Source organism: Molossus molossus, unplaced genomic scaffold (assembly GCF_014108415.1).
Source record: "Molossus molossus isolate mMolMol1 unplaced genomic scaffold, mMolMol1.p scaffold_m16_p_4, whole genome shotgun sequence".
Classification (NCBI taxonomy): domain Eukaryota; kingdom Metazoa; phylum Chordata; class Mammalia; order Chiroptera; family Molossidae; genus Molossus; species Molossus molossus.
In genome coordinates, this window is record NW_023425377.1 from 38,832,269 (window position 1) to 38,904,357 (window position 72,089).

Here is a 72,089-nt window from a genome sequence, read left to right on the forward strand (position 1 = left end):
TTGCTTCCATTTTAGAGACAAGGAAATGGAAGAAGATTTAGCCATTTACCTGCAGAGAGAGGACTGTAAGTAAGTGGTGAAGCTGAACTCAAATCCAAGTTTATCTGCCTCCAACCCTGCTCTTATACCAGACCACACTCCTCCCTGAAAACCTCTGGGGAGCCGTAGAAGAAAGTACTAAGCATATCACTATGAAAACAGTCAATGGGTTAGCAGGTTAGACAAGAACATAGGTGCTGCCTGATCACTGTCAAACTGAGATGCTCTTCTAAACAAATGGTGCATCCTATTTCCTTTCTATAATCCCTGCAAGATTCTGATGCCCTTTTTAAATGTAGGGGACTCTGAGACAATTCACAGAACCAGTAGCTGGATGCAAGGATGTGCCCATTTGTAGACTTTGTAACAAAACCCCTCTATACAGCCCACACCTGTCTATTTGAACTGTGCTCATATGAGTGACTTAGGCAACCAGTCAATGTGTCTCTCACATCGATGCCCCCCCCCACCCCACACTCTATCTGATAAATGGAAAAAATATCCTCGGGTGAGGATTGAAAAAAATAAAAAAACCATAAAATGTGAAGAGAAAGACGTGTTTTCTTAGCAAGTATAGTGTAACATGCTTTGCATTCAGTGGTTGCTCAATAAAATTTTGTTGGTTGAGTAGGTGATGGTGATGGTACTGAGATGCTTTCTTTCAAGTCAAGATCCTTGGGCTCTTTCCAATAAAACAGAACACAAAGAGAAAACCCTACAGTCATCAAAAAGCCACTTATTTTGAAATGCCAAACATTTTCTTTATAGCACCTTAGTCTCTGTTTAGGATGCTTTGCCCAGAGTAATTTAGTGGGCAACTGTTTTCTGTTATGCTGTAACGTTCAATAATGAATTGTCAAGGTGAGGAATCAGAGGGACAAGAGTTTACAAATCATTCCCAGGGACTTTGTATTCCATCTTTCCAGCCAGTGTGAAGTGACTGGCATCTCCTAAGATAACCAGTTCAAAAGCTGAGAAAGCTTTGGCACAAAAAGGGAAATATGAGCTAGGGCACTCAGTGGCCAGTGAATAGATTGGTCCCACTGCATTCACAGAGTTCATGTCTGAGGAGACAAGAGGAAATCCTGAGTCCTAGGGCTGGATGTGGGCAACCTCTCCTGTGGCTCCGTGCACAGCATTCATCCAGCCAGGGTCCTGGCTGTGGTCTGGGAAGCCCAGCGATGAGCTGGCGTGTGCTCACTGACAGCAGGACCTGACTGGGAAGGGACTCAGCTGTGCACGGCCTCTGGGCAGCAGGGCGGCTGCCCAGGCATCTCCGAGGAAGAAGAGCTTTCAGAGGTGAAGCAGGTAAAGACAATCCCAAGGAGATGCAATGAACAGAGAAAGAACATCAAGATCTGAAGGAGCAGTTCCCGGGACTTGTCTGGATCCATTGAAAGGGTCAAGGAGGACAGTCCTCTTTCAGGAAGAGCCAGGAACCGTGAAGCAAAAAATCCTTCTTACCCCTGAGAGCAAGGAATAAAGTTATTTATTGCTCACCTCCCTCCCAGACTAAGCAAAGTACAAGGTCAAGAAAAAAAACTTTTTTAAGCTATATGCTCATTTGGACACAACCACAAGCATATAAATGATGTAGCATACTGAAAAAGATGAATGTCTGTTTCTTTTTTTTTTTTAGCTTGGCTTTTGCCTTGACAGTTTTACATTAAATGTCTTATCACTGTGTTTACTTTGCTGAAAGAGATCATTATGCTAAGAAAATGTTCTATTCTATTGGTGTTATTTCTTAAGTAATGATTAATACCATTTGTATAAATGGATATAATTAACTCAGACTGGCAGCTTTTGTTAAAATTCTTTCTCCTTTCTCCTTCCTTAGCTTTTTCTAATCTGTAACTTGTAAACGTTTGTCTAGAATTGATGAAATGACCCCATTTGGGTTCTAGTCAGCTCAGCAACAGAGTGTGTCATGCTCAGGAGCTGAATATCACTGACTTAAGGTAAAAATGAACAAACTAAACTATGTAGAGGATAAAGCTTAAAGGCTAATCCTTCTAAGGCAGCAGTTCTCAACCTGTGGGTAGCGACCCCTTTGGGGGGTCGGAAGACCCTTCCACAGGGGTTGCCTAAGACTATCGGAAATATGTGTTTCCGATGGTCTTAGGAACCAAGACACCACCGCTCCTCTATCCGTCTCCAGGCGCGTCCGCCCACATGCAGATACGCCCACATACAACACGAGGAACTGTATTAAAGGGTCACAGCATTAGGAAGGTTGAGAACCGCTGCAGGATTCACTTTACACAAAGCTGAGACTTTAGGAGGGAAGTGTTGAAAGACAATTACTAGAATAATAACTTATACATGTGATTAAAATACTCAATATACTGAAAGTAGGGAGCTTTCTCCAAGGATTAGTTTGAAATATTATGTTCCAGAGGCACCTCTAAGTGTCCCCGAGCCTGCCTGTTCCCTCTCTGCCGCCATAAAGAACTTGCCCCAACATATTACCTCACCCTTTGTGCCTCTGCAGAAATTCTTCCATCCAGAGGTTTCCAAGTGCTTTTACAAATGTCCATTAACAAGCCTCATCATCACTTCTCTCCACAGAGATGGTTCATTTAATAACACAGAAATTTACCTAAATGACCCACTCAAGGTCACCTGAGCAGTCCTATCTGTGATCTGGAAATGGATATTTAAAGTGTAAAATTATGCCCTGGCCAGGTAGTTCGGTTGTTTAGAGCACCAGCCCAATACACCAAGTTTGTTGGTTTGATCCCTGGTCAGGGCACATACAAGGATCAACCAATGAATACATAAATAAGTGGAGCAACAAATCAATGTTTCTTTCTCTTTCCCTCCTTCCCTCCCTCTCTCTCTAAAAAAAATAATAAAGTGTGAAAAGTACGTTGCAGCTCATTGCAGATCCTAATTTACTGCGTCCTTTGTCAAGTCCCGCGGGAGGGACCAATCATCATCTTTAATTTTTACAGCAGGCTCCCACCAGTTGGCCTTTCCTCAGCCTCACCACGTGCCCACATACCTGGAAACCCAGACTTCACCCCTCCTCTTTCTATCTGATCTGCCCCCAAAGCTGAGTGAGGACAGAACATAAATTTTTAAAAGATTTTTTATGAATCACTTTCATTAAATAAATAGTTGGCCATATTTTCTTTTTTTCCCCAAACTCTTCTACTAATCCAGGAAACAAATATTTATTAAACATTTATTTTGCTGGACACATGGAAACACTACAGTCATGCTCCTCCCTTCATGGGAAGGGCAGACAGAAAGCAAGAATCAGATACACTGGTCAGTGCTATGAAGATAACAAACATGACGAGCTGGGTGAGGTGGGAAGGATGGATGGATCAGGGGAGCCCTCTCTAAGCAGGTGCTGTCTGAACTGAGACCTGGGGCATGAGAAAAGTCAAACTTTTCTTTTTATCTATGTTTCTGGACATTTTACAGATTGTCATTTCTAACAGAGTAAATATCAATCCTTAATATCCCACATAAACAAAAAGTTCTTTGGGGTTTTTTTTTGTTTGTTTGTTTTCCCAGAGTAAAAAGGTCATGAGACCAAAAAGTGAGAAAAGCAGTGGCTTATCCCCAGCCGTGACAGGTCCATTTCTTGCTCGGACCTCATAAGGCGCCATGTGATGGGATGACAACCACTCCTATGTAAGTTCCTGGCTGAGGTGAGACTTTTGTCCATTGTAGCCCGTGAAACTGATCTGTGGTGACCTGTTAGACTTGGACTAGTTGGCATGTTTTCTCATGTTTTTACTTTTTATTTTGTTTCTTCTTTCTTATTATTATTTGGCCTATTTTCTTTTTAATTTTTCTTATTTGTGTGTGGTTTTTTATAACTTTTTTTTTTTTTTCCTTAATTTTTTTTTTTTTTTAGTCACCATGTCTGATGGCTTTGCAACCTCTCTGCCAACGAGGAGCTCCAGGTGGGTGACTACATCCTCCTGAACACCACTGACAGGGGGTCTTCTGCCAAGATGAGGTTGGCCCAGCACACTCTGAGTGGCACAGAGGTAGCTGTGAGTTTTCTGAGAAGTCCATTGTCTTAAGGCCCTAAATCACCCAAACGTTACAAATTTATTTGAGGTGATTACCACCCAGAACAAACTATCCCCTCCTGGTGCATGTGAGTGGAGGGGACTTTTTGATCACTTGGAGACCTACAGCCATACAACTGAGGGGGAAGAGCAAGCCACATTCTGGCAGGTAATATAAGCAGTTCAGTACTGCCACCAGAGGGGTGTGGTCCCTAGGGACCTGTAGCCAGAGAACTTACTTACAGACAGTGAGAGGAATGTTAAACTAGAAGACTGGCTTCAGGAGAGAGTTACAGAGGACAAACTGAGTGCCTTCTATGGTACCATCCCCTACATAGCTCCAGAAATCTTGTAGCTCAAACCCTATGATCAGAAATAGACAGATGTCTGGAGTGTAGGAGTACTTCTCTACTAAATGGTGACAAGGAAAATGCCATTCAAGAGGGAAAACTTTGAGGAAGTTAAAAAGCAGATATTGAGTGGGCACTTCCTTATACCACATTCTCTGTCTGTAGAATGTCAAAATCTGTTGGCAAAATTGCTCACCCTCAACCCCAGCCAAAGATCAACTCTGGAAGATATACTGAAGGACCTCTGGCTCAACATGAGCCAGGCAGAGGAACTGAGGCCGTACATTGAGCCACCCAGGGGCAAGCCTAAACCCCCAAGTCATAGACATAATGAAGAATACTGGATTTGAGCAGCATGAGTTATAGGAGTCAGTAACAGGAAAAAAAATATAACAGTATTATGGGCACTTATCTGATTCTACATACCACAAAAACCAAGATGAAGGGCCACACCATCAGGGCAGGACCCTGCCCCTCCCCTGAACCCAACATCAGTCTTTCCCCAACCCAAGAGGTTCAGTTATCAGGGCAGAAGAGAAAAGATCCTGCTAGTCATCCAGCCAGGAAGCAAGGATGCCCACTCCCCGAGCCAGCCTGGAAACGAGGATGACCATTCCTCAAGCCAGCATGGAAGAGAGGATGACACTCCCCCAGCCAGCCTGAAAGAGAGGATGACACTCCCTGAGCCAACCTGGAAGAGAGGATGATACTCCCCCAGCCAGCCCGGAAGTGAAGATGGACACTCCCCGAGCCAACCTAAAAATGAGGATGGACATTCCCCAAGCCAGTCTGAAAGCAAGGACCACCACACACCTACCCAGCCCAGAGTCAAGGACAGCTACCCCAGCCCAGTCCTTCAGCATGACCCTGGGGAATCCCCCACCACCGACAGCAGCAGCAGCAGCACCTGCAGTGGTGCTGGTATCCCAGCTTCTTCCTCTGGCCACAGCGAGGAGCAGCAGGGTGTGGCTGGGAGGGTCTTCAGTTTTCTCTTAAGATTCACATGCTGTATGCAATTCACCAACAAGCAGCATCTGAAAAGGATAAGAATCAAGCCAGTAAAATTTTTAAAAATTGTGGACAGCCAAGGCAAGACGTCAAAGATGCTGGGAGATCAAGCGGCACTCCCTGCATTTTCAATGTTAAACCTGAAGGTGTTGAGCTCCCAGGAGGCCCCCTACATGGCGCGGGCGATGAGCCAGAGGCTGGACACAAACAGCTACAGGTGAGAGAGGTGCCAGGAATATACGCTGTGCAAGGTGAGAGGACTTGGTGCAGTGGACAGTGGGTTGTGCAGACTGCCGAGGCGTTCTCTGCACGGGGTTCCCATCAGGAGGGTATCGAGTATCTCCGTGGCCTTCAGAAGCATCTTATCCAAAATACCTGCTGTGCTTGGAGATGGCCTGGAGCCCCTGAGGGTCAAGAGGAGAGGCTGCCTTCGCTGTGGGACCACCCCTCTTCCCACCCTGAATGAAACTTCAGACACTGGACTGTTTTTCCTGGGGCCCTTTTCCCTCCCCTGCTGTCCTTTGCTCCCATGTTTGTGGGGGTTCTTAGTCCTCTAGTCCTCAGTGTCCTTCACCTCCCTAAGAAGCCCTGACATTGGAGCCACTCCTGACCTGGGCCCTGCCACAGAGCCCTGCTGGTGAACCCCACCTGTGGTCCTCCTATGGTACCCTAAGTCAACACTCCCACTCTCCACAGCAGCTCTTTCAACCTTCTGCTCTCAACAACCACATACCCACCCCCTTCTTGCCAGTTGCAGACCTACCTTGACTTCATTGAGAATGTATCTGATTTTTCATTCAACAATTATTAATTCAATATTTAACATTTGCTCAAGTCACTGATTTAGGCACTGGGGATAGAGTAGTGAACACAACAAAAATATCTATCTTCTTAAATATCTTGGCGTTTATAGCCAAGTGGGGATAATCAAACAATACAAAAGGTAAGTAGAATAATACATGCTAAGGGAAAGTGCTAGGACTGAGGACAGAAACTCATACACAGGTACTCCCTTCATGCTGGCCACCTGGGGAGGGCACCTGCATGGTACTCAGGACCTTTCTGTCCCCCAAACTCTGTACCTTCTCCAGCCTAAGGTCACTCCCACCCCTGGACTCTGGGTCCCTTCTCTCCCTAGCCCCGGGTAGGAATATCTTCTATCAGCTCCTCTCTCTCTTGTAACTCTTTCAACTCTTTATCCTTCCTTCATCTTCTGCCCTTAAATATGCTCAGGTCCTACTCATTTATCAAGAAATGAAAGAAGACGCAACTGTCCTTCCACCCCAATTCTCCACCTTCCCCAATCTGGTGTCCTCTCTCCTCCCATCAAATTTAGGTCATTTCCGAAGTTGTTTATAACCCCTGCTGTCCCCCTCTACTTCAATTGCTGCAGTCCAGCTCTGTCCCCACCACTGCCTGAAACTGCTCTTGCCAAGGTCACTGATAGCTCCTGTGGCCACACCAGACCTCATCCTTCTGAGCTCTCATCAGCATTTGCCCTGGAACATCCTGCTCCACTGGAGGAACCATCACAGGAAAATATGTGTCATAGTGAAGCACTCAGTCACCCTTTGAGTCCAGCCATCCTGAGATGGCAGACCTGCCTCTGCCACTCACTACCTATTGCTTTAACATCCTCCACTGCAGAGTGGGGCTAACAGCAGTGCTGGCCTCACCGGGTTGCCATTAGGTTGAAAGCTTATGGGGCACTCAGTGCTTCCTGGAATGTAGTGATTATGGCCATTGCTGTAATCATAAGACCACCAAATTCTGGGCACCACAAGGAGAAACCTGAGAAACAAATGGAAAGGAAGACCCTGTGAGGTTTGCATGTCAAAGGAGTAGCTCTTTCATGGATAACTTAGGGAAACTGGAATACTGCTTATAAGAGAGCCATTGGGAAAATGCCAAACCAGGAGGTAGAATTGTTCAAGAAAGAGTGAAGCGGTGGGACCTGCAGGAAAAACAGAATGGAAGCGTCCCCCATTCAGATGGACCAGTTCTGCAGAGGCACCTCAAAGTCACCTCCTCGACATGCCTTTCCTGCTCGCCCACCTAGGGTGGACCCTGTGGCACTTTCCAGTCTTCTTCACTTGCAGCACTGAATTCATCTCCTGTTCTCACTTGGACTTGTCTTCCCTCCCTCCCAGGCTATACATCCCCAGGGTATAGGCCTTGACTTTACCTAAAGGTACACCATCTGCAGTCCCACCAGAGCCTGCTGCTCAGGGAAGCAAGTGCCTGAGGCCATTGCTGAAATAGTCAAAAGCCAATTGGAGAAGAATCCCAGATGGAACAAAGGTCAGGGAAGAGGTTTCTCAACTGGCAGAGTACCTGAGCCAGCAACAGACCAGAGGAGATAAGGCTGGCAAATGGAGGTGAGAAATTTCTCATCTCGCACCCAAAGAACTCTCTCTCATATGGGGGAACCATCATGCTGTTAAAGGGGCAGAATTGTTCTGCAAAGGGGCAAGAATGGGGAACGTGCACAGGAGGTCAGGGAAGACTTTACTGGGAGACAGCCTCAAGGGAGTCTGTGGGATGACCCAGAGATGATCGGGCAGAAGCTGGAAAGGCATTATAGGCACAGGGAACACAGAGTAGAGAGCTTGGGTATGTGGGAGTGCACAGCACATTTGGGGAACCACAAGGGCTGGAAGGTTGAACAGTGCGGCATCAGGAGATGAGGCTAGGAGGCCACAAAACTATCAGGTAAAAGGGCCTTGGGGCCAGGCCTTGAGCATGGACCACCTGGAGGAGAAAGCAGAGGAGGTAGTAGCAAGATTTGTGTTTAAGAAAGATGTTCTGAAAAATGGTGGCGAAGTGAATGGAAGCTACACAGACTATCTCCCAGGACCAAACTGGAATTACAATGAAAATAAAGACAAATCGTTAGGAAAAAGCAACAAAAAAGCAGCTTGCAGGACCACATAACCAGGGACATGACTCAATCCTGGTAGGCTTGCGGAGATGCGAGAGGGGGACTGGGAGCCCACGGTCAGCAGCGTCCTTAGCTGGGAAGAGTGGCCTTAGCTGTGAGCAGTGTCCTCAGGTTAAACTCCCACGTGGCTCCACATGCAGAACCGGGACAGAGGCCAAAATAGCCACAGCCATTTACTTTGGGCTTTGGCAGAGGGAGGGCAGATGGGACTGGAATTGTGTGGGGACACTCGGGATTTGGAGGGCACTCAGAGCTTTTGCTGAGTTGCGGCCACTCAGGACGGTGGTCATCTTACTCCTTCCCAGGGCTCTGGGGAGAGGTGGCAGCCCCTCCCGCAGAGATTCAACCCCACCCAGGGGCCACTGAAATGCTAATTGAGGCCCATTAACAACCAGCATCTGACCCACCCTCTGGAAATCCCCTTACACTGAACACCTGAGAGAGTTTTTCATTCAACTGAGAAGCCAAGGCTCTTCAGGTAACCCCTACAGATGGCCTCCAGGCAAAAAGCTAGAGGATAACTGTACCATCCCTGGGCTAGCAACTCTAACCAGGAAAGTAAGACTTGACAGTGGAATTTAACGTGGGTCCTCCTTGGCTCATCTAAACCCAGGAGAGGGAGCTACAAAAGCAGAACACCAACACCCACAGAGAAAATTTGGCAGGCCCCAAAGCCTACTATGATAGCCAAAATGGTGAAACACAAAAACAAAAGCCAAGTGAAAAAGAGATCTCTACCAAACATAAGATAAATGAGTTAAGCAACTTATCAGAACTAGAATTCAGAGCCATGATCTTGAGGAGGCTCAACAGCATGTGTAAGGAAATGAGCACCATGAGTAAAGACATAGAAATGTTGAAAATCAACCAGTTGGAAATTAAAAACCTGCAAGAAAAAATCAAGAATGACATATCAGAAATAAAGAACACATTGGAAAGTCTAAATAGCAGAGTAGAGGAAGCTGAGGACCAGATCAGTGAATTAGAAGACAGGGTAGAAAAAAACTCAACCAATCAGAAAACCAAAAGGAAAAAATAATTAAAAAACAGGAAGACAGCTTAAGAGAACTGTAGGACAACTGGAAACGTAATAACATTCGCATCATAGGAGTCCCCGAAGAAGAAGAAAACGAGCAAGGGTTAGAGAATATATTTGAAGAAATAGTGACAGAAAACTTCCCTAATTTGGTGAAGGAAGAAGGCATTCAAGTTCAAGAAGCACAGAGAGCCCCAAATAAGAAGAACCCAAACAGGCCCACACCAAGACACATAGTAATCAAAGTGCCAAAAAATAAAGACAAAGAGCAAATCCTAAAAGCGGCAAGAGAAAAGCAACAGGTTATGTACAAAGGAAACCCCATAAGGCTCTCAGCTGAATTCTCAACAGAAACACTACAGGCCAGAAGGGAATGGCATGAGGTAATCAAGGTCATGAAAAACAAGGATCTGAATCCAAGACTACTCTACCCAGCAAGGCTATCATTCAAAATAGAAGGTCAAATAAAGAGCTTCCCAGACAAAAAAAAAAAAAAGGCTAAGGGAATATATTAGCACGAAACCAGCACTGCAGGAAATGGTAAAAAGGACTGCTGTAATTAGCAGGAGAAATAGGAAGAAAAATAAAACCACACTAAACAAAAATGGAAATAAATAAGTACATATCAATAATCACCTTAAATGTAAATGGATTGAATGCTCCCATAGAAAGACACAGAGTAGCTGATTGGATAAGAAAGCACGACTCATCTATATGTTGTTTACAGGAGACCCACTTAACAACAAAAGACTCAAATAGGTTGAAAGAGAAGGGAAGGAAAAAAATCTTACAAGCAAATGGAAAGGAAAAAAAAGGTGGGGTAGCAATACTCATATCTGATAAAATAGATTTCAAAATGAAGGCCATAACTAGAGACAAAGAAGGCCACTACATAATAGTGACAGGATCTACCCAACAGGAAGATATAACCTTGATAAACATATATGCACCCAATATAGGAGCACCAAAATATATTAAAAATCTTCTGGAAGACCTCAAAGGAGAAATCGATAGCAATACAATCAGCAGGGGACTTCAAGAACCCACTGACATCACTGGATAGATCCTGTAGACAAAAATCAGCAAGGAAACAGAGACTCCAAATGAATCACTAGACCAAATGGATTTAATAGATATCTACAGAGAATTACACCCCAAAACTACAGAATTCACATTCTTCTCAAGTGCACATGGGACATTCTCAAAGATAGACCACATGTTAGGGCACAAACTAAGTCTCTACAAGTTTAAGAAGACTGAAATCATAGCAAGCATCTTCTCAGATCACAATGGCATGAAACTAGAAATCAATTGCAAGAAGAACATACAAAGACATTTGAACACATGGAAGCTAAATAGCATGTTATTAAACCACTAATGGGTTACCGAGGAGATCAAGGAAGAAATTAAAAACTTCCTGGAAACCAATGAAAATGAACACACAACAACATAAAATCTATGGGATGCAGCGAAAGCAGTTTTGAGAGGGAAGTTCATAGCACTACAGCCCTACCTCAAAAAAAACAAGAAAAATCTTGAGTAGACTATCTAACCTCACAACTTAAAGAACTAGAGAGCAAACAAAAAGAAAACCCCAGAGCAGGTAGAAGGACGGAAATAGTAAAGACCAGAGCAGAAATAAATGACATAGAGTCCAAAAAAAAAAAACAATTCAAAGGATCAACGAAACAAAGAGCTGGTTTTTCAAAAAGATAAAAAAAATTGATGGACCCTTAGCTAGACTCACCAAGAAACAAAAAGAGAGAACCCAAATACACAAAATCAGAAATGAAAGAGGAGAGGTAACAACTGACACCACAGACATACAAAAGATCATTAACAACTACTATGAACAATTATATGGCAACAAATTCGACAATCTAAGCAAAATAGACAAATTTCTAGAAACACATAGTCTCCCAAAACTTGACTGGAAGAGATAGAAAACTTGAACAGACAAATAACAGAAATTGAAGATGTAATCAAGACTCTCCCAGCAAACAAAAGCCCAGGCCCGGATGGCGACACAGGAGAGTTTTACTGAACATTCAAAGAACTAACACCCATTCTCCTCAAACTATTTCAAAAAATTCAAGAAGAAAAACTTCCAAACTCGTTTTATGAAGCCAGAATAATTCTAATTCCAAAATCAGAAAAAGACACTACAAAGAAAGAAAACTACAGGCCAATATCCCTGATGAACATAGACGTCAAAATCCTGAACAAAGTACTAACAAATCGGATCCAGCAATACACCAAAAAAATTATCCACCATGACCAACTGGGATTCATTCCAGGGATGCAAGGCTGGTACAATATTCGCAAATCAATAAATGTGATACACCACCACATATATAAAATGAAGAATAAAAACCACATGATCATATTAATAGATGCCGAAAAGCCTTCGACAAAATCCAGCATCCATTTCTGATAAAAATGCTCAGCAATGTGGGAATAGAGGGATCATATCTCGACATAATAAAGGCCATATAGGAAAGACCTACAGCTAACATCATATTCAATGGGATAAAAATAAAAGCATTTCCCTTAAGAACAGGAAAAAGACAAGGATGCCTACTTTTGCCACTTATTTAACATAGTACTGGAAGTCTTAGCCACAGCAATCAGACAGGAAGACAAAATAAAAGGGATCCAAATTGGAAAGGAGGAAGTGAAACTGTCATTATTTGCAGATGACATGATACTATACGTAGAAAACCCCATCAAAAATTTACTAGACTTAATAATTGAATTTGGCAAAGTAGCAGGATACAAAATTAATGTCAAGAAATCGATGGCATTCTTATACACCAATGATAAACTCACAGAAAGAGAAACTAAGAAAACAATCCCATTTACCATTGCTGCAAAAAAATTAAGATAGCTAGGAATAAACCTACCCAAAGAAATAAAGGACCTATTCGCAGAAAACTACAGGTCATTGAAAAAGGAATTAGAGGAAGATATAAAAAAGTGGAAGCACATATCTTGTTCATGGACTGGAAGAATTAACATCATTAAAATTTCCAAACTACCCAAAGCAATCTATAGATTCAATGCAATCCCCATCAAAATACCAACGACATACTTCACAGAACTAGAACAAATACTTCAAAAGTTCATATGGAACCAAAAAAGACCTCGAATAGCCACAGCAAACTTGCAAAAGAAGAACAAAGTAGGAGGGATCACATTACCAGATTTTAGGTCATACTACAAAGCCACTGTAATCAAAACAGCCTGGTACTGACACAAGAACAAGCATATAGACCAGTGGAACAGAACAGAGAACCCAGAAATGAACCCAGGCAAAATGCTCAATTAATATTTGACAAAGGTGGCAAGAGCATACAGTGGAGTAACGGCAGCCTCTTTAATAAATGGTGTTGGGAAAATTGGACAGCTACATGCAGAAAAAAGAAACTAGACCATCAACTTACACCCTACACAAGAATAAACTCAAAATGGATAAAAGACTTAAATGTGACTCATGAATCCATAAAAATCCTGGAACTGTAGGCAACAAAATTTCAGACATCATACACAACAGAATTTTCTCTGATACATCCCCTAAGGCAACAGAAACAAAGGAGAAAATGAACACATGGGACTACATCAAACTCAAAAGCTTCTGCACAGCAAAAGATACAATCATCAAAATGCAAAGGCAACACACTGTATGGGGGAGCATAATTGCCAATAATATATCAGATACGGGGTTAATTTCCAATATATAGAGAGTGCTCATACAACTCCACAAAAGGAAGACAAAGAACCCAATTTAAAAATAGGCAGAGGAACTAAATAGACACCTCTCCAAACAGAACATACAAATGGCTAAGAGACATATGAAGAAATGCTCAACATCACTAATCATCAGAGAGATGCAAATTAAAACAACAATGAGATATCACCTCACACTTGTCAGAATGGCCGCCATCAACAAATCATCAAACAACAAGTGTTGGTGAGGGTGTGGATAAAAGGGAACTCTAGTACACTGCTGGTAGGAATGAAGACTGGTGCAGCCACTATGAAAAACAATATGGTGTTACCTCAAAAAATTAAAAATTGAACTGCCATTTGACCCAGTAATCCCACTTCTAGGAATATACCCTAAAAAGCCTGAAACACCAATCAGAAAGAATATATGTACCCCCATGTTTGTAGCAGCACTATTTATAATAGCTAAGATCTGGAAACAGCCCAAGTGTCCATCAGTAGACGAATGGATAAAAAAGCGGTGGTACATATACACAATGGAGTACTATGCAGCTGTAAGAAAGAAAGATGTCTTATCCTTTGAGACGACATGAAGGGACCTGGAAAGTGTCATCCTAAGCAAAACAAGCCAGAGAAAGACAAGTATCATATGATCTCACTTATTTGTGGAATATAATGAACATAACAGTCTGAGGAATGGGGTAGCTCCAGAGACGTGGAATGGGGTACAGACTTACAATCCCCAGAAGAGGGAGTGGTGGGGGAGAGATAAACCACAGAATTTATATGCATGTATGCATGAACAATGGACATGGACAACAAAGCTGGGGAGAGGGCAGGGAGGGAGGGGGAGAGGGGGATCAGTGGCGGGGGAGGAGAAACATCTGTAAAAACAATTAATTAATTAATTAAATGAAAAAAAAAAAAAAAGAAAGAAAGATGTCCAGGCTATCATATAGACAATGGCCCTCTAGCAAGGTCGGAATCTGAGAGGCCAAGGAGAAGGCAGCCACACTGTCTAGCTCAGAGAATATAATGAAGACTTGACCTAGGACTGTGGCAATGGGTAAAGGGATGGGTATGACATTGTAGGTGCCATATAAGGCTTAGTGGTTGGTTGGGGTGAGTACATTAGTAGTGAGGGAGAAGAGTAAGTCAGAGTGATCCAAGTTCCTGGCATGGGCAACATGGTGGAGGGAGACACAATGACACCATTAAAGGAGATGGTGCAACAGGGAGAACCACTGGGCAAGGAAAGCTCCCAAAGAGAAAGGCAAACCTTAACACTGTTTCATAAGGGATAATAAAATTAGTGATACCTGAAGCCACGCTGTCTGAGTAGGCCAGGATAATAATAACAGTGATAATATCAGTAATTATAATATCAAGTATATTGAGCACTTGCAATAATACTAATGAGCACTTCATATTGGATTCTGTGGATTGGTTCTCCTTCTCATTGGGGATTTGTAGGTTGAGTTTAGAATACCAATTGGATGCACTCAAACCAGATTTGGAAAGCAGAAGTGAGGCAGAGGCCATCCTCCATTCCTTTTGGCTGTTTCTATTAGCAAGGCCCCGAAAATGTGGGTTTTCTTTGCAGCTGGTTCCAGTGTTCATGCTGTAGCTTCCTGGTTGTTGAGAGGCAACTATGGTGGTGACAGCAGAAGCAATAGCAACTGTGATTTCTTGATTCCACCAGCTTCCTGATACTTGGATCCCAGCTATGAGAATGAGTCCTGAGTTCTTAAGTTCAGTGCCAGAGGTGGGACAGAAGCAGGTAGCGCTACCCTGGAGGGTCAGTTCTGAATTGTCCTGGTAATCCTTACAGAGGCCCAGCAGTAACCGGCCCCTTCAGCCCTTCCAACAATGTCGTAGGACCTCATTCACCTTATCAAATCTCCTCTTGCTCCAAGTCGCTAACTTGGTTTCTGTTTCCAGGATTGAATCCAGACTGATACGAGCTTAAACACATCACCTCATTTAGTCCTCAAAACAACATTATAAGGTTAAGTATAACCCTGGGCAAGTCATTTATTCTCTATGGACTCCAGTTTCCCCAAATGCAAAATGGAGTTAGTAATAGTCCTGCACCTGTGCTAGGCACTGTACTCGGGGATTTTACATGCCTCGCCCTCTCACCACAGACCTACTACTGGCTCTTTTTTCAAAAGAGGACTGAGTCCTAGAGTAGCTAAGTAATTTGTGAAAGTTCACACAGCTAGTAAGTGGCATAGCTGGATTTCAGCTCACTGCCAAGTACACCCCAAACACTACACTGCAGTGCACTGATGGGGAGATCTTCACAGAGGCTGTCTCCCAGAGGCTGCCCTTTGGGCCAGGGGAGGGGTGGGACAGAAGGCAAGGGAAGGGGGAGCCTGCTGGGATCGGCACTCTTTCAAAATGATGGTGCAAGATATGAAGAGGACACTCAGGCGGCTCAATCTAATTAAAATCAAGGCAAAAATTAGGTAATTCTGTGCATTACTAGCTTAGCAGTTGACACAGATAAGAAATTCATCCCAAGCCTTAAAGAACAGCAAGGGTAATATATGGAGATTAAAGGGAAAAGACCACTTATTCTTTAGCGACTCCACAACTAAGCATGTCGGGTCATTTCATTCACCATATCCAGGAGCTCTGGCTGGTGGGTCAAAAAACAGACTACATGGATGGTGAAGTAAGGGAAAGAGAGTCAAAATATTTAACCTTGAGGTCTATAGAGGCTCCTCAAAAGCCCTCACTCTAAATGGGGACAGGGGAACATGCTTTGCTGATGAGCCCGTGCTAATCCTTTTCTTCCCCCCAAAGAGATTTTTCCTTGGCTGCTTAGCCCATGAGTAAAGTCATGTATCTTGGCACATAAGTTCAATAACGTATAATTTTCAGGGAGTTAATTGCCTTCATACTTTGATCTGATGGAATTTCATCCCTGTGGTTACCAGCTGACTATAAACAGTTATCACTTGTCTCTTTTGTATAAAATATTCTTGAAAAATACCCGTAGGGCTCCAATCATGGAAATTAAACACACAGAATGTTCACAGAACCTTTTTAAATTGTTTACATAAAATGTCTCTACACACAAAAATAGATAAAATTGGGTAATCATTTGGCTATAAATAATAATTCAAGGATTGTTGCAGCTCACTTTGTCAGCCCTAATATTAGATCTCCTAAGTGAGACAGGCCTGGCAAGGGTAAGGGTTTGGCTGAGAGATAGGTAGGGGATGCCTAGAAAATAGTATTCAGCACCTGATGACGTTCACTCTGGGTTACCAAAGTGCAGTAGACTGGTGCTCAGAGGTAAATGTTATCAGTGGAAGTAGGGTATCCTCTTCCCCACTGGGTGCTGGGAGCAGTGCCCTTATGATATCTTGAGAAAAAAAATTTTTCCGAGACTCACACAGGAGGATGAGTAATTTTTCTTTGAGTAGAATTATATCCCTGGGTTTCCAAAGTCCCATCCCTTAATCCAGTTCTGGAAGATGTGCAGCTGGGAATTCAGCAGAACTAGAAGCAAATTCAGCATCCAAAGTTTCCATTCCATGGTGGAGTTGGGTCCAATACAGCATCAGACTAGTTACAGTCCAATAGTCCACTGTGTGGGGTCCACATGGCCATGAGCCATGTGGCAAATGCAGGGGAGCCAGTGTGTGCCCTCTGCAGTAAGAGTCCCAAAAGAAACAGGAGCGCAAGAGGCAAGAGTGCAAGCAAGAGCCGAAACTCCTTTTTCAGGAGATTGAATATCTCAAATCTTCCAGTGCTTGCAGTGGCCATGCCTACTCTGGCCAATGACCTGTTCCTAGATGTGACTAACAAGCAAGCACCTTCCTTATTTTATCCACACTTTACTAGGCAAGTGTTTATTCTCCCCCTGTCCAGACTGTTCCCCCAGGGATTTGCAGGGAATAGACCAGTGGCTCACTGGGGAGTGTTAAACTGCAGCTTCCGGGCAAAGCTGCACAAGTGGCATGCCCATAATATTTGGCCTTCCCTTTGTTCCTTTCCAGTTATATATAACTAGGTTAATTACAATGGTATCAGTACCATTCAGATAAGTGACCATTTAGTCCTTATGTTTACTGACTGTGTATGCGAGGGCCATGTTGAATGAATGAATGAATGAATGAATGAATGAATGAATGAATGATGAAAGCTAACATTTATGAAGAGTGTACCATGTGTCAATCATTATGCCCTGCATTTTATAAATATTTCCTCATGTACTCCTCACAATATCACTATGAGGTAGATGTAACTGACTTTAGGAAGGTCATGTATTCTTTCTGCCAACGGGAACTGTGCTGCACAAGGGACTGGGCTGAGGATTCAAAGACACAGTGTCTGTGAAGCACCACTACACAAGTCCTGGCACATCGCAGGGCTGCCGCTAATGCCCTCTATGGGCTGCCCCACCTGAGGGCCAGGGAATGTCTACACTTGAGGTCTCTTAAAGCCAGGTTGTTCTCTTTCCTACAAAGCTTCCCACCCTCCTTCACAGGATGGAGAGCAGCACAGCCTCCAGCGCAGGTGGTGGGTTGGGGGTGGGGTGGCCAGCAGCGGCCCTGGAAATGCTCAAGCTTTATAGTCCCCCAGCAGGGTCTGTGTTCTCCTTCACTAGCTCAGGCCCTCAGCCCTTGGAAAAGCCCTGAGCTTAAGAGAACCATTTTTTAAAAATCTACAAGAATCTTTTTTTTTTTTAATCTACAAGTAAAGGGCGACTTTGCGAGGGGAATGGGGTGCATTCTTGGGGGCTCCAAACAGTTTTACAGACCCAAACATGAAGCAACGTCATTCAGGGATTATAGAGCAGTTCCCAGGACCCATTAGGCTGGCCAGGGCCCAGGTCATGGGCAGGGATGGGGTGGAAAAGGCCCCTCCTCAGCTCTTCACCCCTCTCCAATAGCACATCCCCAGCTGGTCCTGGCTTCCCATTGATGAGAAGGAAGCAGGGTAAGAGGTCCAGCCTGATGAGAGTCAGGTTCTTCCAAATTACAGGCCTTATGCCTGAGGACAACCCTTCCCATAAAAGGGGTTTATCTTGCCATGGATGTGGGGTGAGTCTGTGTAAGCCCTGGGTGAGAACACCCAAATCTCTACTCCGCAGGCACTCCCAGACATGTGATCCCTTTCTCTGCCTCTCACGAAGCAAATCTGGGAAATTATGGTCAGAAGAGCCAACAGACTGAACTGAAAATTCATCTATATAATCTTCCTTTTTGCAACACATAAGATAGCCAATATTCAAAATACATAAAACAGGTCACCCTGGCTGGTTTGGCTCAGCAGTTAGTGCGTTGGCCTACAGACCGAAGGGTTACAGGTAAGATCCCCAGCCCCTGTTGGGGTCATGTGGGAGGCAACCAATTGATGTGTCTCTCTCACATTGATGTTTCTCTCTCTCCTTCTCCTCCTCCCTTCCACTCTCTAAAAATCAATGGAAAAATATCCTAGGGTGAAGATTAACAAAAGCAAACAAAAAATGTCTACCACCAAATGTACTGCAAACAGGCAGCCTCAGCAAGACCCAAATGTCCATAAATATCACTATCTTTGAAAAGAAACCAAGTTTTGATAAACCAACACTTCAGTGCCTCAGCCCTTCAGCATACTGACTTTTGGAGAATTGACTTAGGGCCCCTACAGGACTGGGCCCAGTGCCTGGAGTATGGAGGGGTCGTCCCAGAACCCCATTGTCAATCCCTGTCCTGCTCAGTCATTGTCAGCCCAGCAGCCTGCTGGCGATCTGGGCAGGTAGTGACACAAGCTCCCTTTTCCTGGCACTATGGAGGTATGTGGTTGAGTAAAGTGGGGAGAAAGACCTCAAGAGCTCCCCAAATCACTGCAGATATGAACTAGAGAAAATTTTGAGAACCTCATCTAAAACCACTAAGCTGAGAAGTGTCCTTTTAAGTCCCTAGACCATTTAAGGTGGAAATTAAATAGGGCAGGGGTGGGGGATAGTTATGAAATAATGTGTATCACAGAAAGATGAGTACACAAGGATGCACCCTATGATTGCATTTACATGGAGGTCTCTGCATGGGCACAGCCTGGACTGTTTCTTGGTAGAGTGAAAGGTTTCATGGTACCTTTCTTTTCTTTAGTGCTACTGTATTGTTTTCAGAATAGTGTAGCTGTTCATTTAGGGTTTTTGTTTTTTGTTTGTTTGCTTTTAAGAAATGGGAGTTGAAGTGGCATCTAACAGACCTAGGCACCAAACTCACTTTTCCTATCAAACTACAAGTTCCTGACATCAGTGTTCAAGGCTCTTCCCAGTCCCCCCAGTTGTCCACAACCCCTATGCTTATGCTCTCTCATCTGATGAAACCAGCTACTCCCTGGCTTATCACACACTTTCCCACTTCCAGGCTTTACCTCTGCTGTTCTCTCCCTGTGGCTTACCCTTCCCTCTACATGAATAGGACTGCCCCATGGCACCCCCTAAAACTTCAAAACTTGTGCTAGAAACCCGTTTAAGAGTCCCCTCCACAGGAGGCATCTTGGGGAGCTGCTGGTATTCTTGCAGCCCCTGCAGCCCTAGCACAGAGGGAGTGCTCAGCAAGTGTTCACCTTGATGTTTTCAAAGGACTTTGCACATCAGAAAAAAATAAAATCTCCATCTCAGGCCAAGCAAGGGCCATTTGGGCAAACATACTTTTTACCCCAATCCAAAGGGATTTCTACACATATGAGTTACTCTTCTTCTAGAATAAATACCATTAGTCTTTTTGTGATATTTCAAATACATCATTAAAGCATTGCTGCAAATATTGTGTCTTCAATGACACAAAGTCAGGAAAAACTTGTAAAATACTTAGTTGGTCCAGCTGAAGCAGCAGTAACAAGTACTGTAACCCTTCATCCTCTGCCTTTTCCCTCTGATGCTGGACCTTCCGGCCAAGGCAGACAAGGTTAGACCTGCCCTCTCTCTAGGCCGGAGACTCTGCCAATGTGCAGTGTGAGGCACCTCCCTCTGCACAGGGCCCTTTCCTCCATCTCCAGCCCTCTCCCTTCTGCCCCTTCTCCCTCCAGGATCCACATCTGGTTTCCCTTCAGCACAAGTTTCACAATGGACAGATTTTGCACTCTGAGGATTTATGGTTCCTGCCGCTCCTCCTTGCTTTTGATATGATTCCATTATGTGCTTAAAATCTGGGCTGTGCTCTTGGCTCAGGGGAGCTGTTAATGACAATTCTTTTACTGCCTTGACTCGCTCACCGTTAGGAACCTGGTCTTATTCAGAAGCAATGACTAGTTGTTAAGACAGAAAACTTCAATGTATCTCCAACAGTTGCTTGAAAAGTTTTCTTCATACAAGATTAATTAAGGCTAATGTTTACCTTGTAGAAAAATCCTCTGAGCAATGCTTTTGACCCTGTCCTCTTACATTGCCTGAGACACTGAAGCAAATAGTGAGAACATCCTGCCCAAAACCAACACTTCCTTCCTCTGAGTGATTGAGACCCACTGATAGAAGGGTTGGTCAAACACCAACGTTGCAAACATCTCCTTCTCCATAACTAATGGGACTGAGAATCACCTTTTATTTTCCATCCCTGCCTTACATTTTTTCAGAAGACAAAGAATTCTAAGAATATGGAGACAAAGTGTTCATCCCCTGCCCTTTGGTCAAAAACTTCCCTGACCAAGGTTTCTCTTGCCTCCCAACTCCCTCTCTGTCACCTGACAGCCAGAGAACTCCCGAGAGACAAAACCTAATCATATAACCTTCTGCTGGGAGTTCTCAGGTAGGTCCTTAGGATCCGAGTGATGAAGCCCAAGGCACTGCACAATGTGGCCCCACTTTATATTCGGCCTTCTTCCCCTTCCCTGCCCGCCGCCCTGCCAGACACTGACAGTCTTCTGTTGACTAGCATACTCTTGACCTTCTTCCCCTTCACTGAGCAGCTGCTTAAGCTATTGCCTCCACCTGGAATGCTCGCCTTCTCATCTGCTCATCGGTCTCCCTCCTCCTTCTCCACTAGAACCTAAATGTCCAATCTTCCCTACAAGAAAGCTCACAAGTGTGCCTGTCCTTCCCCTCACCACCCCCACCCATGGCAAACCCCAGGGGGCTCCATATCTGTGTCTGAGAACACCACTTGAAAAAAGATGTCCCAAAACCATGTTGCCATCCTCTGGTGCTAGAAGTAAGGTGGCCAGTTAAAATACAGGGACCTCAGTTCAATCTGAATTTCAGATAAACAATGAATAATTCTGTAGTATAAGTATGCCCCCAAATATTGCATGGGCATCCCGTATTTTTCTTTTTTTTTTTTTTTTTTTTGCTAAATCTGGCAACCCTAGCTGGATGGAAACTCTGGGATGCTCTCCAAGGAGAACTGAGGACCAGATGCCAGCAGCAAAGGGAGAGGAGAGCAGTATTGACACCTAGGCAAAAGATGGGGCAGTGTTCTCCTGTTTCCTCCTTCTGGGAGGCAGCATGGGGCTGTTCTGAGCAGGACTCTGGAGCCAGATGGCTTGGAGTTGCAGATCAGCTCTGCCACTTGCCAGTAATCTGGCAAGTTACTTACCTTCTTTGTGCCTTGTCTGTAAAATGGGGATTACCTACTTTATGTGGTTGTTATGAAGACTAAATAAATATTTATGTAACATTTAGAACAGTCCTTGACACAGATTAAGTGTTATATGAACATGTCATAAATATAAAACAAAAGGAATTAGCTAAGCAAACCCACAGATGAGGGAGTGATTCTAGGAGATTTAATAATAGTAATAATAAAATAAAACAAGAGTGGACATTTATAGAGCACTTACTATATGACAAGACACTGTGCAACATGTTTGTCCTGTATTAGTTCTTCTAATCCTCACCATGGTCCTATTATTATTATAATTCCCTTTTGACAGGTGAGGAAGAAGAAGTCACAGAGGCGCAGAGTGGTAGACTAGGAGGCTAAGCCAGGAAGTGTGACTCCATAAATCACTAGACTGTGGTAAATTGTGATCCACATTAATTTACTCATCACTGACTCATTCATTACTGAGCACCTGCTGTGTGCCAGGCCCTGGGCTCCTATTGTACACTGGAGTAACATAAAAACCCTTTGGAGTTCAAAGGCTGATGGGAAGATCTTGAATAAGTCTTTGCAGGTGGGAGGAATGGTACTAAAGAGAAAGCAGGGCTATGGACCACAGACAACAAAGAGCAGGGCCTTGTCCAGACTGGACCAGGATGGAGAAGAGAGTGGCAGACCTGCAGGGTCAAGAAAGGTTTCCCTGTGAAATATCTTTGGAGATTCAGAAGGTAAAGCAGCAACAAACCTGATCAAGGGCAAGGGGAGATCCTTAGGGCAGCCAGCAAAGGCCTCGACTTGGAGATTTCAAGGAACTGAAGCATGAGGGTGTGGCTGGAGGGGGTGAGAGTTAGAGGCAGTGCAGGCTGGAAAAGGGTAGCACCCACGGCCCATGTCAGGAGACAGGGCTTGGTGGGACTGCGGAAGAGTCCAGGACCCTCCTGTGAACATGAAACAGGGCAGGCAGGAGAGGGGGGAGGCCAGGAAGGACAAGACAAGGTGAGGTCTGCTGTGATGGGCCAGTGAGCTGTAGTGCCAAGCAAAGTGGGGACAGCTGTGAAGATGGAACCTGGGACCTCACCATGGGGCTCAGCTTTACCACCGAGGGCTCTATGTGCCTGTTCTGTGGTGCCAACTACAGGGCAGATATGCCTATTACCCATCATGGGGGTTAGCCAAAAGGAATTAAGGCTGCCCCGGGCCTCACTGTTTAAATTGAATGTTCCTGAGTTCCTTTTATAATAAGAATATTCATATAATTGATTAGCAAAAGAGAAGCTTTTAAAAGATGCCCAAAGTCCCACTACTCAAAGAGAATAATGTTTGTGTATCTTTCTTGGCCATCCGTTATACAGCAGTTGCTGCCTTACATACTTGCAATCACAGTGTTTACACGAAGTTGTGCTGTCTCTACTTACTGTATAAGCATTTACTACAGACTTTGTAATCATGACCCTTCATATCAGTATAATATTTCATTTAGAGCTTTCATTGTTTACTTAACCAATCCCCCATTGTTGGGCACTTAGGTTAACACTTTAGTTTTAACGAGGACAATCTTTGCATATGGCATTTCTCCCTCATCAACTGTTTCAATAGGCTTTCTGAATTAGATTAATGGGGTGAAATGATTTATTTCAAACACTATGAGTATGATTTCCTAAAATCTTATACCAATGTAGAATCCCACCAGTGATGCTTAAGTGCCCCGTCTTCACCTTATCATTGTCAGCTTTGGATGTTAATATTTAAAATAAATATTTCATTTTTGAGTAAGACCTAACCCAGAATGCCATGATACTGCAGCATTAATGTGCTTTTTCTTAATTGCTAATTGAGGATGCACAGTCTTTCATGAACTGGTTAATGATTGGTTTTCTTTCTTTTTCCCCCTGAATTGTCCTTTGATGTCCTTTGCTCATTTATATGTTAGAGCCTTCTTTGAAAATATCTTTAGTTCTTAACATAGTAGAGATGCTTGTCTGCCATGAGGTGGTGCTGAATGAAAAAATGGCAGAAGAAAGGCTAACTGTTGGTCTGTCATATTTGCTGCAATCATTTTCCCCATGTGTGGGGGAATTCAGTGTCCCTCTGCTGCCACAAGGCTACCTGGAGCCTGATTCAACATTGCCTAACTACACCCTGTGCCATTTCCTCTGGGCTTAGTTCCTCGGGCTTCCTAAACATTCCAAGTGTAAAGACCAAAACCAGAAGTTGTCCTCGGTAAACCTTTGCCCTGGCTCCCCTACCTCCCCCCCTTAGAGCAAGGCCTGAGACAGGTCAATAGGCAGGGCTGTGCTAAAGGAGAACCAGCTTTTGAGTTTGATGTAGTCCCATGTGTTCATTTTTTCCTGTTTCTGTTGCCTTAGGTGATGTGTCAGTGAAAATTCTGCTGCATATGATGTCTAAAATTTTGTTGCCTACATTTTCTTCTAGGATTTTTATGAATTCATAAGTCACATTTAAGTCTTTTATCCATTTCGAGTTTATTCTTATATAGGGTATAAGTTGATGGTCTAGTTTTATTTTTTTTGCATGTAGCTGTCCAATTTTCCCAACACCATTTATTAAAGAGGCTGTCTTTACTCCACTGTATGCTCTTGCCACCTTTGTCAAATATTAATTGAGCGTATCACCTTGGGTCCATTTCTGGGTTCTCTGTTCTGTTCCACTGGTCTATATGCCTGTTCTTGTGCCAGTACCAGGCTGTTTTGATTACAGTGGCTTTGTAGTATAACCTGATATCTGGTAATGTGATCCCTCCTATTTTGTTCTTCTCAAAAGCTTCTGCACAACAAAAGATACATTCATGAAAATGGAACGGCTACCCACTGTATGGGAGAGCATAATTGCCAATAATATATCAGATAAGGGGTTAATTTCCAATATATATGGAGTGCTCATACAACTCCACAAAAAGAAGACAAAGAACCCAATTTAAAAATGGGCAGAGGAACTAAATAGACACCTCTCCAAACAGGACATACAAATGGCTAAGAGACATATGAAGAAATGCTCAACCTCACTAATCATCAGAGAGATGCAAATTAAAACAACTAAGAGGTATCACCTCACACCTGCCAGAATGGCTGCCATCAACAAATCATCAAACAACAAGTGCTGGTGAGGGTGTGGAGAAAAGGGGACTCTAGTACACTGCTGGTGGGAATGAAGACTGGCGCAGCCACTATGGAAAACAATATGGTGTTACCTCAAAAAATTAAAAATTGAACTGCCATTTGACCCAGTGATCCCTCTTCTAGGAATACACCCTAAAAAGCCTGAAACACCAATCAGAAAGAATATATGTACCCCCATGTTTGTAGCAGCACTATTTACAATAGCTAAGATCTCAAAACAGCCCAAGTGTCCATCAGTAGACGAATGGATAAAAAAGCGGTGGTACATATACACAATGGAGTACTATGCAGCTGTAAGAAAGAAAGATGTCTTATCCTTTGAGACGACATGGAGGGATCTGGAAAGTGTCATCCTAAGCAAAACAAGCCAAACAGAGAAAGAAAAGTATCATATGATCTCACTTATTTGTGGAATATAATGAACATAACAGTCTGAGGAATGGGGTAGCCCCAGAGACGTGGAAGTGGGGTACAGACTGACTATCCCCAGAAGAGGGGGTGGGAGGAAAGATAAACCACAGAACTTATATGCATGTATGCATGAACAATGGACATGGTCAACAAAGCTGGGGAGAGGGTGGGGAGGGAGGAGGAGGGGGGAAAAGGAGAAACATCTGTAACAAAAATAAGTAAATTAATTTAAATTAAAAAAAGAAACAAAGATAGAAGAAATACAAATTACTGATAACTGCAATGGAAGAGAGAATACTTCTTCCATTATAAATCCTACAAACACTAAAAGGATAATAAATAAACATTATGAATAAAAATAAATAAAGGAGAACCAGCAAAGAGGAGACAGCTGGCTGCCGGGCTCTACAGTGTGGGGGCAACACTGAGAGAAGCACACAGACCTCTAGCAGGAGGAGGAGCTGGAGAGGGAGGAGGCACCAGGCATGGACTCACAGCTAGTGGCTGCACTACCAATGGAAGTAGGTATTTTGGGGTGTCCCACTGAAATGAGAGATGAAAGGGCCAGACAGATCTTTGGAGCCCAGGATCTCACTGTGGTCTAAGCAGCTGGCTTCAGGACCAGGATAATATTCATGTGCTAGGTGGGCTTATATGTGAAACCCACTCCATTTCTGGGCCTCTGCTTCCTCGTCTTTGCAATGAAGGTTAGATGGAGCTTCAGCCTTTCCATCTAACCTTCTAGATTCTAGGATGGTCCTGTCCTGTAAGGGAGTTACAAAGGGATTCCCCTTCTGAGAAGGTCAGTCCTGGGAAGATCTGGGGGATGGAATAAGAAATTGGCTTGTCTCCCAGCTTCCAGGGCAGGAAAACAGCTTTGACTAGTCAAGATTCACCTTCTCAATGGACTAGACCTGTGGGTTTCCTGGAAAAGCCACACTCTTGTCCATTCACCTCCTCCTACTCCCAGAGACCTCTTTTCTAAAGCATACACCCTGGGGAGGAACTGGCTTTCTTGGGAACATGGCTTCACCAATGGGCTCCCTTACCCACCCCCTACACACACACACACACACACACACACACACACACACACACTTGTAGTCTACACAATCTGAATTTGGCAGTACTCTCTCACTTCCCTGTGCATTTGCCTGAAATATACCTTTGTTTACTCAAAATGAGTCCCTACTATATGATCCAAGCACTGCTGTAAGCACTGAGAATGAACAAGAAAGACACAGACCCTACCTTCATAGAACCAACAAACCACAGAATGACCCATAATACACTACAAAATAAACACGAAAACAGTACAATATGAGGCTGTTGTAGGTATAATGTAGAAAGTAAAGTAAGTCAATAGCACAGAGAGTAACTGCTGGCAGTGGGAGGAAGGTGGGACAGTGTGATTGAGTCTGAAGAGTAAATATTCCAGCTGAGGCTTCTGTAAGGAGAAGAGGGCCACCTGCCAACATCTGGGGAAGAACAGTTGGGGAAGAGAAGTCAGTGAGCACAAAGATCCCGAGATGGGCATGGGTTAGCATGTCTGAGTGATAAGACAACACAATGTGCTAGAGCACAGGCATGGGAAAAGTGGTAGATGCTGGTCACCAGGGGGGAGGGGCCTATGGGCACTGCTGGGGACTTGGGTTTTACTCTGGGTGAGAGCAGGAGCCAGCAGGGCTTTTAGCAAGGGCTTATCCCCAGGAGGTCATTGTGTGAGGAGCAAGGACCGTAAAGGGGCAGGAATAGCCTTCCTCTCATTGTCACCTAGTTAATTCCTTCTCATCCTTCAGATACCAAACCAGTGGGCACTTTCTCTGGGATGCTGTCCCTACCTCCCTGCCTGGTCAGATACTTAGTTAGTCTCATAGCATCAGTTTCCCTTCATCATACCTAGCTCTAAGGCAAGTTCCTGTGTATCTCTGATTATTTGATTAATGTCTGTCTTCTCCACTAGACTCTGTGCTCCTTAGGGACAGGCACACCCTTATACCTCCAGCACCTTGCTGAGAGCCTGGCATGCAGTGGGTGCTAAAACAATGTGAACGAAATAAATAAGCAAATCCCCAGGGTCTCAGCCAATTTTCCACTCCCTCAAGGAATAGTTTCCTGCTTCCACTTCCTCCCACCTCTGTGTCCCTCATACCTTGTATCCGACCCTCCCAGAGAACCCAGCATGATCATTAATAGCTACACACACACACACACACACACACACACACACACACTAGAATGCACTCCAGAAGGCATAGCATGTGTGTGCTCCTTCACTACATCACAGGGAACCCCTTGAATCAGGCAGTGCCACTATACAAAGAAGTGCCTCACCCATGTCTACCCTTACCCTGCCTCCTCTATCTATTCAAAGACCCCAGCTGAAGCTCAGTGGAGAGTCTGTACACTGAAGGCATGTCAGGAGTCAAGCCGCTCCCTGTCTCTGGGTTAAGCATCACCCACAGACCCACTGGCAGCAAAGGCCTTCCATCCATCCTCTCTTGTACCCATGGATCCAGAACTGCTCACATAAACAGGGGTGAGCTCTGTTTGACAAGACACAATGGTTGTATTTTGCAAACCAAAGATGAGCATACATAGAGTAAGCAGTGAGAACAAAATAATGGAATGTCTGATCTCTGGTCTGGCCAGGGAAGTTGGGAAACTTTGGTCTATATTTTTAGGGCCAACTACTTTTCCCTATTTAAAAAAAAAAAGCACCATGCCCATGATCCCTAGTGCTGTTAGATCCCACTTAATTAATGAGCATATTCTTGAAATAAATGATAGACATAACATTTTTAATTTTAAAAAATCAAATTTCACATGTTTTGTAAAAGCTTGGTAGCTACAAAAATACTTTTTATAGAATAAAAATTGGGGGGAGCAATTTGCATTAAAAGCCTTAAAATAAGCATGCCCATGGCCCAGTAAGTCTATTTCTGAGACATAATCCAATTATTAGAGAGGGCTGCCCCAAAATTAAACTCCAAGAATACTTGTTATACAGCAATGTTTGTAAGAGAATATCCTTGAAAACAATCCAAATATCCATCAGGGAGTAAAGTAATTATGGGACATCTGTACAATGGAATGTGCTTATCCGAAATTAACAATACTTGGCACTTATTGAGCATTTATTCTGCTAGGGACCAAGTTACAAGCTTCACATGCACCATCTCATTTAATTCTCCCAATGCTGTAGGTGCCATTATCATCCCCATCTCACAGATAAGAAAATCAATACCTAAGAGTTAAGTCGTAAACAAAGGTCACACAGCCAGTCGGTAGGATTCGCACTCAGGCAGTCTGACTCCAGACACCAAGTTTTAGCCATTACACTATCCGGCCCTCAAATGATGCCATTAAAAGAGATATCACAGAAGCAAAACTAGTCAGGTGGAACAAGTTGATGATATAGTGACAGGTAAAACAAGCAGGTTATTAAACAGAACACGCACTGATCTCGTTTGTGTACGAGCATGCAAGCAAAGAGAGAAGGGTTTGAAAAGATACCACTGTAGCATCTTGGTGTAGATTGCTGAGTAGGTGGAAGTGTGTGTGTGTGTGTGTGTGTGTGTGTGTGTGTTTTCTTCTGCTTGTGTTTTCTGATAACAAACATGCTGGTTTTGTATTAAGAAAAAATTACTTTAGCCCTGGCCGGTTTGGCTCAGTGGTTGGAGCATCGGCCTGCGGACCAGAGAGTCCCAGGTTCGGTTCCCGCTAGGGGAACATACCAAATAATAATAATAATAAATAATAATTTTTAATTTAAAAAATTAATATAAATGGCCCTGGATAGTATGGTTCCATTGGATGGATATCGTCCCATGCACAGAGAGGTTGCTGGTTTGATTCCTGGTCAGGGAACACGCCCAGGTTATAGGATTAGTCCTCAGTGAGGGGTGTATAGGAGGTAGCCGATTGATGTTTATCTCTCACACCAATGTTTCTCTCTCTCTCCTCTCCCTTCCTCTCTCTTTAAAAATCAATAAAAATATTTTTAAATGAACAATAAATGCCAAAAATCAGTCACCTGCACTTATCCTCCGTATAAACCTAAGTGTCCAGTTGTTGGCCTTGCTTTAAGTATAGGTACAGAACTGCTCACATAGGACTCAGGACACGGCCTGAAGCCAGCTCACAGGCACTGTTGACTCTTCATGGTTCAGCTTCCCCTCAAGGCAGACAAGGTTACCCAACTGGAAAGAGACAACACAGATTCTTCCTACTCTGCCCCTCATCAGCCTGCCTATCCTACCCCATCCCATCCCCCCAGCATCTCCTCTGAACACTTTTGCCCTCAGGAAGTTGCTGGGCTGAGAGCACAGAGCTGTGTGAACTGGAAGAGCCCGGCATTTTCTGCCCTGGCTCCAGCTTTTGCCTGGGAGCCAGGCCCAGAGACCCTCGGCATCCTGTTGCTGGGTCTGTCAAAGAAGCACTTTGCAAGATGCCTGAGGGAAGTAGGGTGGCCCAGGGACAGAACTCCAGTTCTGCAACCACATACACTGGAGTCCTTCCTGGCCTAGCTACCTGCTTCCTAACTGTGTGATCTTGGGCAAGTTATTTCTTCTCTCTGAGCCTGTTTCCATGCCTGTCAAATAAACAATTAAAATACCAACTTGGAAGAGGACTTGTAAGAATCAAAATAAAAGATATATGTATATAATAATGAATCCAATAAGTAACATCTCCAGAGTACCAAATACTGACCAGGCATTCTGTTAAACACTTTATTTTTTTTCTTGCACTTTTTTTAATCCTCACCCGAGGGCATTTTTCCATTTTTTGTTCAAGTAGAGTGGGAGGGAGAGAGAGAAAGAGAAACATCGACGTGAAAGAGACACACAGAGTGGCTGCCTCTTGCATGCACAACCCAACCAGGGCTGAGGACAAACTGCAACCTACGTGCCCTACGTGCCCTTAGTGGGAACTGAACCTGGGTCTCTCTGGACCGCAGGTTGACGCTGTAACCACTGAGCCAAACTGGCCAGGGCCTGTTAAACATTTTATATGTCTGATCTTATATAGCTATCGGTGCTGCCCTATGATAGGCACTGTGACTACTCGTACTTTCCAGATGATGAAATGAAGGCTTATAGTGGTGAATTCAGTTGCACTGGTAAATAGTGCAACAGAAACTGCTGTCACCATGCCTGGACCCCCACCAATACACTACACAGCCTGGTATGATGTCTGGAACACGGACTTCATCCAGATGGTTATCATTGTCATATCTCCCTACTGGGCCTCTGCATAGCTTTGGAAGAATGGTGTGACAGTGAGGAACCCCTGCCTGGTTCTCCCCACCCCACACAGCTGGCACAGCCAGGGGCCATATACCCATTTTAGGAAGCCTTCCTCTAAGAGTGACCAAACCTCCCCACATATATACTCTTTGAGCCAGCTCCAGTGACCACAGGTGATGGCTTTGCTGCTGTACAACCAACCTATGGCAACCTCCCTCCAGACCAGGCCTTGTGCTCTGAACACCAGGGTTGCTAGCCCAACAGGGACTGCTCACACCCTAGGAGTCAGGTCTGCTGGCACTCACACCTGGCACCTGCCCCATAACCATTTCAGTTCTTCTCAGAAGATCTGGGCCACAGACCTGGGTCCCACAGCGACTCAGAAGAGCTGGTCCCTCTGGCCAGAGGGAACCACCAGAATCAGAAAAGCAGTGCCCTTAAGCAGCCCCTCGACTCTCCAGTGGAGCCAGGGCATTGGCTGTGTGCGCATGCTGGAGTCTGGGTGTGCAAGTGCATTTAGGAGAGTGTGTGGGGGAGAGAGGGTAGTGAATGAGTGTGTGAATGTGTGTGCGAGTAGCTGGGAGTGCATCAAGGTTGGGGCGGGCTGGGATGGTCTCCTCCCCACACCGTGTTGAGAAATCTCTGTGAGTCACCGAGTGGTTCTGCATATTAATGAGCTCACTCTCAGCGAGGGCAGGAGCGGATTTAAAAGAAGCCTGGGCGGGCGGAGGGAGGCTGTAGAGTGAGCGAGCGCTGAGCCCCAAGCAGAGAGCGACAGTTGTGAGCCATCCACCGACGGACGCAGCAGCGGTTCGAGAGGTGCCAGGAGGCACACTCCGGAGAGAGAAACCGGAGCCCGGGGTGTCTCCGGACCGGAGGGCGTCCTCCCCTTGTCCCAGCTCCGGCACCGCGCCCCTCTGGCCAGCATGAGGCTCCTGACTGCCGCTCTGCTTCTGCTGCTCCTGGCGCTGTGCGCTGCGGGCGTGGACGGTGAGTGCCCAGGAGGCCCTTTGTCGCCGTCTGGTCCCATCCTGGGGAACCCAAATACCAAATTCTAGGCTTCCTGAGACCCCGGGGGTTCTAAGTGGACACCAGGAGACCTCGCCCGCAACTGAGCGGCCCCTGCGCGTTCTTTGGCAGGGTCCAAATGCAAGTGCTCCCGGAAGGGGCCCAAGATCCGCTACAGCGACGTGAAGAAACTGGAGATGAAGCCAAAGTACCCGCACTGCGAGGAGAAGATGGTTATGTGAGTTCCCGCGGCAAGCGTGTGCGTGCTGCTCTTAACCTGGTGCTGGGTCGGGCTAACAAACATTTCTCTCTGCCTTTGGCAGGGCCTTGGCAGAGCCTTTGTAATTGCCCGGCGAGTCCTTAAGATGCTGGTGCAACAGTCTGGAAGAGTTTGGAAAGAGGGACACTGTTCTGTGCTCCGGAAACAGCCTCTCCAAGGAGTTCACCCTTGCTAGGATTCAAATGGGCAGCCCTGTGTTTGCACGGCCCACCTTTCCAGGGTGATGAAGGGTTAAACAGCTTCCGTGTGCCAACTTAGAACACCCAGATTGAAAGCACTAAAAGCTCACCCAGACCTATTGAATTTGAATGCAAACTGTGAGGTGTGCTGCTTTCCTGTTACTGGAGGAAGGATTAAAGTCAGACCCTCCTTTCAGAGCCTTTTTCCAATCAGGGAACTAGAGACGGCCAGTTTTGGGCTTCTAGCAATTTTTTTGAGAATCACCCTCACTCTTCCTTCATAGGTTGGACTCTTGCAGGTCCCTGAGCTTGAGTAGTACTGTGGAAAGTGCTCTGCTGGGGTTAATGTGCCACGTGGCTGGTGGGGATGTGGGAAGTATCTTTGAAACTGGGGCAGAAAGAACACTGAGTTTCCTTGCTTCTTTGCCTTCCCAATTAACCACTTGAGGCCAGCACCACTGTTTCCCCGTCAATATGCTTTTGGCCAGGAAGGGAGCCCTTGGCAAAGCAGCTACCAAATATCTGCCATGGACCATTGGCCCCTCTTCCCCTCCCCCAGAAACAGGACACACTCTATTCTCAGTCTGGGCAAGTGCCTTCTGCCACTGGCCCCACTGGCCCAAAGGCCACAGTGTCTGCCAAAGGCAGTCCCCAACCCCTACTGCTATCTGGAGGCTGTATAGTTGGGCTGAAGTTAGGGGAATTCGATAACCACTGCCTGGGCTAAACCCCACTACCTTCCTTCCTGGACACCTAAATTAACCTCTTGCCCCTGCCCCTTTGTCTCACCCCTTCCCTTATGGACCCAAGTCCAGAAAAACAGCCAGAAAATCCTTTTCGTGGGGGTCAGAGGTCACAGGAGCTGAAGGAGGTGCTACAAGCCCCTCCTAGCTCATAGCTTGGGGACTGAAAAAATGATAGGGACATTGCAAGTTAAGTTTGCAGTCCTCAAAGTACTGAAAATGCTCCACACACCAAGTTCAGTTGCTGAGACCTTGCAGGTAGGAGAAGTAGTGTGTAGGGTGCAGAGACATCTCAAAAGGACAAAATGCTCAGTAAATAGGCTTGTTCTTTTTCCTGGCTAAACTTTTCAGAACAGAGGAAATTGACAGACAGGCAAGTGCATGAGAAGGCTTTATGCAGCCTTATGAAAACTTGCAGGAGCCTCAGGAGATCCACATGCAGTCACCCTCTCCTAAACCTCCATCCCACACCTAGAACAACCCCCATCCCTGAAGGGCTGGAGGTCCTCTCCCCTCAAACTTCTAAGACTTTCTAGATCAGACAAAGGGCAAGCACTTTTTGCCAAAGTCAGGTTTTGAGCCACACAGGCTGAACAAAAGCAAGTTTTCCAATTCACCCTGAGTCACCCAGAAATCTCGGATGGGTGGGAGGGGAGTCATCTGCTTTGCAAGTGGGAGTCCTTGCACTCAGAAGGGTCCAGGACAGTCCAGATTCTAAAAAGAGCAATTTGTGTTGTATGTCCAATGAGCTCTTGCCAAAACCCTGTGGCACTAAGGAGAGGGACACAGGACCCAGAATTTCTGAGTAATTGGTAGGGGCAGAAATCCTCACGGCTTCACTTCACAACCAATTTTCATAATCCCAGTAGTGTGACAGAGCATTTGCTGAGCATCCTCTCCTGCTCCCTGACCTTCGGGTCTCCAGACTTGGGATTCTCAGCCTGCACACTGACCTAACAGAGGAGGGAGTTTTCTCAGGCTTTGTCATGTCCTTTATTGCAAGTGCAAGAGCTGCATTGCAGGCAGACAGAATAATGCATGGGCTAAGAGTGTCTAGGTACCACGGGGGAAGAGAATGACAAGACTCTACTCTTAAGCCTGGCTCCATGCTCCAGACCTCAAAGGAGGGACAAGACCTGGTCCCTAATAAAGAGGACCAGTAAAGTCAGGGACCAGTCACCTAGCATCAGTGAAAGACTACTCTCTGCCCCAGGAGCTTAGGCCGTAGTGGAGGCCCTGGAAATTCAGAGCACAGGAGCGAGGAGAGAACAGGTTATCCACAAATACTCTGCCCCCATTCTGGCGGCAAGATTCAACTTCCTCTCCCATAAGTTGGTCAGTTGGGAGACTCAAGAGTTCATAGAGACTCTGATCTCTTCTAGAACTTGGCCCATGAGCCCCAACCATTTATCTTTGGGAACCTGCAGGGGGCTAACTGATCTGTCTCCCTCCCTTCCCACTCTTCCCACTCAGACCTCCAACCACCACTCTTCCCCACACCACCTCCATTTCCCAGCACCCCAGTCCTCTCCATACCTTGCTCTTGCTGTGATCTCTCAGGGAGTGATAGCCTCATCTCTCCCCTTCCATTTTCCCATGTCCCCTAGGTGGTCCCTAATTCTTGAACACCATCCTTCCTCCCCTACCCAGAAGCTTCCACCTAAACCCTGCCATCATGGCCCAGCCCTGGATGAGAGGGGCACAGCAGTTTGGCAGCAGTCTTGTCTCTACCTCCAGGCTAAAACTCACACACTAAGGCTTTTCTCCATGACCAACTTATCTTCCATGACAATTACTAATAACAATAACTATTCATTGTGTATTACCAGGTGCTAGGCACATTGTATAGATTATATCCTTTAGTCATCCCAGTAACCCTAAAAGGTAGGTCCTACTATTATACCCATTTTACAGATAGGCAAGCTGGAATCAGAAAGATTACTCAAGGTCCCACAGACAGACCTGGGATTCAAACCCAAGCCCTACCCTCTATACAAAACCACCTGCTTCTCTACAGCATGGCTAGGCCTCCATTGGCTGATAGAAGCCTGAAGAGATGTCTTATTTTTTTGCCAAAGGGTGAGACAGCTGGGACATCAAGCTCAGGAACAACAATAGGCTTCAAGGCCAACAAGACTTAGCTTCAGGATCAGCAGCCGTGAGATAATCTACAGGGGGTTGGGGAGAGCAGGAGTTTGAAGGATCAGATAGAGACCACGGTATGTGCAGAACATGCCCAAGCTCTGTGTAGAGCAACTGAAACCCAAGAAAAGAGAGGCCTTGTTATGCACACCTTGCTAGCATTAGCTCTCTCCACCTCTCAACCCCAGGTTCAGAGGAGCTGGAAGAGTCCTCTAACCTTTGTTCCCCAAGGGAGGCTTGAGCCCTGTAGACACCCTGAATGGGGGTGGGGGTGGAGGTGAAGGGCAGTGGAGGGTGGGGGAGGTAGGGAGACACTATTCCAGAATCTGATGGCTCCCAGGGTGAAAACCGATCACTCAGTACAAGTTTAGAACCTAACATGGAGTGAGAGATTAAAGGGACAACCAAAGAGCTGGCCAGGGAGTGAACATATGGGTGGGTAGGCTCCCTTGAAAGGAGCCCTGATTGGGACAGACCAGGGCCACCCATGGGCCACACTGAGGGCCTATCATTCAGGTTCCTTAATTCTCTACCCTATCCCACTCCATTTCAGCATCACCACCAAAAGTGTGTCCAGGTACCGGGGTCAGGAGCACTGCCTGCACCCCAAGCTGCAGAGCACCAAGAGGTTCATCAAGTGGTACAATGCCTGGAACGAGAAACGCAGGTATGCCCCATCTGCTTTCTCCCTAACCTCTCCCAGGTCCAGATCCTGGACGCTTTGTAGGTCCTCTAGCCATGTCTAATGGGTGAACACCCATCACAGTAACCCTAGTAGGCAGATACCCAGACACTGCTTACATACCCCTAAGGACAAGGAACTCACCACTAAACAAAGCAGGCTATTGCTCTCTTAGACAGTTGTAAGCATCAAAAATGTATCCTTCTGTGAACTACAGTGTGTCTCATTTTAAATTGTATATTAGTCTTGATTCCTCTTCATATTTAAATAACTTAAGTTATATAACCCCAGGTTTTCCTCTGTCAAAGGCTGAGTGAGCATCCCTACAGGTCTCTCTGTGATTTTTGTGGGGTGAAACATGACCACATAAGTGCCTGGGTTTATTAACTATAAAACTGTAGGTACAATCACAAAATGGTAAGGATGACTCCTTGCCAATAGTATGTCTCCCCTCATGCCCCCTGCTGCCCAGAAATCTAATAAACTCCTTCCCACACAGGTGCAGGGAGGGACCTTGGGTTTGACCCTTTAAAATCAGAGCTACTCTTAACCTCAGGGGCAGCAGTGACCAGGTGACCTAAGCCCTGAACTGAACCCCTACCTACTCTGGGCTCTATTTCCCCATAATCAGAAGATAGGGCTTTGTAGCTCTGATCTCCTGGGGTCCTATGTCTGGCCTCAGAGGGGAGGCAAGTTCCTGGTTCCTCTATACCGCATAAAGGTGAGTCTGCCCTGGCACAACCTGTCTTCACACACTCAGAACCTGTTTACACTGTATCTGCACAGCATGGCCAGGGAAGCACATGCACGGACGCATGCACATGTGCACATCCACAGGTGAGTTTCCCAGGAATCGGTGCCAGCACCTCATTCAGCAGAGGAGGAAACCAAGGTGAAGTGGGGATGGGGAGTGACTTGCTTGGGAGCACAAGGCAGGAATCCAGGTTTCCCAGTGTCACCTTCCCCCTCCCTACCTCAGGTCCCCGCACTGCCCCTCCCATCACCCCACCCAGCTGGCCCTTCTACACTAAGCTCAGCCGGTGATCAGCTCCCCCAGAGCTGACACTTGGATGCAACCCCAGTACCTGAGCCTTTTGAGCTGCCTCCAAAACTGCCTCATCTGCAGTTGCTTGAAATAGAAAATGATGAGAGCGAGAGATTATTTTTTCTAAATCTGATGGGAATGAAGCCCTCTTTCAGCTCATGTGGCAAAAGCAGGACTCTGTCCCATTGACTGTCATGATCCAGACCCTGCATCATCAAAAGTGTAAATGAGGCTAACCTAAAGGCTAGTTCATGGAAGGGTTAAGAACATCTTCAATGGACTGCTGGGAGATACTCAGGCCTTTTTTTTTAGGAGTATGTATCCCTAGCCCCTCCACCTGGGCCACAGCTTTGATGAAGAGAAAGCTGGCATGGGCCCATGCAGCCCTGTCCTTTTATATTTCTGCAAATTCCAACGATGAGAACAGTGAGGACATCTTCATTCCTAGAACACCATCACTTCATTAAAAAATGAGTCCACCCCTCTTTCTTAGAATGCTGAGGTGTCCTGGGAGAGGAAGGGGGCATTTCCTTGTCCTCCCCACCTCCCCTCCCCCTGTAAAAGGTTGAAAATGTCTCCAAGAATGTAGATAAGGGAACTATCTTGAAGTCCTCTTCGGAGAGAGAGAAAGAGACAGAGAGAGAGAATATTGAACCTAGGGTAGCGGAAGAAGACAGCGGGCCAGCCCAGCCCCTGGGGTCCAGACTAGAGAGCTCTAAGCATCTCAGGGCCCAGAGCTTCTGGCTGCCACTGACAGCCACAGCAGCAGGCATTTGATTTCAATGTGCAATGAGGTGGTCCACTCAGAAATCAGGAAATAGGCAGAGGGGTCAATGGGCTGTCTGAGTGTGAAGTGCAGCCCCACAGCAGCCATGGAGCAGAAAAGAAGGGATTAAAATACTTACAGATGACTTGGGATGAGGAGAAATGGTCAGCCTATAAATGGACACAGGCCTGTTAACTACTAGAGGAAGTGACCTCCAGCCACAGGCCTCCATGACAGCCCCAGCCCCACTACACACTCTTCAGTCTCAAGGCAGCTGCCTCTAGAACTGGTGTTTTTCCAGAGGACAGGCATTCTTTGAGAAAACTACAAGCCTAAATTGAGGAAGGAGATGCCTCACCTCCCACTATCCCCCACCCATGCTGGAACAGGCCTCCTTCACATCACTACATTCAATGTCCATAAGTCTCTTGTGCCTCATTTTTCCTCATATACAGACAGGGTCTGTGTTCATATGGCCCTGAGGATAAAATGAGACTACAGAGGTGGAGGCTGTTTAGAAAGTCAAAGCCAGATTCAGGTGAGCTTTTGTGGTCCTTATGATGGCCTCCTCTGAGATGCCCCCCACTTCTCCCAAGCTCCTGCAATCCTGGAAAGAACACTACTGAAGACAAGAATGAAGGGGCAAAGTCAACAGCCTGTGCACTGCCAAGTCAGGTTCTGAGCCACTTACATGGGTATTTTCTCTTCCCAGGGTCTATGAAGAATAAGGTGAAAAAATCCTGATGGGAAAACGTCATACCGGTTGGGAGACGGCAGATTAAAAAAACAAATTCTTTCTCTCTCGCACGCATAAGACACAAATTATATATTGTTATGAAGCATTTTTTACCAAGGGTCACTTTTTACATTTTATAGTTGTACGTGAAAAGCTTCCAGATGTGAGACCCATCTCTCTTGCACTCCAGACTTCATTACAGGCTGCTTTTTACTGAAAAGCTGGAGACTCATGCCTTTCCTTTGTTTTAAAAAAAAAAAAAAAATGCCTTTTTTTTTTTTTTGTATTTGTCCAGACATCACTACACATCTGAGCTTTATAAGCACCTAGGAGGAACAGGGAGCTTGATTGCAACATTTCATAGCAGCGTTGCTCCATTCCTAGAGCAGGAAGTTTCCGCTCAGAGGTTCTGGCGCCTCGGCACAGCTGCCACAGGCTCTCCTAGGCTCATGGTCAGTCACAGCCACAGGGGGACTCCGCAGTGGCCCCAGTCACTGGGCAGGTAGGAACAGATCTCTTTGCATCTGTTCTTTTATGGATTCAAGTTCGACTGCCCGAGACACATGCTTCATCCCCGATTAATTTTTACACCCTTTAGGAAACATTTCCAAAATCCTGGGATGGCAAAGCAAATGGTGTTTAAAGAAGGGTTTGGGTCTTCTCTCCAACCTAAGGGTTTGCGAAAGTTTACTGCTTCAATAATTAATGCTTCGGAAGCATGTGAAGTTCCCGACATTGTTAGCAAAACCCTTAGGAGAAAACAAAAATATACGAATACACACACAGTATAAAGCTACAGACACGCATTCTATTGATGAGGTAGAACCTTCAAAGCATGTTTCTTTCCCTCATCACAATGGAATATGTAGTACTAAAGCAATCCACCTGTGATCCTCACGTAATTCTTCCATTTTAAACAGTGCAGCCCTCTTTTGAAGCTAAGATGACCATGCGCTCTTTCCTTTGTAAATATGCTCTAAGAATGCCCCCAGCACACACTGCCCCTTCAGTGTAGGCCACATTGTACTGCTGTGTCGTATGCTATGTAAATGTCAGAAACTATTAGTGTTGCATGCAGGTTTCATATTCTTTCTCAGACAAAAGGAAAAGTAGTAAAATACATTTGAAATATACCAAAATTCTAGACTACTGACTTTTTTTTATTTAATTAAGCCAGGATGACAATCAAATGTTTACCACTTCCTGAATAAATAAGGACAGATGTACTGGAAGGAAAACTGATGTTTCCCAAATACCTGTCAATACAGTTCTGAGACAGAAAGCCAGGCCTCAAAGCTAACGCTTCCTCCCTGCTCAACTCCCACACCTGGGGCAGGTTCATCAGTGCAGCCAGGTTCAGGATTGGAGGGTCCCACTATGGTCCCCATTTAGAGAAGAGACTAGATGGGGGACCAGTCAGGATCCCTGTGATCCAGGGCTCCAGGATTCCAGTGGGGCTAAGGGAGGGGAGGGCAGTACCAAGAGGCTGTGGGGCTCTCTAGAACCAAGCTGTCTGGGGAGATATTGTGGCTCTGTTTCTACTTCTGCAAGGCAGAGATGATGAATGCACACTCATGGGAGCTTCTGAGGCTAAAAGAGGCAAGCCACATAAAGCACTCAGGATACTTGGGCACTGTGAACACTTGGTAAATGTGAGCTCCTTTAATATGCACAAGACCAGGCTACTTGCACTTTGCAAAAACTGCCCACAGCTCTGTGTTTCACTGTATCCAAGTCAACCAGGACCTAAGATAGGCCCGTCTGTGCCCACCTGGGTCTGCCACATTGCAGGACTGTCCAAGGGGACATGCCTCCACCCATCTGCGCTTCTTGTCGGCTATACCAGGAACCAGGAGCCAGTGACATGCACAGCTGGCTCTGTCTTCACTTACAGGGATGCACTGCAAGTATCCTGCCCTAGCATGTCCTCAGCAGGGAGCCACTGCAGGCCCCTTCCATCACAGCCTCATCTCCTGGCAATACTGTTACACCACATGTATTTCTGAAGAAACTAAGGACCAGAGAGGTTAAGAGAGTTGCCCAAGGTCATTCATCACACTGCTCCGATGGCTGAGCCTAACTGCCTTCCTGCTCAGAGAAGCAGGAGAGGGTGCACTGAGGCCATGCTGGGCCTGGGTGACCATGAACATCCGGTGTTGGTCCTGCTTTTCCCCTCATTGTGGAGAAAGAAGGGAAACTGGAGAAGGAAGCCCAGATACCAACCAATAGAGCAGATCCCCAGTAGGAGGGTGCATACAGGGCAGTGAAGAACAGAGGCTGACCCTTCTCCCCAGGAGCCCTTGCTTGGGCTTTGAGGGAGACACCAATGTAAGGAAGTCAGCTGACAGACCCTCCATCCCCAGCTCCCAAACCCCCACCCACCCCACCCTACCCCACCAATACAAAGGCCTCCATCCACCATGGGATTGGGCAGCATTCTCTGAACTGCTATCTGCGTTTCAGGCTTCACCTTCCCCCCTTCCACTCATTCTAAGCAAGCCACGTGCACACCTCCCCACCCTCGTGCGGGCTCTCCTCTATGTCACCTTTGGTTCTAGTACCAACACCTCATCTTCCAGCCTTGCTGGCCCATGTGTTCCCTCCACAATCGAATCTCCCGACCACAGACTAGATGCTTAATAACAGTAACAACACCTACTTATAGTGTGCCAGGCACTGGCCGGGGCACTTGCCCTGATGCTCTATCTCCAACCTCCCCCACACTGCTGTACCCAGACAAGCCAGGTGATTTGTTTAGAAGGCATCGACGGTCAGTAGAGGAAAGCTGGACTTCAAACCCCAGTCTGTCAGAGAGCAGGAATGGAGATGTCATGTGTGACTGTCTCATCCTCAATGGAGAGTATGTGTCCCCGGGGAACAAAGGCTGCCTATGTTTCTGCAGATGATTTGAACCCTATCCTCCAATAGACATGACTTGTACTACAGTTTAACAATTTGTTTTAACTTGAACATCTAACAAGTTGTGTTCTTAGAAGCCAAGGACTGTGTCTTATGCTTCTTTGTGAAAACCTCCAGAAACCTGTAATAGCATTTACGAGGTATTCAAACACTGCAAATTACTGTTAGTCTTGAAGAGCTCCCTGAGAATGTGCTTTCTGCATTTATTCACTAAGCTACTACTACATGCAAAGCTCCACGATAAGCATGGGAGGTGGGGGGTGAGAAAGTGCCATCCCTCATCCTCAAGAGTAGAGTTCATTCACACACTCAGCCACTGTTTCATTACATGTCACTTGCTGTGTGCCACACACTGCTGAATACTGGTGACAGCCCTCTAGAAACTCCCAGTCTACAAGGGAGATGAGGATGCTGCCTGAAATTGTCTAAGCCCTATGCTAGAGGGTCACATAGCAGGCTCTAGGGGCGTCCCAACGGGCATTCATCCAGTCTCGAAGGAGATGACCCTGACTAATAATACCTCTGCCAGTTCTGGGAGGGCTCATAGCAAATTGCAAGTTGTTCTCAGAGAGCAATAGGAAGTGCTGATTCCACCCTAGCTCTGATACGTCCTGTGGCCTGTGGCCTGCTGTGTTCATGTGTGAGGAAACAGCCCACAAAGACAGAGAGGCAGCAAAGGAGGGGATGCTGAGGAAATTCAGAGGGGACTCAGGAACGTCAGCTATGCCCCAGCTGAATGTCCAGGAAAACCTGCCACAGCTCCAACCTCCCCTCCCCCTTCATCCATATCTCTTCCTCATCATCACTTTCCATCTGGTCTGCCAAAGAACCATGGCTGGGAACTCTCCAAACTCTCTGGGCAAAGAAGTTTGCCCATCAGTTTTCATGCTCACCCTCCCACATAAGGAAGAATCATATTGATTGTAGAGCCCTCAGAGTGTTTTCCTGTCCTCTGTTTGAAAAGTTGAATAGATTTTCTGGAAGTCATCAAGAAAGCAATCAAACCTTAAGCAATTTTCTTGCTTTTTAGGTAACATCTCCCAGACTCCTCCACACCAGACCACTGATCTGTACCACCAAAGGGAAGCAAAAAGCCAGTGCACCTCAGTCAAGGGCTGTCTCAGTTCCTGAGACTGTGTGAGAAGTGACAACAGTGACTGGTATAGTTATTGATTACTGTGAGCCAGACCCTGTGCCAAGGTCCTCTCATGCCTTATCCCATTGAATCTTGTAACAACTATAATAGGGGCTCTATTATTAGCTCTACTTTACAGATGAGAAAGCCCATGCTCAGTGAAACATCGCCCATATTCACAAAGCCAGGGAGTGGTAGACAGGATTCAAACCCATGAATCCTAAGCAGGGCTTTTGCTCCCTGAAGTGCATTGTCTTCCAGCTCCTGTTGACCCTAGCCCACAGGAGACACTGCTGTGCCCTTACCTGGCACTTTCCTCCTGTTTATTGAATAGTGATTAATCATCCAGTTCATTTGGGCCACAAGGACAACCAGCCTTAGCCAGGTTTGTTGTTGTTGTTTTTTATCCTCACCCAAGGATTTATCTTCAGATAGAGAGGGAGAGAGAGAGGGAGGAAGAGAGAGAGAAACATCAATGTGAGAGAGACACATCGAGTGGTTGCCACCCACACGCCCCCAACCAGAGCCAGGGACAAACTGCAACCGAGGTACATGCCCTTAGCGGGAACCGAACCCGGGCCTCTCTGATCCGTGGGCTGACACTCTAACTGTTGAGCCAAACCGGCCAGGATGCCAGGTTTGTTTTGTGTGTGGTTCAGTTTGTCTTTTAGAGGCAGAAGACTGTAACAGCCACATGCTCCTCTGGGGCTTCTCCTGCTGACCCAACAAAGTGAGCCCTACAACTGTGTGGCGGCTGCTCTGGCCCATACTTGGTAGGCACAAACTCTGCTTGAGTGGAAGCAACCAGAGACTTTTTCCCCTTAATATCAAATAAGTTGAATAAGCAAAATGACAATGATATCATCAAATTCAACTCAATGTTTTAATTAGAAACAAGTTGAAACCATCAGGATGTTGGTTTAAAAGAATTAATTCAAAGCTGGATTTAAAGTAATCAGACCCATTTCACAATGAGGAGAATTGATATTCTGGAATGAGTAGCAGGATGTCTAATTAGACGCAGATGAGACTCTCATTTAATATTCAAAGTTATTCCCGAGAGCAAGTTGATTAGGTAAAGCAACAGGCCCTTTCTTTCAGCCCATTGTTTCCTTATAGACAGCCATCAAACAAAAATCATGTCTAAATTACAAAGGCTTTTGTCCCCCCGAAATAATGGCCTGCAAAGACAGACTAGAGTTAAGTATTTGCATTTAGTACAGCCAAAAAATATTATAAACCAAAAACATTATGAGAGAAAGACTATCTTCCAATTCCTTTATAGCTGCTAAGATACCGACCCTGCTGACTCCAAGTATTTTGAGGGGTAGCAAAGTTTAACAAAAACAATAGCAACAACCACAACCAATATATATTGAGTGCTTTCTTAACAAACTCTGTATCAGTCCCATTTTACAGATGAAGAACTTAAGGCTTAAAGAAGCTGAGTAACTTGTCCAAAGTCACACAATGGCCATGTGGTCTTGGGCATTGTTAAATCTTTGTTTGAACACTCCTAGGTAGAGTGCCATATGTCCTGGTTTGCCTGGGACAGTGCTAAGTCTATGACAGTTGTCCCAGTGTAATTATGAAGAGTGTTCCCTTTCAGTCTCTCAAAAGAGTTCTGGTGTGGTTGATAAATTATATGACTGCTCTACTTACATGGCCTACCTATAGCAGGAGAATATATTGGGTGGAACTGCTCAGTGTTCTAAGAAATGATTAGTTAACTTCTCTCCTTGGACAACCTACTCCTAAGTGAGTGTGGGATCTTTGGAAATAATGGTGACTCTTAACCCCATAGAGAACCCTATAGAATCTCCCTGAGCAGTCCCCTGGTTTCCCTGTTTCACCCTGGCCTGTCTCCCCTGCTAGACAAAGATTGGAGCTGGTGCCCATGGATTGTTCCCATTGCACTTTGGAGACCCATCTGTTGAATGAAGACCCAAATCCAAATCCTTGTTCCCCCTTCTCTGTGTGTCTGTCTATGTGAGATTCTCCAGACAATCAAGGTATCAGATTCTCATTTCAGGAGAACAAAAGTCACCCTAGCTGCTGCACTTCCCAGAGGACTGAGGAAAACCTTTCCTTGACAGTGTGGTTGGCATGTGCTATTAAGTGGGGGATTAGCTACTTCAGAGGAGTGGTAATGGGATGTGGGCCTTTACCGTCCTATTCCAATCCAGGGAGGCTGGGGAGGGCAGGAGCATATCATGAAACTTGGGGAAATCCATGTAAATACAAAGGTGCAACTCCCTCCCCCCCATGTCAGTCCTGAGCATGTCACCGCTTAGGACTGATGGCTCTGGTGGAGTCAGAGTGTTTTTCTACAATAAGGTTGCTGACTTGCTCCCTTCCCTAAACCTGGGAATAGCTGGAGTGAGAAAGAGGGGTAGAACCCCAAAACACAGGTTTTGTTGGACCTCAGTCTTACTGAACCACCTGGAACAGGGGCAGCTCTGGGGGTACCTGAGTCTCTCAGGTTCATTGACCCAACTATCCTCTCCATGTTTAGCCCTTGGGCTGGCACTCTGTTCTGAGGCTTCAAGATATACCCAGCTGTTCTTCTGCCTGACCTGCCCTGCCCTAGATTTTAAGAGTTTTTCTACACTTCCCCCCAAGTCTATTCAATTGGACCCTCATGGGAGAGACACACAGAAGGGCCTGGGGCTCAGCTGGGTGTCCCATCCTCAAATGTCTGCAGAGCTAAGAATGCAGGTTGTGAGCCAAACGACTCAATCAAATCTGGCTCCTCCTGCCCTGGCCAGTTTGGCTCAGCAGTAAGAGTGACAGCTTGCGGACCAAAGGGTCTCAAGTTCGATTCTGATCAAGAGCATGTACCTGGGCTGCAGTTTCAATACCCAGCCCTGGTTGGAGTCATGCAGGAGGGCAACCAATCGATGTCTCTCTTACATCCATGTTTCTCTCTCTGTCACTTTCTCCCTCCCTCCAACCTACTCTCTCTAAAAAATCAATAGAAAAATATCCTAGGGTGAGGATTAACAAAAAATAAAATAAACAACAAATAAAAGCCCAGTGACCATGGGCAAGTTACTTAATTTCTCCCAATCCTAACTTTATAGGACTATAGTGAGTATTAAATGAGATAAATATGTCCACACAGAAAGTAAGCAGCCCATTCATGCAAGTGGCTTATTATTATTACCACCCTGCCTTTAAAATTTACAAGGAAAAACTATATTTCTCCCTATGTTGACATCATATTTATTAGGCATAAAAAGACCAAACTATCGCCCTGGCCAATTTGGCTCAGCGGTTAGAGCGTCGGCCTGCGGTCCTGAGAGACCCGGGTTTGGTTCCCGCTAAGGGCACGTACCTCGGTTGCAGTTTGTCCCCGGCCCTGGTTGGTTGTGCAGGTGGCAGCCACTCCATGTGTTCCTTTCATATCGATGTTTCTCTCTCTCTCTCTGTTCCTCTCTCTCCCTCCCACTCTACCTGAACAAAAAATGGAAAAATGTCCTCCGGTGAGGATAAAAAAAAAAATTAAAAAAAACTATCAAGAGAAGAAGTTGGAACCTTCTGTGAACGTAGGCAAACTTCCATGCTTCAGTTTCATCATTTGTAACATAGGAAATAATAGTGCTTAATCTCAAAGAATTTTCATTAAAACACTAAATGAGAGCCCTGGATGGGCGGCTCAGTTGGTTGGAGCATCATTCTATACACCAAAAAGTAATGGGTTCAAATCTTGGTCCAGACACATACCCAGGTTATGGGTTCAATCCATGGTCAGGGTACATAAGGGCGGCAACCAATCAATCTTTCTTTCTCTCTCTCTCAAATCAATAAACATATCTTTGGGAGAAGCTTAAATTAAAAAAACACTACATGAGATCATTTAAGTAGAATATGTAGAACTCTGTGCAACACATAATAAGCACACAGTAAGTTACAGCTAATAATAACAATAATTTCATGTTGCTCACAAGAACATATTTAACAACCCAAATACTCTTAAACCTGGGTGGGGGAAACACCTTAGAATCTAGTCCCACCTGTATCCAGTAGCTAAATTTCTCCAGGTCACCCACCCCAAACCTCCTGTTGCTGTGACTCATTTCCTTTGCCCAGGACATCATACTTTTATTAACCTCTCCTAAGTCTGTGCCACTGTTCTTAGCCACCTACATCTATTAAATAGGCATTTAACTGATACCCCGAGCCTCATCATACAAGAGCACAGTTTCATGCCACATACATCCCCACTCCAATCTCATGTTTAGATCATTGATTTTGAACCAAAACCCAACACTTTCCATTTGTCCCAATTAAATTTAGTCTCACTGATTTCTTCCCTAACATTCCAAACCTTTCTCTCACCCAGTGTAATAATTCTGCCTCTCAGCTTTGAGACATTTGCAAATCTCACACAAAATAGGAAACTCAGTGACGCTTGTGCATGTCCCTGTGTTAAGCTGGAGGCAAAATGCCTTACATGTGTTCATTCAATCTTCACACCAACTATATGAAATAGGCATTGGCTGCCTGGCCAGTGTGGCTCAGTGCATTGGGCGTCCTTCCATAGACTGACAGGTCCCCATTCCATTCCCAGTCAAGGCACAAGCCCAGGTTGCAGGCTTGATCCCCAGTACGGAGCATGCAGGAAGCAGCTGATCAATGTTTCTCACATCTAAGTTTCTATCTCTCTCTCCCTTCCTCTTTCTCTAAAAAAAATCAATAAAAACAGATTTTAAAAAAATAAATAAAAATAAAAGATTCAATTATGTCATCCAGCCAGTGTGGCTCAGTGGTTGAGCATCAACCCATGCACCAAGAGGCTGCTGGTTCGATTCCTGGTCAGGGCACATGCCCAGGTTGTGTGCCAGATCCCCAGTGGGGGGCATACAGGAGGCGGCCAATCGGTGTTCTCTCTCATCGATGTTTCTATCTCTCTCTCCCTCTCACTTCCTCTCTTTCTAAAATCAATAAAGGGGAAAAAAAATTTTTTTAAGATGCAATCATGTTATTTATAAAAGAGAAAAAGAAAAGAAATAGGCATTGACATCTTTACTCAAATCCCTGTTTTATAAGCAACAGGACTAAGTCTGATAGAGATTCATTCACTTGTATAAGGTCACCCAGGTACCAAGTAGCCAAGCCAAGATTTCAACCCAGGCCTGTCTGAGATACAATATTTCACCACACCCTCAGCATTTCCACATTGAATGACATTTTTCTAGATATGTCTGCCTCTCCAACTGGGCTGTGGCATCTCTGACAATAGTGACTATGTTTTGTCTCTGAATTCTCAGTCCTCGCTAAATGCCTAGTACAGAGTGAGTGTTTTACTACCAGTGGAGAAGGAAAGGAAAGAAAGGGGACTAGTGTATAAGAGAATGCTTCTTGGAGCTGAGCCTTGGAGTTCACGTTCTTCTTTTGGATTACTGATTCTACCCTGTGGAATATTAGGATATACTGTCATCCACCATAACCAAAAGGTTCTATGTCCAGCCCCCAGAACTATGCTGACCCTAAGACTGTGACATTCATTCACCCAAGTCATTGGAAAGCTGACCCAGAAGAGTAGTCCTGCATCCTTCCCACACCCTGTCCACCTGAGTCCAGCAGTGTACACTCCCAGTGTGACCCCCACTCTCCCACCCCAACAGCTAGCCTCCTCAGCACAGGGGTTACATGTTGGGAGGGAGAAGGTTCAGGAAGCCTCTGGCTTGAGATTTCTCAAATGCTCTTGAGAGGATACCCAAATTCCTGACTAACTGAATACTCTTTTTCATAAAACAGATTCTTGATTGAACTCACAGAACTTTTACACTGAGGAATCAAGCTAAGGAGAAGAGCCTTAATATTAAATAACCAAACACCTTTTGGCATTGAACCAGTTCTCTCCACACAATACCACTTTTGCATGTACACTCTCCTCATGATATACGACCCCTACAAAGTCCTGTTCCTTTTCCTACAGCCTGCAAGGATTTTAATTTTTCTGAAAACCATCAAGCAGGGGTCCCACTAAATATATCTCTGTGGGCTAATAGACAACAGAGGAAAAGAAAGACCCAGGGAAGGTATTCTGGGCTCAGCGTTTGCCTAAAGGAGAAAGATCAAAAGCACCATCTTGTGGTCACTTCACAACTTGCATACTACTTAACACTGCTTCTGTAACAGCATCCCAGCATGCTGCCCTTGCTTTGGAAACCTGTAAAGCATAAGGGGGATGTAAACCACCTGATCCTAGCAGTTGGGAATGGGCATATATGACCTAAGAAGGCTGAGACATAGACACATGACCAAGTATGCCAATCAGGGACTAAACAAAATCTATGAGGCAGAAGCTGGAGAAAGAGGCTGCCGTTTAATCACAAGCCATAAGGATGTGGACTCAGGACACCAGAAGTCATCTTTGGGACACAGGGAAGAAAACCTGCCTAAGAACAAGGCCAACACCCAAAAAGAATCAAAGCATAGAAATGGAGTGAGGGGACTACCACCACATGGGTGAGCCCCTGGATCTAGCTTTGCCTAAAGGTAGGCTCTCTCTTCTCTGTTACAGGAGACAACTCATTCTGGTTTTTGCTTAAGCTACTGAGAGTCAAGTCTCTGTCACTTGTAATCAAAGAGACATAACACATCAATAAAAGTTTTTTTAAAGTGAGGTCCAATCGCAGAAAATAAATAATGCTTACACTAACTTTATAATTAATAACGCTTTTTAATAACAAATAACTATGAATAAACACATAACTACTGAATTAAAACCTAAAATAATTACATAATAAACTTTGAAGCCATGGATTTCAGCCTAATAGATTAAAATAAAAAACTATGATGGAAGAAGATCTCCACCAAAAGGTCAAAAAGAAGTGATTTCTGAGTATCACTATCTGAGTATCAGATAACCCTTAATGAGTGTTTTGTATTGTCAAATATCTCTCTACAGCCTGTGAAGCGGTATGGAAATATCTTCAGGAACTTCTGAATAAACCCTTTGAACCAATAACCTAATTTCTAGGCATCTGTCCTAAGAATCCCAGTCAAAGGAATTAATGCTTTCACGGTGATGTTCACTACAGTATGATTTAATTACCAACCATAGGTAACAATGAATACAAATGAAAGCAAACTCCAAAGGTTAGAATGCAATTATGTATGTTATGGTACATCGATTTCATTAAATATATAGCTAGGCAAACTATTCATATGCAAACTATAGAAATACTTATTCAAACATTCACTAAACATCAACAATAATTTACTGGGTTCTTATTATGGGCTATGTCTTTTATATTTTTGTATCATTTAATCCTGAAACAATTTAAATGTCAGGTACTTTTTTACAAACCCTTTTTAGGTGAGTAATGTAAGGTTTGGAGGAATTTATAACTTTTTAGTGAAAGTGACAGATGAAGGATTTGAACCCTATAGTCCCAGTCCAAATCCACACACATGCCCACTATGCTTTGCCCCATGAACCAGGTGAGGTACTAAGCAGGTCAACTGAGTTGTGTGTATAGGCAGCACATGGCCTTTGTGGGAGCTGCTTTGTATGTTTGGCTGATTTTCCAGCCCATGTTCCAAGTGGAGATGAAGGAAAGAGCTCTTATTCAGTATCTACCAGCAGCCAGGCACTGTACCAGGTACCCTGTTTCACTGTCTGCATTACCACTTGCAATGACCCCCAGTGGGAGCTGAATTCAGAGAGATGGAGAGGTTTACTCCCAGTCAGGGGCACAGCTCATTATCCACATGTGTAAAGAAAATTTAAATGGAAGAAATCATGGAGACCTGCTCAGTCAGAGCAGAAGAAAGATCTGCAAATAGTCTGGGACACTTTGAAAGTCAGGCAGAAGGGTTTCTGTGCTAAAAAATCAGGGGTGGGATATCTGTGCCACAAAACCTGGATGGGAAGAACAACAATATCATGTCCATGGCTGCCATTATTGCACTCTTACTCCACACCAACACTATCCTTGATTATCTCATCTGATCCTAATAGTGTGCTTTCAAACCAGGCATTATTATCCCATTTTACAGATCAGAACACTCAAAAAGTAGGTGGCACAAAACTACAAAACTAAATGATCCATTCTCTCTATACCACAATATATGCCCCCTCTGAAGCCCAGCACTCTCCACACCTGAATGGTTGAGTCTGTGGTGCATTTCCAAACACTAGAGACAGAGAGGAGCTAGGGTAGAGGAATCTACATGGCTCCAGGGTCAGGGGCAAAGTTCCTAATGGCAGCAGCACAGCTGGTGGGAGACAGTAGCCCAGCTCAGCACTAATTTCCCCCTTTGTCATGCTCAGTTAAGGACCCAGAAGAAACCAATCTTTGTGTCTGTTCATGGTTAAAATTCTACATGGAACAGAAACCTCAAAGCAGCCACCAAGCCAGTCTTTGTTGGGTTTCTAGGCAGTAAGGACACTGCATCTCAACACTTAGAGCTCAGAGAGAAAGGGGCTCCGTTTTTCAAAGGGGAACTCAACAAGAGCCTTTTCTCCCAAGTCCTTGCAACTTTGGACTCACTTTTAATTCCCGGAAGAAATGTTGGATCCCTCTTCCCTCTACATCTCAACGATGTTCCTGCAAGTTCAGAAACCATCAGGGGAAGACTTTCATAATTGGTTGTGTGGCCCCCATTTTCTACCCTGTTCTGGTAGAATCCACTTGATTTTCAGAACTTTGAAACCTTCATTTTTTAAAAAGCTCAATACACTCAGAAATATTTTAATATAATTAAATATAAAACATATATAATTTTAAACTCATCTACTCATTGTCGTTTCACAAACAAGCCTTAACTACATTCCTCCAAAATAAGGTGCCAGGCAGGTTTCTGAAGAAGCCACTCAATGGAAGCTTTGGATTAATATGCTTTTCCTTTTAAAAGCACATTTATCCTTAAAAAAAAAAAAAAAAAAACCAAAGACAAATTTAGGTTCTACAAATACCCTGTCCTAGGTAGGAAAGGGGCTATTTCCAGCTCCATGAGGAATAAACAGCTTCTAAAAGTAAAGACCCTCTTGCCTTCTCTGGGCTCCAAATTCCCCTCTGGGCTAATCATCATCATCATGATCTTCATGATCATCATCATCCACACTATCACTTCTAGAGCAGCTAAAATATGTGAGGTCCACTTTATCTATCAACTCCTCAAACTTTCCAGAGAAGAGGAATGTTTATCCCCACTGTGCAGATGTGGAACCTGAAGCTCAGAGACGTTAAGAAACACACAATTAACAAATGGCAAAGACAGAGTTTAGCCAAAGCTGTCAGACCCCAGTCTGAGTACTGCCCCTCTCCAAACCCTCCACTCAGCTGGTGAGAAGACCAACAAGCCTTTAAATTAGATTGTGATATTGAGGTGGGACATTTCCCTTTTTCTCTCCAGTAGGCTTTCTGTTAAACCACCCAAACACGCTGTTCCCAAACAAATGTCCTCTGACTGCTCTCCCCAGACAAAGTGGTACTCCAGACTCTCTTCTTTATTTCTCCTGGTGCATGGGTAGATGCTCAACCACTGAGCCACACCAGCCGGGCTCTTCTTTATTTCTCTAGCCAGCCAACCATTTGCAAACAAAAACCCTGCTCAAGGGGTCTGGGATCCAAAGGTGGCAATAGTTTGGCCATTTTAAAGAGTTACTTTAAAATGTTCATTTCTGGCATCCTACAAAATATCTGACTAGTACTCCTTAAGTTTTTTGCCTCCCACAAAAATAAAAAAAAAAGGAGAGAGAGAATATTTGATGACACTCTCAAAAGGAGCAGTTAAAGGTACTGTAATAAGGGAAAGTCAGTGGTGTGCTGGGGGACACTTTATCAGGCCAGAAGAGCTGACAGCTACATTTTCAAAATTTTTGTGAGCCAGTTATTTAATTGTTGGTAGCTTAAAATCAGCCACAGTGGGAGAACTTATACCACAGATAACAGGAAATGCTACAAAGTAGATTTTGATTTGGTTTGTTTTTTCCCAGAGAGCAAGTTATTAAACATTTACCAACACACCACTGGGAAAATGTATAAAAATGTGGGCAAAGTTAAGGAAATCAAAGGGGACAATGCAGTTCTCCTGAGATTAGAAACAGTGGGGATGTTAGCAACTGAGCCCTGAATGAGCAAGAGCAAGAAATGGTTTCCAAACCCAGACAGTATAGCCAGCCAGAAAAGAGGTCTACCCACCAGGGCCTTTGAGAGAGGTGATCCAGAAGGGCAGGAGACAGGAAAAGAAATATCCAGCTCTGACTTTATAAGAAGCATCCCTGGTGCCTTTGGGTGAACCAGGGTCCTCTAGGCCAGCCCTCCCCCAAACCTCCCTCCCTAATGAGCTTTTGAAACATATCTTGGGCCCAGCTAGTGTGGCTCAGCAGTTGAGCATTGACCCATGCACCAAGAGGTCACTGGTTCGATTCCCCATCAGGGCACATGCTCAGGTTGTGGAACCAATCCCCAGTGTGGGCATGCAGGAGGCAGCCATTCAATGTTCTCTCTCATCTATGTTTCTGTCTCTCTCCTTCTCTCTTCCTCTCTAAAATCAATAATTAAAAAAAGAAAAGAAAACGTATCTTGGGAATTAACTATGTATTTATGCTGGTACTCTGTCTTTGGCTGGTGCCTGCCACTGACCAAGCCCACCTGAAATCAGAGGGTGAGGGAGTCTCCCATTGAAGTCCATATAGATCAGCCCCTGTGGGCACTGCACCTGGGAGTGAAAGGGAGAGAGTGGTGACCTCTGGGGACACCCTGTGTCCAGAACAATATACTCAGACATTGCTTTTTAAAATGTTTTAAATTGGTCATTATTTTTTTTAAAACCCCATATTCTGTGCATATTCCAGCATACATATATTCAGTGGTTCTCAACCTTTCAAATGCAATATCCTTTAATACAATTCTTCATGTTGTGGTGACCCCAACCATATAATTATTTTCGTTGCTACTTCATAACTAATTTTGCTACTGTTATGTCTTAGGCAACCCCTGTGAAAGGGTTTTTCGACCCCCAACGGGGTCACAACCCACAGGTTGAGAACTGCTGATAGATAGATGATTGATTGATTGATTGATTGATTGACTGACTTTTTTTTCCTGAAAGAGCCCCCAAGTAACTGGTAACAAGTTACCAGAGAAGGTGGCTAGGCAAATGGAGTCAACAGAGGAAAACTTTCTTTTCATTAGACTCCCTTTCATATTGTTTGATTTTTTTTTTTACTAAATACATATTACCTTTTTAAAAAGAAGCAAGTGCCTATTAAGTACAGAGCCCTCCATGTGGTGGGGCAGTGACTGGCTACCATACTGCATGATTTCAGGGAGCACCATTTGCTAACTGGAGCTGCCTTCTGGGATTGTGCTGCACAGCAATCCACTGGGGAAAACACTGAAGTCCCCATGACACAAGGTAGGATCCCCACCAGGGGAATATTATGGACTCTGCCCCAGAATGGCTCTGGGAACTGGGCAACAGGGCAACCCCTCAGTTCCTGCCTGTGAAAGAAGGAAACCACTGTTAATGGAGCAGGAGGGGGCTGGTTTGGTTATTCAGGAGAGGGAGTTTCTTTCAAGGCAGAGATTCTGCATCTCCATGAAGGAACTGAGGAAGTGGAGTTGCCCTCTGAGCACTTTTCTTTCCAAGTCCTTTGCACCTACCTCCAGGCCTTCCTATTTGGAAAAGGCTTCCCAGAGTGAGCAGATGTCTTTGGGAGGTGGTGCAGAGCTCCACCTCGTGGCCGCTCACACATCTCCGTGGAGGTGGCCAAGGATTCCCAGAAGTGAATGTAGGGATTGGAAAAGCTCCAGATAAAGACTATACCCACAAGATCACCTTATACCTTGATCTCCTGCTCCCTCATTCCCTTTCAATGCTGTTCCTAGAACGCAGGAGTCACCCCTGTGAAGACTGCCCCAAGTTCCATCCAGGGTCTTGGCTGCAGGTCAGCTCCTAAAAAGTCCCCCTGATGCTGGATGCCTTTGTTGGTAGGAGCACCTCGGAGGCCCTTCAGACAATGGCCACATCCATCCCCTGAGGCCCTAAACAGGACAACATGACAAAACAGAATGCTCTAACATCTCTGGTTTACATTTAATAAATGAATGCTTTGAACCTCTACCAAAATACTTAATGAAATTTTGTCACAGGACCCATAAGATTTTGGCAGACTTTAAAAAATATTAATTTGGCCCTGGCCAGTTTGGCTCAGCAGTTAGAACGTCGGCCTGCAGTCCGGAGAGACCCGGGTTCAGTTTCCGCTAAGGGCACGTACTTAGGTTGCAGTTTGTCCCCGGCCCTGGTTGGTCGTGCGGGTGGCAGCCACTCGATGTGTCCCTTCACGTCGATGTTTCTCTCTCTCTCTCTCCCTTCCTCTCTCTCCCTCCCTCTCTGTCTGTACAAAAAATGGAAAAATATCCTCGGGTGAGGATAAAAAAAAATATATATATATATTAATTTGTAGTGTAATATGGTGTGATCTAGAAACAGAGGCAAATTCAAAGTTGTATGACATCTTTCTTCTTTCCAGCCTGTCATTTTTAATTATAAACATTGGAGATAATGTTTAAATTTAAATGAAGCCCCTTCCTGAAAGGCAGGGCCAAATCAGTCTCCTGCCCACCTGACCCTGAGCTGGCCTCCTAGATCCCCTTTGTGGAGCACTTGCTCACTAGGTAAGAGGCATGCATGGGGCACCTGCACACATACACAGCTCCAGTTAATTCCTAGATGTTTCCAAAAGCCCATTAGGGAGGGAGGCATAGGGGAGGGCTGGCCTAGAGGACCCTGGTCCACTCAAAGGCACCAGGGATGCTTCTTATAAAGTCAGAGTTGAAAAGGGTCTAATCTATCAACCTCTTGGTGACCTGGATGAAGGAACTGATGCCCAGAAAAGGGAAAGGTCTTAGCCTAGACCCAGCTCTGTTCCCAACTGCCTCTTGGAAGTTCTTTCATACAGCCACACCATGTCTGGTTATGGCTCAGAGAATGACCATATTTGCTGTGACAGAAAGTTGAAGGGAGGCCATTACCACCTGAATATATTAGACCCCGTTCTCTGGAAAACATCATGAACTTCCCAGTCAGCATCCTGGTCATAGAAGCTGAATTCTGGAAGGCCTCCAGCAGGTCACCTTGCCCAACCCTCTTATTCTACAAATGGGTTAACTGAGATCACAAAGGGAACACACCCTAGTTATGAGACGTTGGAAGAGGGAACAATAACCTCTAAGGCTCCCCTACTATACCCTATCGTAGTGACAGAAGCTGAGTCCCCTACTATACCCTATTGTAGTGACAGAAGCTGAATCTCCAAGGCCCTGGCCCAATCCCACTCTACATTGCAGTGCAGTGTGTCATAGCTACTCTATGGGACAGGGTGCAAGCAGGAAGATCAGGGGCTTTGCCAGCTGTATAGTGACCTCTGTAAAACTGGCAGCAATAACTGCCTCTTTGTGATCAGGGTGTAGAGAAAATGGTTTCTTATAATTTTAATGTAAACTAAGAGAAAGTAACAGAAAGCATGTCTTTCTTTTTCAAATGAACATCCAGGACTTTATAAAGCACACTTATTATTAATAATCAAAAACAAACTCAGCCATTTCTCGACCCTCTTTGCTTACCATTCATACTTTGAGATTCCCCTTAACCATTCCCTCCTACCTAAAGCATTCCTGGTTCTGCTGGCAGACTTGAGTGATTCTCTCCTGCTCTCTTTCACCATGGTGCTGGTCACTTTCTGAACGCCTCACTAGGTTGTAGTCTCACAAGGGCAGAACCTGAGGCCAAGGCTTCTCTGGGACACTCCCAGGGCTCAGCCTAGCACCCATACCCTAGTAGGTACTCAGCAAATATCTGAGACCAAAAATTAATAGCTACCTGACTGATCATTAATTGCACTTATGAATAGGACTTTATTGTGAATTTTGATATAGAGGAATCAAAAAACACAGATGAACAAACTCTAGCAACAATCCTTTGAAAAAACAAGTTATCTTACTCATACAATGTTTACAGTGTTTCCAATTCAGCAGGTAGTCTTCCCATAAAAGGTCTCTTCGAGCTCTTGGATTTTAGAACTCTGTGCCACACCTGGCCCACAAAAGTTTATCAGCTCTAGACACAAGGAAGCAAAGGCCCAGGGGAGGAGAGCTCAGAATTCCATTTTAATTTGTGTTTGCTTAAAATTTTCCTTTTTCTTCTTCTTTTGTTAACTCTCACCCGAGTATGTTTTTCCAATGATTTTTTTCTAGAAAGATTGGAAGGGAGGAAGGGAGGAAGAGACAGAGAAACATCAATGTGAGAGAAGCACATTGATTGGCTGCCTCTTGCATGTGCCCTCAGGGCCAGGGATTAAACCTGCAATCCAGGTACCTAACCAGAAATTAAACCCACAACCCTTTGGTGCATGGGCTGATGCTCTAACCACTGTGCAACACCGGCCAGGGTGAATTTTCCTTTTTTAGAAAACATTTATTTTTAATTAATTTATTTTTGTTACAGATGTTTCTCCTTTTTCCCCCATTGACACCCTCCTCCCAATCCCACCCTCCTCCTCCCCAGCATTGTTGTCTATGTCCATTGGTTATGCTTAGATGCATACAAGTTCTTTGGTTTATCTCTTCCCTCCCCTAAACCCTCCTCCTCTGAGATTTGTCAGTCTGAACACTACTTCTATGTCTCTGGGTCTATTTTGTTCATCAGCTTATTTTGTCCATTATATTCCACAAGTAAGTGAGATCATATACTTTCTCTGATTGGCTTATTTCGCTTAACATAACACTCTCCAGGTCCCTCCATGTCATCTCAAAGGATAAGAGATCTTTCTTTCTTATAGCTGCATAGTATTCCATTGTGTATATGTACCACAGCTTTTTTACTCCTTTTTTTAAACCATTAACATGAGTTGAAATATGTATACTTAATTTCAAAATATAGCAAAAAATTAAAGATATATTGTAAAATAAATGGTCTCCCTCCCATTCCTGTCCCTTACCCACTCACCCAGTAAACCACTGTGTTAAGTTTCTTGTGCAGGTTCCAGAGTTTCTTCATGCTTAGACAAGCAAGATGAATGTGTATTTGATATCCCCTATTCTTTTTCCATAAACTCTGGGTTACTATACATACTGTTCTACACCTTGGTCTGTGCTATTGTGTTGGTCCTGCTTTCTTAATATACCTTGAAAACTTTTCCATATCAGTACATAAAGAGCTCAGTCATTATTTTCTTAGGATTCCCTTATATAGATGCAACATACTTTATTTATCAATCCTCTACCTGTGGCCATAAGGGGTTCTTTCTACCTGTTATATTTCAAACAGTTGTTCAGTGAATAGCTTACGTCATGTCACAGTTATGCAAAAATACCATGTCACTTTCCACATGCTTGTTCACTCAGGTTTTGCCTCTTTGCTGGAACCTCTTAGAGCTTCTAAGGACAACTCAGACCCCCTACTTCTTCCACATCCCCCTTCAGTTTATTTTCTGATATCTTCTGGAGCCTAAAAAAGCAAGACAAAAGCAGGCAGCCCAACTTCCTCCTCAGCTCTTTCATTCTGGAGATACAGCTGTGCCTCCAAGTTCTCCTGCATACCTCCAGCCCTCAGCCCACTCTTCTCCTCAAACCCTTACCCACCTCACTCAGCTCAGGCCTGCACACCCAGTGGGTGATTAGAAAGACATGGATGATGGCTCTGGCCAGTTTGGCTCAGCAGTTAGAACATTGACCTGTGGACCGAAGGGTCGTGGGATCAATTCCTAGTCAAGGGCATGTACCTGGGTTGCAAGTTTGATCTCCGGCCCTGGTCACAACCAATCAATGTGTCTTTCTCACATGGATGTTTCTCTCTCTCTCCTTCTTTCCCTCCCTGCCTCTTTCTTTCACTCTCTCTCCTTCCTTTTATCCCTCCCTCCTTTCCACTCTATCTAAAAATCAATGTAAAAATATCCTTGGGTGAGAATTAACAAACAAACAAACAAAATAGACATGAATGATGGATCCATGATCAATTGAGCTGTTGTACAACCATCACCCTTTTTCAACAATAGGTGGCGTTGCTTTCCACTTTTAGACACCTAAGACGTTCCATGGCAGCGATTTTCAACCAGTGTGCACACTGGTATGTGACAAGAATTTTTAAAATATGCAGTGCCTGACTATTTAGTCAGGGGCACTGACCCCTTTTCCTTTAAAATGTCAAATAAAAAAATGACAACAGCCAACACAACAATAGCCATCTGGTGTGAATACCCTGTCTTGAGCCATAAATATATGTCCTATAATAGCTGCATCTTATTGGTCACATCGCATAATATAGGTTGTGTCTGATGAAATCTTTGTACCAGAAATCTTTATATACAAGTATAGTCACCCAATTTTTTTTTAAATCACTTTGGAACAAAAAGGGTAGATAAATACTAATTTTTTTGTAAATCAATCAAAATTATACCTATTTTTTAATCAGATTGGCATTGGCAAAGAAATATATTTGTGATGTGCCTCAGAATTCTAGTAATTGGTTTATGTGTGCCACGAGATGACAAAGGTTGAAGATGGCTGCTCCACTCTACAGGAAGCCCTGCCCATTGGTGATAAACTCCTGAGGATGGAGTGCAGTTTTCAGGATGACTTTTCGGTCTTTACATGACCCTTCCAACAGCTTAAAGCCATAACTACACATTTTCTCTGGTTTCTCCCTTCACTGTTTCCATGTACCAGGTGTGTACAGTTTGTATTATTTTCCTATGTACCAGGTGTGTACAGTTTGTATTATTTTCCTATGTAGGTATACCTCTTTTTATTGTTTCGCTTTATTGCGCTTCACTGATGTTGTATTTCCTACAAATTGAAGGCAAGACCCTCTACCAACAAAAAGACTACGATGTGCTTTATTGAAGTGGTCTGGAACCGAACCTACACTGTCTCCAAGGCACACCTGTATAATGGGAGACAGAATTACCTAGTGGTTATGAACTTGGGCTTTTGAATCAGCCTTATGTTCAAAACCCAATTCTATCACTGACTTGCTGCATGACCTTTGACATGATTTCACCTGTCTGAGCTTCCACTGCCTCCTCTGCACGATAGGACTATAACAGGGCACACCTCATCAAGTTGGCATGAGGATGAAATCACCTGAATTGACATGAACATAGTGCTAGGCACATGGTAAGCACTCAGTAGATATTTGTTCTTATTCATGTTACACTGATATACATTGTCCAAAGTTGTCTGCACCTTGCTCCTGAAGGCTTTCTTAATATACACTGGTCTTCCATCAGTTCTTCACACACTACAAGCTTGCTCCTGTCCCAGAGTCTTCACTTGCTAGGGCCTCTACCTGGAATGCTCTCCCTCTAGTTCTCTCCATAGTTGCTTCCTTCTCATCCCTCAAGTTTCAGTTTCCACCTCATCTCCTCAGAGATCCTCCCTGGCATATTAGCTAGAGTAGGTTTCTTCTGTTTACTCCCCAGCCCCGAAATGGCACCCTGTTTATTAAGCACTCATTACCAACTGCTGTTATCTTAGGTGTTCATTCATGTGTGACTGTGATCTGTTTTCAAGTTGGAATGTAAACTCCAAGAGAGCAACTCCATTTGGGTTTCTCCAGGTTTCCCAGCACCGCACACATTGATCCCGCACCTGGGAGGCACTCCAAAAATGACTGACTGGCTGTGTGAATTAGAACATGTAGGCTGAGCTGCATTTGAATTCTGTCTACTGGCTGCTTTGCACACTCATGTTCCATCTTCCAGACATACTTCCAGCTCTTTAAGGGCAGGGATGAAGGAATTCTCCCATATCCACCCTCAGCTGGACCCACTGCCAGTGCTCAGTGGGCAGAGCCAGGACTTAGGGGAGGGCTGAGAGGGCCATGAGGGCTTGCTAGGAGGGTGGGGCACTCCCATTCCTACCCAAACACTCCACCAAGGATAATTCCTGGGAATGATGGGGAAGAGCTTCTGGCCCCTGCCACTCTAAGTGGCTTTCCTTCGAGCTAGCCCAGTTCTCTCCCTGCTGATCATACACCCAGTTGTGCCTTGCGCTTGACAACTGCTCAGCTCCCACAGTGCTCTGAGGAGTCCCTCCGCTTCCCTGCCTGCCCTACAGGAACATCCCAGGGATGTCCATTCTCCATTTTGGACTGGAATGCCTCCCCATGTCCATTCCTACACTGTTTAGGAAGCATGTTTGCACAACTCTCATAAACAGAAGAGACAGGTGCAGATGCCTCCTCTGGGCACAAATGTGGTGATTCAGAGGATCCTATGGGTTTGAGCATGACACCAAATCATCCTAAGGGAGTCTAGCCCAAGTCAGAAATGTGTTCTGTCCAGCCAAGTTAGAAAATGTCCCCAGGCCTAGAGAAAGACCCATCTGGGACACACTCTACCCAGAAGCACACAGCTTCACAACAGGAGAACTAAACAATTCACACATGATTCATTCTCTCCTCAGCTCAGATTTTCCTAGAGCTGGAAGCTGGAGACATGTAATAGGACACACACACACTTCACCATTTAAGTACATTCAAATCAATGTCCCCATTCAACCACAAAACATACTGAGAACCTGCTATGTGGTGAACACTTGGGGAAGATAGAGGTTTTATGAGGCAGGGCATTGCCAACCACATGGAACTTCCAGCTTAGTTGGAGAAGGACAAGAAACAGGCAAACAGATACATAAACTACCCAAAGATGCCTGTGCTAGTGAAGATAGAGTGATGTGATGAAAAGTGACTGTGAGGCCAAGGAGGGTGGCTTTGGCCAGGTGGAGATGAGACCTGGAGGATGAGGAGCCAGCACAGGGAGAGTGCTCCAGGCAGAAGGCACAGCAAGTGCAAAGCCCTGAAGAGCATAAGGTGCTAAAGGGAAACCGGTGTTCTTGGAACACAGGGTAGAGGAGAGAAGAACTGGTGATGAGGCTGAGATATCCCCCAGGTAGGCAGGAGGCTGCTGACATAGAGCCTTGTTAACCATGATTAAAATAAAAATACAAGGGTATTTCATTATATGTGCAATAGAAAACCTTTGGCCCTGGCCGGTTTGGGTCAGCGGTTAGAGTGTTGGCCTGCGGTCCTGAGAGACCCAGGTTCGGTTCCTGCTAAGGGCACGTACCTCGGTTGCAGTTTGTCCCCGGCCCTGGTTGGTCGTGCGGGTGGCAGCCACTCGATGTGTTCCTTTCACATCGATGTTTCTCTCTCTCTCTCTCTGTTCCTCTCTCCCTGCCTCGGGTGAGGATAAAAAACAAACAAACAAACAAAAAAGAAAACCTTTGAAGGATTTTAGGCAGGGAAGTTAAGTGATATTTTACTCAGGAAAAGTAGACTTAACATAATGGAAAGGAAGGAATGAATGAGTGAATGAATTGAATAAACAACTACTGAAGAAATGAACTGAAGTAACCTAGGGTCTCTCAATGCTGAGGTCATGCTGAGTTCTTCAGGGACACAGAGACAAGAAGCCCAGGACAGCCCCAAAACTCTAAGACCATAAACTTCACACCAAACAGGACACAGAGAATATCCCCTTCATCAACCACTCAGAGAGGTCAGTGGCTTCAGCTCTATAGCAGTTCAGCTCTCTGGGCCCTCAGAAGTTTGGCTCACCATGCAGACAGGGAAACCAGAGAAAAGAGGATATCATTTGATGTCACACAGACAGGTGACTCCCAAGATCTCAGATAAGGGCAGCACTCACCAGTGAGCCTGGAGATCTCCTGCTGGTCTGCAAGCTCCTGGGGAAACCTATACACCTCAACCTCCCATCCCTTTCATCCCTTTTTGAGATGCAGAGGGTGCAGCCTGAGAGGAAAAGGACTTAATCAAGGTATCAAAAGGAACCCAGACCTCTCCATTCTCATCAGATAAATAACAGAAACCAACTCTAGAATCATCAATGTCCCCTGTGCGCCATGATCACAGCCCCTCCCCACAAGAGCACCAACCAGCCTACAAGCACAGACATTTTCCCAGCTTCACACCTGGAACAGCTGCCCTCCCCTACAGAGTAGAGCTCTGGTTTCCATCCTATGTCCCCAAGTACCTCTTTGGATCTGGGCACAGTGTGGGTTTTCACATAAATGGAGCAAAGGACAGAAGGAGGATAACTTGTGGTCAACATCATGGCCACTGAAACCAGAGATCCCCTGGTTCCAATCCTGGCTCTACTGCCTAATGGCTCCATGACCTTGGACATGTGTCTTAACCTCCTTGAGCCTCATATTTAAAAGGCATATAAAAACATACAACTCATAGGCTTTTGAGTTTAATAAAATCACGAATATTGAGGGTGTATCTCAATATCCCTCTCACAAAACTGTCCATAAATATTATTTGTATCAACATGGATGATGATGATGATGGAGTCAAAAAGTAGAGAGGCTAGTACTGACCATCTTGACTCTGAGCACTCCTATGCTTAATGTAAATGAGCATCTGGAACATATCTGTTAAAGCTAGAAAGACGACTGGGATGTTTTAGCAAGATTCCCATTTTTCTAAACAAAGTTTTCTGTACTGCTCTCAAATTAGCATAAAATCCAGTCCCACTGGGTTCCTAGCACCCCCACCCTGGACTCCAGGAGAGCCAACTCCCAGCTCCTGCTCCAGGACACGCCTCTCAGTGCTAACAGGTGTTGCGGTGAGCAGCTTGTGGCTTGGGCTTTGAGAACTGGTGTTTTCGCTGCGGTAATTCCCCCTTCTCTCTCCCTCAGTGTCCAGATTGGAGGCTGGGGTCATCTGACGGAGCAGAAAAAGTATCATGGGGCCAGGCTTTGACAGAGCTTGGTGATGACTTACTGTGGCCATTAATTGGAGTGATTGGTGTGAAGGCATGATGGGTGTTTCGATCTGCTCTTGCCTGACCCCTAACAAGCAGGTGTAATTAGGGACCCCTTCTGGATTATGGTGCTCCCATTTCCCACCCCACCCCATTTTATCTCCTAAAGTTACACCACCACAGAATGAATGAACAGATACCCACCTAGCAAGCCCGCTGCCAGCCAGGGGCTAAGCACTGAGTAGACCCTGGGTTGTGGTGCCAACTAGTGGACCCACTATCCAGTTACAAGAGGTGGAGTCATCACAGAGAAGTGGTACAACCCAACTCCCCACTCCCTTCTCCACTAAAGATGAGGAAGGGCTGTGTATGTGCACCTCACGTGTACATGCATGTGAGCCACACACAGGCAGACACTCACAGGCATGCACACCTGGTGGCCATGCACAAATCCCTTCTCTCCACGAATATACTTTGAGCATCAATTAAGCCAGGCACTGAGAGTACAGAAGAGGTTGTGACAGAAAAGAAAGGCCCCACTTGTGGGCAGTTGTATATGTGTCATCTTTGCTTCCCCTGTTCCCTTTCTAAGGCAGACTTCATCCCACAAACCCTTTACCCCCCTCCACTGTCATTGCTGTTATTAGGGTCATGCTGGTGCTTCTCTATTGCATTCAGTAAAAAAGAGCTATTAGATCAATGCACTCCACAGACGTCTGCTTTACTTAGATTAATGACTAATATATTTCTGTGCCCGGACTTTGGGGGGGCCCCACAGTACCTAAGAAGGAGGTGCAATGAGGAGCTGCCTCCCTTCCTATAAGGAACAACCATTACTTCTCCTTCATCACACATGCATCAGAGCTGGTTTTTACACTTTTCCTGTTTCTTTTTCTCACTATGGTTTGTCTTCCCCGCCTGCTCCAGGTTCAGGATGGCTGTCACTAAATACCTACTTTTCTTTTACTATTTCTGCTTCAGAAATACTCACTGAAGTGTCCATCCCAGCCCCAATAAGCATCAGCTGGGGCACTCAGCACAGTGAAATCTACGCATTGTTATTAAGTGAGCATTCCATGCAGAATGGCCCTTTCTCTATTATCATCATGCAGGATGAAAAAAAGGAATGAGGGGAGCAATAACCACCCCACTCAGAATATCCAGATCCTCCACATTTTTCTTCCAACACACACTGCTAATTTGTCATTAGATACTAGGGTGCTGTACCCATTCATGAGTCCCCTGGGGTCAGGTGGTACTGGGCTCATCAGGACTTTATCCTCTGGCTGTCAGAACACTGCCCTTCTGGAAAGTCGGTGTGGGCGGGGTCCCCCCCTCCCACCATCCCCAGCCCCCATTTCAGATGCAAAGTGCACATATGGCTCATCTCCATCTTTGGGGGAGGTTCTGTCTAAAGTCCTCCCAAAGATTCAGATTGTATGACAAATCACGTTCTAGACTATCGCTGTGAGAAAGGGCTGGAGCATTTGCATCATTACCCCCAGACAACAGCTTCATTAGGCTGAAAGAGAGGTTTGCAGCCGCAAAAGCTCTGCCACTGACCTGGGCCTCTCACTTCCCCATTGTCTGTGGGCTCCAAGGCTCTCAGTACAAACCATATGGTCCGTTTGGGCATCTCACACTGCCTTCCAGGAAGGGCAGGCATGTTGGGAAGCACTTGGGGCAAGCCAGAGGCCTGCCCACATGATCCCAAGTGCCATCTTGCCCCAAAGTGGGGTCAAACTGAACCAGGAGAGAGAAACTGCCAGAGCTCTAAGGGGGCCGAGTTCTAAAAAGCAGTGTGTGGGCCCAAGAGGGAAGGAGAAAGCCTCCTTAGCCAGAAGGCAAAGGAGATAAGAGCCTTGGCATTTGTCCCCCCAGTAAGCTGGTGCCTGTTGCTCCCATACCATCTGAAAGCATGTCTGACAGCATCTTGGTGTGGGCAGCACCTGCACAGCAGTGCTCATGTTAAGACAACCCTTTCTTTACCTTTACCTTCCTTGTCTCCCAAATATTTGGAGACTCCTCAAGGATCCCAGACTCCAGGCACTTCTCCCACGATGGTGATAAGCAGATCTATAACCTGACAGGCAGCCATTCCCCTTCTCCAGTCCCCAGGACCAGTTCCCAAATCCCAAAACCCTGAAAACCAGGTTACCCCTCGAAAAGGATACACTTGAGGCCAGCTTAAAGCGGGGGGACAGGGCTGTGTGAAACACCCCAATCCCTATCTCTTCAAAATCCCATCTCTTTGAAACCACTTTGCTCCAAGCCCTTTTGAGATTCCAAACAGATGGAATTAAACCCTAAAACCAGCACAGTCACACAGCAGACTAGGGGGAGCCCAGCACTGCAGCCCAGAGGTGGCCTTGGCTGGCTCCTGGTGGCCTGGAGCCATTGTGCCTTCCTCTCATCAAGAAATGGGCCAACGTGGGCCTAGCCTGCTGTTTCAAGAGTAGGGGAAGAAAACCAACTCTCTGGTGCAACACTTCCACTCTGCCAACGCCAATGGGGCAGATTAGGGTCAGGATTACCATTTTAAACTCGACCAGATTTTCTGACTCAAAGATCTCTCGCTAATGGTATTACTATCCTTAGGATTATCGCTTTACTCATTGCAGAACAGATTCTAAAATAAAATTGCTTAAATTTGCCTCCTCTTTTCTCGTGGCTTCTTTCTTGGGGTTTGTAGCTTGTTAAGGAGAAGACTTTTTAAATCGAATCTCACATTATTTGTCTCCTTCCCTGAGCTAAGCGGCAGTAAGAAGACGGGCGACATGGTTCCTTTATTCCTGCCCACGCCTGCTCCTAATTCCTGGTAATTTATCCCATATTAAAACTTCTTTAAGTAAGAATGGACAAGCATCAGCACCTGCTATGCAAATGCGGCCAAATCCAGCCCGAGCCAGGGGCGTGCGCGCCGGCCGACGGCGAGCGGCCATTCAGCGCTCCCAAGGCGCTGGCGGCCCTTCATCTGGAAACCGGGCCAGGCCCTGACAGATTGCGACGTGCTCCTCCGAACGGGCGGGGCCGGCGGCAGGGGACCTCCGACAGCACTCCCTCCAGCCTGGAAAACGCCCTGCAGGGACTATCTGGAGTTCTCCCTGCGGCTTCCTTAACCCGTCTTTTTCTTCGACCCATCTTTGATTGTTTTTCTTAATGAAACGCCCTATTTTCCGGCCAACACTTAGATTCCCCGATCCCCGCGACGGTTTCATCCTTATTCTCTCCAGAACGTCTGATGTTTCCTACGCGTAACGTCTCCCGCTTTTGCGGAGGCGCGTGGTCACCGGGCGGCCCGACCTGGCCGGGGTCTCCGGAGTGGCGCTTGCTGGGGCAGGTGCCCGCTCAAGGCCCGGAGCCAGCCGAAGGAGGCAGGCCTGGCTTGCGGCTCGGCGCGAGGTTCCTGCCGGATAACAAGGATTAGCTTGCTGGGGACCTTTGAAGCCATTTCTCCCCTCACGTGCTGGAGGCCGCGGAGCCGTCCCCTCTCGTGCGGCCCTAATCCTGTCACGCGGCCCGGCAGTGACCCGGCCCCCGCCAGCCCGCCCCCACGCTCTCTCCAAGGCCCGCGCCGTGGGAAGAGCTGGACGCGAGAGTCGTCGGCGCGGGGCTCGGGAAGACCCCCTTCTTCCAGCCAAGGAGTCTTTATTTGGGTTCCATAAAAAAAGCCGAGAAACCCAGGCTCTGGGGCCAGAGCCGACCAGCGGAGGCGGCAGTGAGGGTGGGGGCAGCGGGCGGCCGGCGGCCCAAAGAGATGCAAAGTGATAAATACATTGTTTAGCAGCCGCCCGCTGGAAAGCTCGGGCCCTTGAGGGCATAGAAAATGAGGCACTTTCTTCCCCCTTTAACTCAAGGGGAGTACTAATAATTCATGTATGTTATAATTCTTCACTGCCCCTAGGTAGTCTGGGAAAACTGGAAGAAAAGAAAATGCCAGAAAGTTATGGTAAAACTTAAGATGCGGCCGAAGTCGCTTTCTTTGCCCCTGCTGCGAGTGTTTGAATAAGAAGAATGCTCCTGGACTGTAACAAGCAAAAAGAATGAAGAAGACAAAAGATTTCCAGAAAAAGGTTTAGCTAGAAGACAAGGCAAGTGAAACTGAAAGGAGGGAAAAAAAACACTTACAATGGAACAATAAGTGTACTAATCGCTTTGATATATTATACAAGCCCAAAGACCCAAAACATTGTGTAATTATTTATAAATGACTTCTCCACTCCTGTGTATAATGCAGAGGAAAGAATAAAACTGCAGGCTACTCTCTAAACTATTTCTAAATAGACCTGGTTCAAAAGAAGGCAGAAGTGTTTGAAATAAAATAATTAATGGTGGATTTTATGGTTGTCTCATTAAAACATTTTAATTACTACAAACAAAATGCATCTGTGTTCAAACCCAACATGAATTTATGTAGTTGAGCGTTAAGGTAGAGAAAAGCAAAAGGAAAACATTTCAGCTATTTCTCCTTTCTCTGTGTTTATTTCTGAATTCTCTCCATAACCAATAGTTAAATTCCACTAGGATAAATTTCACTGCAACTACTATTTTACACACAGAAGAAAACACCCTTACACAGTTTTCCCACACTTGACCCACAAGCATCTTGGGGGGGGGGGGCATGTTTAATCTCAACTGAAGAAGTCCTTAAGACTTCAGAAACATGAAAGCAGACAAAAATGAAACTGCTCAGCAAAATTAACTCTGGCTTTGGCAATATACTGCGGCAGGTGCAGCCTGGATTTGGGGAGCTAAATCTAGTGACAGCAACAGCAGGAGCTATGTTTTGTTTTGTGGTGTGGGTGTGTGTGTGTGTGTGTGTGTGTGTGTGTTTTAAATCTGAGCCCAGAAGATTTAACTTCAAGAAATCTACAAAAGCAAAATTCAGAGTCTCTGAAGGAGATTCTGGATTGATTCTAGCCTCAAGCACCTGATGTGAAAATGATTCCAGGCCTCACTTCTGGGAGTGGGGGATAGGGGGTGGGGGGTAAGCACCTTCTGCCTGCTTTCTCTTCATTTCAGGGCCTGCACCCTCATGGGCCCTCCCTGTACAAGCGTGCACACCCCCTTCACCTCCCCCATTCTACTTTGGACACAAAAAGGACATTGTTTCACCCAAGACTGGCCCAAACTGCAAACACACTGCAAGCCTTGGGCCAGCCCAAGCTCATACTGTCCCCCTACCAGGCTTGAGAACTCCAATCAAATTTGAAAAATTCTTGTAGAAAAAATTGATTTGGCTACAGAATTGGCCAGCATATTTTTAGAAGATATTTCTTATACAGCACTAGAATAAAGTGGATTTACACTAGGACTTCCCCTGGAGGCCAAGAATCATCCCACACGTAGGCAGACTATACACAACCAAATACATCAGTACACAATGCCGCCAAATATTCAAGCAGACATCGCTGAGGTGGGAAATGCATACAGCCGGCACTGTATTTAGCAGGGCAGGGGCCAAGGAGGCCTCCATGGATTTCTGGAAACCATGGATAATTTGCCATTTTCCTTGCTCTGTCACTGAAAGACCCCTCTGTTCCCCCCTCCTGCCTCATACCCCCTTCCCTTTTACCCCACCCCTTACACAACTGTCATGGGTCATCAGTAAAGAAAATAGGGAATTGTTTCTCCTTTCCATTCCCCCCAACCTACCCTGCTTCTCTTAGATAGAAACTCATATTTGTGAACTAAATGGAACTGCGCGCCCTAGGTCCCACATCATCCTTCATCCCTTTCTCTTGAGTAATTACACCTTTTTCTTCCTTTTTTCTTAAAAGATTATATTTTTTTTCCAAAATGCCACCCATGAAACCAATGCCTTCCCTCCCCCTCCAGGTAGCTACAGAAAGAAAATGATGATGAAAGTTTAGAAAGAATGACCCTCTCCACAGCTTAGAAAGAATGACCCTCTCCACAGCTTTACTTTGTGTAAACATTTCCATCAAGGCTGTCCCTGTGAACATCAGTATTGCCTGATGGCCTTATAAACAGTGCAGTGAATTTCCCTGTGCCCAATACCTGAATGGATCAGTGACTGAGTAAGGTGCCTGCACCATCCACCTCTCCGATCATAAACTGCATCTGAGAGCTCATGTATGCTGTAAAATAAAAAATGCCCTGGCCAGTTTGGCTCAGCAGTTAGAGTGTTGGTCCACGGACCAGAGAGGCCCGGGTTTGGTTCCCACTAAGGGCATGTACGTCGGTTGCAACTTGTCCCCACCCCGGTTGGGGTTGTGTGGATGGCAACCACTTGATGTGTCTCTCTCACATCGATGTTTCTCTCTCTTCCTCTCTCCCTCTTGCTCTATCTGAAGATAAACGCAAAAATGTCCTCGGGTGAGGATAAAAGAAAAAAAATTTTTTTTTTTAAAAAAAGAAGTTTGTGTCAGGTCGGTGTGGCTCAGTGGATTGAGCATCCTCCCATGGACTGAGAGGACCCGGTTAGGTTCCCAGTTAAGGCACATGCCAGGTTTCTGAGCTCGATCCCCAGTAGGGGGCATGCAGGAGGCAGATGATAGATGTTTATCACATTGATGTTTCTATCTCTCCCTCCCTCTCTAAAAAAAATTAATAAAAACATTTTTTTTAAAAAAAGAACTCTGCTATAACTCCATGAAATTCAGATCTACATGTAGGTGCCATGCACTCTTGAAATAAGTATCCTATCTAACTAACTGAAGTAGATGGAGAATGATAAATCTCAGCTAAAACTATTTGGGGAGGAAGTATAAAATGTAATGGTGTCCTCCCTACCACCACAATACATTCAGACTATCATCCCAGCATTTGTAATTATAGGACACTAACCTCTCAGCCTCATTCCCATTATAGCATCTCTAAAAGATAGTTTGCTCTACCTACTTCAGAGTCACTTACAGTATTTCTAATAAATGAAAGGGAGAGTCAAGGAGGCCATTTGACTCAGCCTTATGTCCATAAAAGAGCTCAACGGCTGTGGGTACTAACTCCAAATTAAGTCATACACTTGGGTACTGAGACATTGACAGGGCTGGAGGAAGACATTGTGCAAACACAAATTTAAATCTGGATCCGTCCCTGGATCCCCATGCCTACAGGCATAATTCAATGTTCATTTTAAAATCCTGAAATTTTTTTGTGAACAGCACAGACTACTTTGTATTTTCATGTTGATCACATTAATTTATTACATGTAAACATTTATAATTTGCCACTATCTTCTTCTCTTTTAGCCTTTCTTCATTAAAAAAAAATATATACCAAAAATCCCAAAAGACCCTGAAAGCATCAATCAGATGCCTTGCTCAACCCTGAGAGCTTCTCCTTCCCATCTCTCCAGAAAGCTGGTTCCTTAACCAGTGTATTAACATCAGAAAGGTCCCCTCAATAACAAACTGAGAGCACACTGCTAGTTCCACAGTGGTCCTGAGTCGGATCTCCAGAGCTGCCCAGAACAGTTCTGAACCTTCTGGCCCTTGCATGCCTTTCAAGAATCCTCCCTTCACCTAACTCCCCCAGCTGTCAAACAGGCAGGGAAAGCCACAGGATGAGTCCCAGCCTTGGCATCTTGTGTAGCACCTCTGAGCTGTCACTGAAATATGCCCCATCTGCCTCAAGGGCTTGGGCAAGCACAGGATTAGAGGGTGAATGGTAAAGCTAGATACTTATTCCAATATGAGGGGTAAACAGAGACTCTAGGTAACAGCAAATAGTGGCCACAGCATGTGGTCCAGATTTCCAGAGATTCTAATTCTGAGCATCGAGGTGGAGGCCCCCCTCCTTCCATCATCACTACCACTTCAGGTGACCACTGTGTGAGAAACTTGGGTTTAATCCAGTCCCTTGAGATATCTGTCCCACCTAGCAGATCGGCAGCTGGATGTTTCACACATCAGGCAGCCAGAACACCTGGTGCAGCCCTCACCACCTCGGCGCCTGCTGTGTTGGATTTATTACATGCCCATATTGCATCCTATTGTGCTCTGGGAATGAGAGCTTCCACAGATGTGCTCTGACTAGGCATCAAGGGATCTGGAGAGTGGGAGAAACGTTCATCCTCCCCAGCAAGGATACATAACCTCCTAGAAGGGTCCAGCCTTTTTCTATTGAGGAGAAAACTCTGAACCTCATAGAGAGCAGGTCTGAGCCTAAGCTACCATCTCATTCTCATTCTCGTTCTCCCAGGGTTCAGCTTCATCCTTATTGAGTCCCTTGTAAGCAGGGACCCCAAGGCTCAGATGCACCTATGAAAAGCACCAGCAACAGGCACTAATGTTCAGGGAGGAGCTGCCACATACAATGCCCAAGAGCCAGGAGCAGGCAGGGCAAGGCTAAGATGCTACCTGGTCAGGTCACTAAGGCAGAGGCAGAGGAAGAAACAGCAGGAGAGAACACAGTCACTGCTAGCTCCTAGGTTGCCTTTGTGTACATGTGAAAAGCACAATTCTCTGGGCAGAGCAGTCCCACATCAGAGTGCATGGCTTGGCGGGTGGTGGAGAAGCTGGATTTTAGCCGCCACTTGCCCTGGATTCCCTTGTGCAGTAAACCACTGGAACAACTGTGACAGTCCTACTCAGAAAGAGCAGCAGGAAGATGAGAAAGAAAGGAAGAAGGAAGGCCAACACAGCCATTCAATGTCCATCACACTTCCCTCTACCCTTTTCTCACTAGGTCACAACAGAAGGACCATCCAGACTGGCCAACAGATCATTGCCACAGTCATCCCCACTCCTCCCTCCTACCTAGACTGTCTATTCACATCCCATCCATCCTTCAAGGCCTTCTCAAGGCCCTCTCTGCCAGGAAGCCTCTTCTGACCACCCCTTCCCTTTCGGGGGGGGGGGGGTGCACAGTGTTCCTTAGATTTGTTCTCTTAGTGGACCCCCGGCACTTCTCTCAGCCAGTAGCAGGTCACCTTTCTGTAGCCATGTCTCTCCTACCCCAAGACTACAGTATGTCTGACTCTCCAAGACACCTGGCTCAGGGCAGCATGCAGCAGGCACTCACTGTATATGTATTGATTAATTGTGAGAAAAAAACATGGAATGACGGCTGAAAGGACTCCTGAGTCTGGCCCTAGTTTGACTACCAATGATCCCTGGGGTAACCTGGAGAAAAGACCTCCCCATCTTCCACCTCAGTTTCCCATGTATGGGGTATAGTAGATGGATGAAAATCTCTGAGGGTTCTGTTGGTATTGAAGCCTAGTCTTACTAGACTCAGAGCTCCTGGCCGCCATCAGCC

At 45.4% G+C, this 72,089-nt stretch overlaps 1 protein-coding gene across 1 annotated transcript; it reads left to right on the plus strand.

Moving 5' to 3' along the window:
• Positions 1-31,203: 31,203 nt before the first annotated feature.
• CXCL14 (C-X-C motif chemokine ligand 14) lies at positions 31,204-38,323 on the plus strand. Its single transcript, XM_036240756.1, has 4 exons — positions 31,204-31,467; positions 31,618-31,723; positions 35,383-35,496; positions 38,035-38,323. The coding sequence occupies exons 1-4, from the start codon at positions 31,404-31,406 to the stop codon at positions 38,048-38,050; spliced, it is 300 nt and encodes a 99-aa protein (XP_036096649.1). The 5' UTR covers positions 31,204-31,403; the 3' UTR covers positions 38,051-38,323.
• The last annotated feature ends 33,766 nt before the right edge of the window (positions 38,324-72,089 follow it).

What these genes read in the sequence shown, in the direction of transcription:
- CXCL14 (XM_036240756.1), top strand. Translation starts at nt 31,404, where the DNA reads ATGAGGCTCCTGACTGCCGCTCTGCTTCTGCTGCTCCTGGCGCTGTGC. An exon ending in GTGCGCTGCGGGCGTGGACG is followed by an intron (nt 31,468 to 31,617) that starts GTGAGTGCCCAG and finishes GTTCTTTGGCAG; the next exon opens with GGTCCAAATGCAAGTGCTCC. An exon ending in TGCGAGGAGAAGATGGTTAT is followed by an intron (nt 31,724 to 35,382) that starts GTGAGTTCCCGC and finishes ACTCCATTTCAG; the next exon opens with CATCACCACCAAAAGTGTGT.